General features: G+C 40.1%; 3 protein-coding genes across 3 annotated transcripts; 2 read left to right on the top strand and 1 right to left on the bottom strand.

The window, feature by feature from the left end:
- The first annotated feature begins 40647 nt into the window (after positions 1 to 40647).
- On the top strand, positions 40648 to 44213 carry LOC127753529 (cyclin-dependent kinase inhibitor 4). The gene is made up of 3 exons (XM_052279015.1): positions 40648 to 41112; positions 43316 to 43519; positions 43666 to 44213. The coding sequence occupies exons 1-3, from the start codon at positions 40799 to 40801 to the stop codon at positions 43730 to 43732; spliced, it is 585 nt and encodes a 194-aa protein (XP_052134975.1). The 5' UTR covers positions 40648 to 40798; the 3' UTR covers positions 43733 to 44213.
- Positions 44214 to 51714: 7501 nt separating this feature from the next.
- On the top strand, positions 51715 to 67247 carry LOC127785917 (DExH-box ATP-dependent RNA helicase DExH1). Its single transcript, XM_052313258.1, has 22 exons — positions 51715 to 51970; positions 52458 to 52756; positions 53357 to 53606; positions 53724 to 54937; positions 55400 to 55550; positions 56001 to 56313; positions 58373 to 58850; positions 59354 to 59499; positions 59752 to 59851; positions 59941 to 60141; positions 60295 to 60390; positions 61035 to 61310; positions 61989 to 62192; positions 62281 to 62433; positions 62984 to 63076; positions 63661 to 63875; positions 64488 to 64647; positions 64725 to 64998; positions 65103 to 65295; positions 65558 to 65744; positions 66222 to 66590; positions 66967 to 67247. The coding sequence occupies exons 2-22, from the start codon at positions 52505 to 52507 to the stop codon at positions 67096 to 67098; spliced, it is 5457 nt and encodes a 1818-aa protein (XP_052169218.1). The 5' UTR covers positions 51715 to 51970; positions 52458 to 52504; the 3' UTR covers positions 67099 to 67247.
- A 751-nt stretch (positions 67248 to 67998) lies between these two features.
- Positions 67999 to 71226, bottom strand: LOC127752593 (cyanate hydratase). The gene is made up of 4 exons (XM_052278004.1): positions 70803 to 71226; positions 69101 to 69172; positions 68584 to 68692; positions 67999 to 68264 (listed from the first exon to the last, which is right to left on the bottom strand). The coding sequence occupies exons 1-4, from the start codon at positions 71081 to 71083 to the stop codon at positions 68220 to 68222; spliced, it is 507 nt and encodes a 168-aa protein (XP_052133964.1). The 5' UTR covers positions 71084 to 71226; the 3' UTR covers positions 67999 to 68219.
- Between the last annotated feature and the right edge of the window lie 863 nt (positions 71227 to 72089).

The following is a 72089-nucleotide window of genomic DNA, read 5'->3' as shown; positions in this document are numbered from 1 at the left end:
CTGAAACTAAGCTAGTAGTACAAAGATCATAATTGAAGTAGCCATGCTCCTCGTTTACTCTAGTAATATTGAAGAATAATTAGGATTAATCCACCAATACCCTTAAACTTATCGTGTTGTTGGTGTGTCAAAACAAATGGAAAAGAAAGTGATCACCTTCCTTAAATCTCATGTGCTCAGGTCACATCCAAATTCCTTGTTTTTTTTCTTGAAGAGATTCAAACAATCTAAGCTCTCCCTCTACCTAAATCAGTGGGCATATACCATAGTTTTTTTTTTGAAATTAACGGGCATATACCATAGTTAATTAGCACATAAACGGATTATTCCATTGGTCGCATCAGCGCCGGCCACACCAGATCATCCCAAGTCCTCATGGGCCAAAACTGGGCCAAATGCCGAGGAGAAAACTAACCTGTGAATATGCAGTAAACTGGCCCGTATAATTGGATTAAATGGCTGGGTTGATGTGCGTAGCATCGTAGAGAAGCAACGCTCTCTATTTTATGGGCCAGAATACGTGCCTATCAATCCCATTGTTTAATCTTTAGTTTATCCGTAGTAAAAATTTAAATTTTAAAACTTAATTCTAAATTGCGCTTTGCACCACAAGATTTTACTTTGGTTATAGAAGTGTTAGATGTTCAGCATAGATGTTTCTTTCCTTAGAAGATCAACACAGATGATTTTTTTTACTGTGTTCACCATCAAGGGTTTGGGAACCATTCCATGTAAAACAAAGCAGCGGATTAGCATATAATTAATTAAAAATTATAAAAATAGATTAGTATGATTTTTTAAAGCAACTTTTCTATAGATTTTTTTTTTAAAAGACACACCGTTCAGTAGTTTGGGAAGCGTACATGTGAAAAAAAAATAGTGATGTTGGGAAAAGGGACTTCCAAACAAAGATCAATATAAATATTTCAAATTTTGCATTACATTGTGCATAAGGTCGATATAATCAATTATGCGTGTTTTTCAAAATATATGTAGAGATCCTTCCGTCTAGATACATTTTTAAAAACACGCATAAATGCTTATACTCCCTCCATTCTGAATTGATCATCACCTTAGTAAGGTTGTGTTCTTTTGGAGGGGTTGGAAACCCCACCCCTCCACACGCAAAACGGAGTAATGGATTAACACATGATTAATTAAGTATTAGCTATAAAAACATGAAAATGGATTAATATGATTTTCTAAAAGCAACTTTCCTATAGAACCATTTAGCTGTTTAGAAAGTGTGCGCATAGAAAATGAGAGATGAGTTGGAAACTTAGGCCATGTTTGGATCCTCCGGGCTATTAAATAGCCCTCCGGCTCTTACTATTTAGGAGTATTAAACGTAGATTACTGACAAAACTCATTCCATAACCCCTGGACTATTTTGTGAGACGAATCTAACGAGGTATATTAATTCATGATTTGCTACAGTGATACTACAATAATCATCAGCTAATCATGGATTAATATACTTCGTTAGATTCGTCTCGTAAAATAGCCTAGGGATTATGGAATTGGTTTTGTCAGTAATCTACGTTTAATACTCCTAAATAGCAAAATTCCGGAGGACTATTTAATAGTATGGAGGATCCAAACAAGACCTTAGGCTAAAGAACACGACCTAATGGGCGCCGAAACAAAATGTCCATTTTAAAATTAATCCTCTTCAATCAAGATGTTCTATGTTTCGTATCCCACATATTACGTCACACTTTAAATATTATATGGTGTTGCACCGACATAAATTAATTTGGGTATGTTGCATGTGCATGCAGGATATTTAAGGATGCTCATTTACTCTTTACACAAATATACGAATATATGCATTTATTAGATGATGATCATTTCAAGAAGAACTTAAAAATCTTATGATAATTAAATTGAAATGGAGGGAGTATTATGGAAATAGCAAGTATACTATTACTCTCCTTTGAATTGGAGGATAAATGGAGGAAAAACAAAGGAATTGAAATCCTACACTATTCATGCCTTTGATTCGTAGGAATGGGAAAAGGAAAAACGTAGGAAACTTTCCTATTCCTATGATTCTAGAGGGAAAATGTAGGAAATTTAACATCCACTCTAAGGATTTTGATAGGAATGTAAGTGTAAAACAAAGGATTGCAAAACACAGGATTGGACCGCAGGAAAAATGCAGGAATTAGGGCCCCTTTGAATCGCAGGATTCAGAAAACAGAGGAATAGGAAAAACTTAGGAATTGAATGCCATACTTATTGGATTCCTATGGGATTTTGAAACACAGGAAAATCTTCAAACTGTCGTTTGATTAGCACACAGGAAAAACACAGGAACCTTAGACACATGAAGAGGAAAACATGAGGTGAGACCTCATGCTTATTTTCCTCCAAAATTGCTCTAGTAAGGTTCATTCCATAGGAACTTCAAAGGGATTGATAGGAAACAATCCTTTGTTTCAAAGGGCTCTATAGGATTATTTCCCATAAGATAAAATCCTCTAGAATTCCTATGGTTTTTCCTTTGAATCAAAGGGGGCCTAAGGAAAGTTTCCAAGAGGTTTTACCTCATGTTAGAATTCCTCCAAAACTTGCATGGCATTAGACAATCCATTGGAATTTTATAGAATTCCATAAGATCCATTCCTTTGATTCAAAGGGCTATATAGGAAAAATTCGTATAGGAATGAAATCCTGGGCCCCTTTGAATCGCAGGGTAGAAAAAATGGAGGAATAGGAAAAACACAGGATTCTGACAGGAATTGAAGCGTAAAACAGAGGATTGCAAAACACATGAAAAACACAGGAATGGTCGTTTGATTGGAGCGCAGGAAAAACGCAGGAATTGAATGAGAGAGATAGACTCAAAGGAAATTTTCCAAGAGGTTGGAGCTCTTGCTAAATTTCCTCCAAAATCTACATGCAATGTGCCATTCCATAGGAATTTCATAGGATTTGGAAAGCTTCAATCCTTTAAATCAAAGTGCCAAATAGAAAAATTTCCTATAGGATTTGAATCCTATAAAATTCCTACATAAATCCTTTGATTCAAAGGGGCCCTATAAAATTCCTACATAAATCCTTGGAAAACTTTCCTTTGAGTCTTTATCTCTCCTCTAATTCCTGCGTTTTTCTTGCGGTCCAATCAAACGACCATTCCTCTGTTTTTCCTATGTTTTGCAATCCTACGTTTTACACTTGCATTCCTATCAGAATCCTGTGTTTTTCTTATTCCTCCGTTTTTTCAATCCTACGATTCAAAGGGGACCTTAGTTGTCTTTCTAGGATTCAAAATGTTCTACCAAAATAGTTGTTACGATGGAGTACTACTTGACCCATCAACACTTCTAATCTAAATTTATCTTTTTTTTCTACCATCAACCATCCTTCCGTATCTAACCATATATCATTTAATAAAAGGTATTATAGTTTTTTTCTTAAACCTTAATCTATGCTAAATAATGTATAACGATAACTAATATGGAACGGAGGGGAGTACCCCATTTTCATGAGTTTTTTTTTCATTCACTGAGCTAGTAGATCTCAATCATTGCAGTTCTTTCATCTCCAAACCGGTGCATGCATGCACCCGTCTACAGTCTACACGCACTCCTTTCACTTCAACAAACGGAAAAGCCTGATCAGCCTGTACACCCACATATACTGTAGTATGCTGAGAATTTTCTTTGAGACGGTGACATAAAGCCCATGCGAGATTAGAGATCCGTGGGCCACTGATTTTGTCCATCGACCATCATTACAGCACTGACCACAGGTGCTGCATCTATCCGTGCCAACTAAATCGAATTTATCGTGTTGTTTGGTGCAAAAAAACAAAGCCAGTGGCACATCGCAAAAGATGGCCAGATACGTGCAGAGTGACATCGCTGCGTCGGCCATCCATCATGCATGCTGCTCGCTCCTTTTTTGACCGTGCCCGAGCCCACACGCTAGCTAGGGTTTGGATTGAGATCATCTGCAGTCGATTTCACCGTGCCATTGTTACTGATATGTGGATCCGATGACACATCGGGTCTATACGTGAGTGACAATGACACGGTGCAATGACTACAAAGGATCCTGATCCCTGGGGTTTTGATACTTCCTCCCCCTCCGTACCAAAATATAATCGTAAAATTACGATGTGTTACATCTCACCGTATTAAGTTTGCTATATTTTTAAACCAAAGTAGTAGGTTTTTACCCAAATTACCGGTTTAACCGCTACTTGGCCGGTTATCAGGTTTTGCCAATTTCGATATTCAAATACTCTAGTATATAAAAACGCACGATATTTTACTTTGAAAACACCATGATAATTAATTAGTTTTAGGGTTTATTCACTTTATTGATGGTTTTAGTAGACATCAAGTATTGCTCCTCTAAGGATCTGTTCAAAAAAAAATGTAAGAAATGAAGTGCATGCGACGTCCTATATCTTATACTTTTCTCGTTTCTTTTATTTTGAAATCTTATAATTAAACCGAGTAAGCCCTGAAAATCGAGCTGTGGCCCCATCACTCCCCCATGATTTTTACCTCTTTGTTGAGAGAGGTTGAACTCACACGCAAGTTTGTAAAATAATAATGAGACGAAACTGTGGGGTTTTTGTTAAGTGCGATTATACCGTTAATTAATACTATAACATCATGGTCATATAACCACCGTTGTTCGTAAATCCTTTTTCTACCGCGAGCTGTTTATTATTGCAGGGACAGAACGCAATGACTCGGAAAGCTTTCTGGTCTTTTTTTGGCCATATTTTATACGCTACGTCGTGATCAAATCAAACGTTCGTTCGTGTTTGTGTCAACCTGAAAGGAATCACACGCTGCACACGATCGAGGACGAGATCCTCTACGTACGTGAGTGACGCTTGCTGTGTCCGGCCATCGGCAAATTTTGCACGAACTTGCGGCAGCTTTAATTTCTTTCAAGAAACAAAGTGACGTCTACAACACGTATATAGTCACCTTATAAACGTACGCACGCAGTTGCGAATCCATAATAAAAATTACCGAAAGTCCAATATATACTAATTAACGGAAATGCTATATACTGGATCCCTTCGTCCCCTTGCCTATCCAAAGCTGAGCGCACGCCTAAGCTGTGAGGAGGAGGTGGCTGCCAGCGAGGACCTCCGACGAGGGCCAGGGAAGAGGACCTGCTTGACGAGAGGAGGACGCGGCCGCCGGCGACGAGCCCTGCGCAGTGAGCTCGAGGACCTCGTCTGGTCGCGTCGAGGCAACGGCGCATCGCGGCTGAGCCGATGGCGGGGGAGACATCGACGAAGAGAGGAGGGGCGGGCGGCAGTAACCGGAGCCGGGAAAGGGAGGGGCGGCGGCGGTCGGAGCCAGGGGAGGGAGGGGCCGCGGCAGTGGTAGCCGGGGGAGGGAGCGGCGGCAGTGGCCGGATCTAGGGGAGGGAGGGGCAGCGGCGGTAGCCGGAGCTGGGAAAGGGAGCGGCGGCGGTGGTTAGAGCCAGGGTAGGGAGGGGCGGAAGTGGTTGTCGGTGTCGGCGCCGGGTAGGTGTCGAGCTTCTGATAGCCAGTAGAAATCACATGATATCTAGTAAGTATCGCTTGATACCTCGCAAATATCATCTTCTATGTGGTAAGAATCGTATGATACCTTACATGATACATCATAAGAATCGCCTAATACCTTATAGGTATCAGGTTAAATTAATACCTGATACCTCGCAAGTATCGCCTGATACCTAACATGTATCAGGTATAACCATCAAGTATCAGGCGATTCCTACCACGCATCAGGTGATACGTGTGAGGTATCAGATGATACCTATCAGGTATCATGCGATTCTTACCACGTAGAGGGTGATACTTGCGAGGTATCAGGTCCTGATACCTAGCCGGTATCGGGTGATACCTACTAGGTATCATGCGATTCTACCACGTATCAGGTATCAAACGGTTTCTACCATGTATCAGGCGATACTCGTGAGGTATATGTGATACCTGTCAGGTATTGCGTGATTTTTACGACGTATTGGGGTGATACTTGCAAGGTATCAGATGACACCTACTAGATATCAGGAGCTGGGCTTCGAGGCATCGTCACCGGCGGCCGCGTCCTCCCCCGTCCACGCTCCACACCGAACCCGAACCTCGTCGCCGACAGCCGCATCCTCCCCCGTCCCTGGTCCACGTCGGAGCTCGTTGCCGGCGACCGCGTCCTCCATCGGTAGCTCATCACCGGTAGCCGCATCCTCCACGCCGGAGCTCATCACCGGCGCCGCCACCATCACCACGCAGGATCCTCCGCCGTCCATGCCCCACGCCGGAGCTTGTCGCCGATGCCGTCTCTATCACCACGCAGGATCCTCCGCCGTCCATGTGACCATGCCCCACGCCGTAGCTTGTCGGCGGCCGCGTCCTCTATGCCGGAGCTCGTCGCCGGCGTCCGCGTCCTCCACGCCGAAGCTCAACGGCGGTGGCCACGTCTGCGCCGCCAACGTCAGCCTCGTCTGCGCTGCTCCCACGGTGGCCCGCTCTCCGCTCTGAGAGAGGTGGAGAGGGAGCGATCCCGTTGGGACAGTATCCCAACGGGATTCCGGTATATACACTACTACAACACTAATTTTTCCATGCGGGCTAGCCAATTTTCACGTGCGGGTGGGCGGCCCGCAAGCACCCAGTCGTCTAGGAAAAACGCGATTTTCGCGTGCGGGCGCTTAGGCCGCCCGCACGGAGAAACAAAAAAAAAGAAAAAAGAAACCCTAACCCTAACCCTAATCCACCGCCACCTAGCCGAGGCCCGCCGCCGTCACCCTCGCGGTCGCCCACCGCCGCCGTCGCCCTCGCGGTCACCCGCCGCTGATCACATCACAACAACGCATCTCACACCTCACAAGAACACATCACAAGAATACACATCACAAGAACACATCAACAAGAACACATCACATGAACACATCTCACATGAACAAATCACACACAAAAAACACAAGTAACAAAGAGAGAGGGGGAGAGATAGATTTGGTCGCCGGTCGCCGATGCATGCCGCCGCTCCGTCGGTCCTCCTCCCCTCCGCCAGATCTGCAAGGAAGGGGAGGTGAGCCGTGCGCCGCCGGCCGGATCCGCCGCCCCCTCCCCCGGATCTGCAAGGGGGAGGAGGGGAGGGGGTGGGCGCCACCAGATCTGCTACCCCCAAGCCCCTCCTCCGTTGGATCTGCACAGGGAGGGAGGGGAGGGGGCGCGTGCCGCCGCCGCCACATGCTTTCCTCCCGCCGCGCACCGTCGGATCCGCCGCCCCGTCCCCCGGATCTGCAAGGGAAAGGAGGGGAGGGGGCGGCACTGCCGGATCCGCCACCCCCAAGTCCCCTCCCCCCCCCCCCCCGCCGGATCTGCTAGGGGGAGGGGAGGGGGCGCGCGCCGCCGCCACTGTCACCCGCGGCCACCGCCGCCACCGCTGTCGCCAGCTGCTGCCCCCTTCGCCTGCCGCCGCGCACCGTGCTGTCGCTGTGGAGGGGAGGGAAAGGGAGGGAGGGGCGCGCTGTGCACTGAGGGAGAGAGAGGAGAGGAGAGTGGAGTGGAGTGGGAGAGAGGGAGGTGTAGCGGGCGGTGGGAGGTGGGTGGCCGGGTTAAATGGTGGGCCCGTGCGGGGTGTGCGGTTGGCTTAAGCCGCCCGCACGGGATAATGCGTTTTCTCATGCAGGCGACAGCCTGGAGCCTATTCCCTATTTTACCATGCGGTTTTACTTACGAACCGCATGGAAATAAAAGGGGGAGAGTCCACGAAAATCTATTCTGTAATAGTGATAGCAGCCCCCCTAACTAATTATCTATTATTTTACTTATATACATATAACTTAGTTAGTATTGGATAATTTACCAGGGGTCTCCGGAAAACTATATGTAGGATCGCCACTGTCCACACGCACACTCTATCCTTATAAGTACCACCGAAAAGACTTGGCCGATATTTCTTAAGATTAATAAAGTCATCACAGATGTCTCGCTATTAACGGGTACGCAGCATCACGTAGTCAGAGAGATGCCATGTATTACTCCTACATGCATGGCCGTCTCGTCGAACGCACGCGTGAATATGTTTCTCACCATGGAGATGCTCAGCTCCAGGTAAAATATGCGAATCGGTTCGACGTTCCGTTTGTTCGAGGGATTAGATGATCAACTGATCTCTCAATCATATATATACGATTTGATTTGTTTCAGTGGTGGAGACAGCAACGCTCTTTTAAGCCCAAGAAAGTAAGAAACTAAGGGAGTTTTATAGTAGAGGTGACTATCATATCCAATTTCATGCATAACATACATAATTAAATTAGGGGCTGCTATATAACGGAATCAAGTTTTCGAACGGGATGATCCCGAGTAGGTATCAGGTGTGATACCTATCACGTATCAGATGATTCTACACACGTTTCAGGTAATACTTGCAAAGTATCATGTGATACTTATCAAGTATCATACGATTTCTACCACGTATCGCGTGATACTCGCGAGGTATCATGTGATACCTATCAGGTATCAGACGATTTCTACCACGTATCGCGTGATACTCACGAGGTATCATGTCAGGTATCGACGATTTCTACTATGTATCACGTGATACTTACTAGGTATCGGATGATACCTACCAGGTATCAGGTGATTCCTACTAGATATAACTGGACATCCCGTTAGGGAGAGGAGCATCCCGACGCGCGGCCGGCCACCTGCAGCCGTCCCTTGTAGACGGCGACGACGACGAAGGCGGTGGACGGGCGTGGCGGCGGCGGCGAGGGACGGCAACGGCAGCGGTGGGGGCGGGCGCGGCGGCGATGGCGGAGGCGGTGGGGGGACGAGGACGGCGGCGGCGGGGGACGGGCGCGCGTTGATGCCTTCAGCCGCGTCGCATGGATGAGAATCGCATCTGTGGAGGAGGAGTATCCCGTTGGGGGACGGTATCCTGTCCCCTAGCATTCCCGTTAAATTAAGATGTGATATGTATAAGAGGTCACCTCTACCACACTATCCCCAATATCTCTAACACTCTCACATGTTTATTGAAGTTTGTGTAGGGGCTGCTCCTTGCATAAGAGGTGACTATTTCTCTCTCATCATTTTTCTCTCCTCCACCTCACTATTTAGTCCTATGTGACATTTTGGGGCTTGTGTTTGGATGCTCATAGTACTTACACTAATAGTGTTTTTTAAGTGACCAGTGACCTTTTCATACATCGATGGCACTTGACAGTATAGAGAGAGCGAAGCCTGAATGGTTGCCCGACCTATACGTGAGGTTGTTCTACTGGTTTTTTCTCTTTTCTTTTCTCTCAGAAAAGAAATGGTTACTGCATTATTCGCATCATGCACTACTAGACTGAGTGACTGACATACTTTTACTGTTTCACAATTACTCTCTCTATATTTTATATTTTTATGTACGATGTTATTGATTTTTTTGACCAACGTTTGACCATTCATTTTATTCAATTTTTTTTAAATATGAAAATATTTATATCATGCTTAAAGGATATTTGATGATGAATCAAGTCACAATAAAATAAATAATAATTATATAAATTGTTTTAAATAAGACGAATAGTCAAATGTTGAAAAAAAAATCAACGGCGTCATACATTAAAATATGGAGGTATTATCTTTCACACAAAATGAGCTCATGAGCCGCTATCGCCCTGGTCAGATCTGGTATCCCTGAGCTTAACGTGGTTAATGTGGTTGGCAAAGCCGAAGAGGAGGCGGCGGCGATAACAACTTGGATGGTGCATCGGCGGGGATGATTTGACGAGGATCCGGTTATGGAAGTGATGATGGATATTAGAAAGAGGTGGAGGCAATGACGAGGGGAAGCGATGCGGTGGCGTGGCATGGCGCCGTGCCTAGGAGAGGATGACAAAGCTAGGCAAGAGAAGAGGATAAACAAACTGTGGAGTGGAACGGTGGATTGGGGAGGGGATAGGAAAAATAGAAAAGGCTTAGGTATAGAGACATCGAAGGATTTGTATGTTTTTAGAAGTTTTGTGGACATTGACAAATCATCGGTCATTTGAGCAATTGGATAGTTGCTATTAGCTGATATAAATATCGGACGGTTTATGTTTTATTAACGATGTGAACGTGTTAACTTTACACGAATGGATTCACCTTTACTGACATGTGAATCCTGTTTTGCTATTATTTATTATTTAAGGCTGTGTTTGGATGCCCATTTTCCCAACCTTTGTCTCTTGTTTTCCGCGCGCACGTTTTTCAAACTGCTAAACAGTGTTTTTTTAATAAAAGTTTCTATACGAAAGTTGATTAAAAAAGTCAAATTAATTTTTTTAAAAAATTAACAAATACTTAATTAATCACATACTAATGGACCGCTCCGTTTTCCATGATTACTGTTCCGGATGAGAATGTGTTCCAGTGAACACAGTATAAGAGCAAGTTTAATATTATAGCCCACTACCACTACCAGCTCTAAATCATTCATAGAGAATGTAATAACCAATTAAGTCAGAGAATTTTTTTTAATAGGTGTACTGATTAGTGTTCGTGCCACAAATTTGTAGTAGTACAAGTAATCGCATTTTTACCCTTCCTCGGATACGTGTGAAAAAGGGTACTCGCATACCGAGACCTTTCCGGCTTTTCTTCTCCAGCTTCCCGAGCGCCTCGGGCTCTCCACCTCGCGATCTTTCCACCACCTGCCTCGTGGGTCCCACCAAGCGCCTCCACCGACAGGTGTGACCCACCAGACGGAGGGCCCAGTGTCAGTGACCATGTGTAGATCCCTCGTGGCCTGTCTGCGCACGTGCGGCGCATGCGTTGCAGGCGGCGGCGCGTTGGCGCGTAATTTTGGCGGGAGATTTTTTATTTTTTTGGGTTTGTGGCGGGTGGTGAAGCCGCGGCTTGGCGCGAATATGCGGCGGGAGATGCCGTCTCGTTGGCGGGAAAAGGGCTCTTGTGTTCACACATACGAATCTCCTCCCTCCTCCGTCCGGCTTAATTACTCACTCTCTTACTTCGTATTTTCTTTTTCTTTTTTTCTCTACCGAATATATTTTTCTTTTTAGCTAGGAAGAGAACAAGAGTGAATTTTGTCCTGACTGGGTGGGCCCACCCAATTATGTATAGCGGTGTAGTATTATACTGACAGAATGGGCCTACCCAAATTAGATATATACCATGTATTGGGCCGGCTTGATGCTGACACCGATCATCTAACCACCAAAATTAATCAGCATGAAAAACAACTGGAAGACATGTTAGTTAGCTTTTAAAAACTCAGAGCTTGCATTCCGTAAATTAATATAATTAGAGTTAATACTTTTATAAATTATAAATCTGCTCTCATCTTTATATCTTCAGACCCCATAATTTTTATAGTAACCTAACAAAAAAAACCAAAGGCAAGCACCGTTTTTCCTAAATTTAAACTTTTTTTTAGTTAAGCCCTCTTTTCCCATCTTACTACTTCTACTGCTTATTTGGACGCGAGTAGAGGAAGATATCAATCTTTCGATTGTAGATGATCATTACCAAATAAAAAATATCGCAAAATCTATTTCGAGAGGCATCTCGATTTAGACTTAACGAGCGACGCAGACAATTACGTGAGAAGTACTAGTAGTGTTACAGACATGCATGCAAATTGTTTTTGCTATTAGGTTGTGCCTATTTTTTTTTCTTCTTATGAAATTTTCTCTTAAATTACTTATCCGATCTATAATCCGATTACACTATTCTGTTCGTAACAATTAAATCTTTACAACAAAATCTCACATGATTATATTTTGATGAAAAATCTCAAATTACTTTTATGATATGCCTAAATTACTTTTAGATTTCACTAAGTTACTTCTTAGACATACAAAAGTAAATTCAGTAAAGCCTAAACGTAATTTACATATATTATAAAAGTAACTTATAACAAAATGAATGTAACTTTGACATGTCATTTGAAGTAAATCTGTTGTAGAGATAAAAACATGACTCTATCTAGAAATTAAATTAATCGGCACAAATTATGGAATTAACTAAAAATAATAATAAAAGTAATCACCTCAGAGCATTATGAATATATAGGAAGTATTTTAATCAAATCTAAAAAAGTAAATTATATATATGATAATTTGTTCAATGAAGAAAGGTATTAATTAAAGTTATTTTCTTTTTGCTATAAGTTACTTCTATAATATATGTAAATTACTTTTAAGCTTTACCGAATTTACTTTTGTATGTCTAAGAAGTAACTTAGTGAAATCTAAAAGTAATTTAGACATATCATAAAAGTAATTTGTGATTTTTCATCAAAATATAATCATGTGAGATCTTGATGTAAAGATTTAATTGTTACAAACATAAAGGTGTAATCGAATCGTAGATTGAATGAGTAGTTTAAGAGAAAATTGTATTTGAAGTATAGGTGGATGGTGTCTTTGACAAACCAGCTACCCCTTACTGTGTAGTCACGTCCAAAAAAATATATATATTCGAATGAAAAAAATAGGGCCTACCCTAATTGACATTGGACTATACTATAATTGGACAATGACCGCTAGACTAACGGACAATAGCATGGATATCCTTAACTAGCCGCTAAGTTGCTGATGAGGCATATTACTATTCAGGATTATAGGCAGCACGGCATTCCAATCTCGCCATAGCAAGAAAATACACTTTCGCAATAATGAAGATCAATGCCAAGTTGCCAACATACATTTTGTTTTTTACTCAGCAATTTTTCATAACTTTTCCCTCTTTACATACACCATATAAGATATATTTCCATCATTTTCTCTATTTTCTTTCATAATAACTTATATTTATATTTATGAGATAAGAAAATACGATAAAAGCCGCTGTATACTTGAACTTGAAAGTTGGTTCACATAGTAGACTATACCTATTTGTTTTGTGTAGGAATGTTTCTTATATATATATATATATATATATATATATATATATATATATATATATATATATATATATATATCCTACCTATATACCAACAAAGACCCTTCGTGATTTAACACTAGCCAATAATAAAGGGGAGTTGGGGATTTATCCTATCACCTTATTTCTTATTTTGATTTACTTTTATCTTTCCTTTTTATTACTATTAAACTTATGGCTGTGTGTCTTATGACAGAAGCCGGAGTTGTAATCCATTTTCATTATCTAAAAACATAGACCAACAAAGACCCTATTTAACACAGGTCTATATACATCTTATATCTCGTATTCTTGCTGGACTTAGAGTTTGCAAGTTAAATTATAAGTGGTTTAAAATTTTATATTTTCTATAAAATACGAATAAAAACAATCCATCAAAATGCTACCAATGTAATCGTAGATCCGATCAGAAATAGAGATCTTACATCTAGAACTATGCCAAACAGAGTCTAAATCGGAATCATAAAAGCAAATTTAATTTCATGAATACAGGCAGAAGCCAAGCCAGCTAGAGCAAGGCAGTATGGCCTGTAGCCTCCACGAAATTCCGCGAGGTAGAGCACTGCAGAATGCAGAAGTTCACCATGTAGCCATGCAGGTTTGCCAGCGGAGACCATGCCGCTGTGCTCTCTCGCTGCATGCATCTCCCGCACCGGCACGCAGTGCACGCATGCATGCGTTCCCTGTCTCCACCAGCAGCAGCAGCAGCAGCAGCTGCTAGCTAAGCTGTGTGGGGGGTGTCAGGAGAATTGGCACCGGAAAAAAAAAAGCCGTGTAGTTTTGTTCAGAGAAAAGCGTAGGCATTGTTCAAAATTTTTAGGTTTGGTTGTCATATTTGATATACGAACACACATTTAAAGTATTAAATATAGTCTAATAATAAAATAAATTATAGATTCCGCTAGAAAACTGTGAGACGAATTTATTAAGGCTAATTAATCCGTCATTAGTAAATATTTACTGTAGCACAACATTATCAAATCATGGCACAATTAGGTATAAAAGATTAGTCTCGCAATTTTCTGGCGAACTGCGTAATTGGTTTTTTTTCTCTACATTTAATACTCCATGTATGTATCCAAACATTCGATGTGACAGCGTGAAAATTTTTGTTTTGAGACTAAACAGAGCCTTAATTTGATCCGATATGGAGGGCACACCATGCAGAATATTTCTAACTTCGGTATCCTTGCCCAGGGTTTACGATTCCGATAGGCCCTTCCGTTTCAGGCACTGGCGAAATTCAGAATTTCGCGAAATCCGGTGAAAAACCGGTAAATTCCAAACAAATTTCAGAAACCAAAATTTGAATACAAATTCCCTGAGTTTGCTGACAAGTTCTCGAAAACCGGTCGGTTTTGGCGAAATTCCGATCAGTAACTGGGACTAGTACATGCAATCCGGCCCATGTAAGTGTTTTCCTTTTTTTAAATCTTTATTCTTTTCTTTCCTGATGTAAGTTTTAGTAAATACACACAATACATCTTTTTTTCGAAAATTTATATCACAATAGGTTATATGAATATCATAGTATTTATAAGATTTTATTTTATTTTTTTCTTTTTTTTATCAATTCAAATTTGAATTTGAATGAAACTCCTTAAAATGTCAGACGGTTTCTACTTTCAAGCCTCATCAAAACGTCGAAATTTTGTGAAATCCGACCGGATTTCGTCGGAATTGTAAACCCTGATCCGGTGTCTCATCCAACCATACATTAATACATATCTCATTTAATAAGAGTCATCTGAATCTTTTTCCCTCGATTTTTCTGCCAAACAACTTTAAAATGTCTATATTTGTGAACGAAAGGGTTTCCGGATCCACCGTTTAGCATATTTGTAAACGAAAAATAATGTGAATAAAAATTTTATATACGTGTTCTTGGCGATCTAAAAGCAAAGACTGAAATAAAAACTTCGACGAATAAATTAACCTTAAAATCAGCTTCAAATTTAAAGTTAAAAATTCAAATTTTGGTCAAGTCCGTTCATTTCTAAGGTCTAAGGACTTCAATGTGAAGGGAGTGTGTTTAAGTTGAAATTGAAATACTCCATAAAGCTACTCTCACGGTCTCATCATCAGGTAAGCATTTGAGTGAAGTGGCTAGCTAGTAACCTAGTATCTCAATTATTTTCTCAATGTAGTAGAATTGCCATGAGTTGTTTCTAGATGGCATGTAGCCAGATGGCCAGTTGGTGTGGTTCTATAGTATATTCCGTAGGATCGAACACAAGTAACCAAGTCTATCAGAGGGGGGTGAATGGTAGGAAAACCAAAAACCCAAAACTTTTAGTGGAAATAAAAGTTACCCTCGAATCGATGGAAATCTCGACGTAGTCCTGTCGCTGTCGATCGGACCGCTCGCACGCCGTCGGTCTAACCGCTGCCTTGTCGCCGGTTGAACCGCCTGCCTGCCGCGGGTATGACCGCCGTACTCGATGAAACACAAATTGAAGAACTCTCAAAGTGGATGATAACTTTATTGCTTCTTTCTGTGTTTACAAAGTGCACCAACAGCACTCCTTACAAAAATTTCGACTAAACTCGAAACCCTAAATAAACTAGCAACTCAATTGCTCTCAAAAGCGATACCGGGAAGCCTCACGCTCCCTCTTTATTTATACCACAAAAACCCTCTACTCAAAATAGGTGTAGAACTCCTATTCCCAATAGGACTACATCCCTCAATTACCATACGTTTTACGATTTCCAAACGTGCAGCAAACAACCGGCCGCACCAGAAATCCAAAACGGATTCGCTCCCAAGCTGACGTCCATGCGTGACCGTCTCCAACTCACTGCCAGCTGGGCCCTTGCTTCTCCTGGGCCGACTTGGCATGCCGCCAACAGCCACCAAAGCCCACCGAGCCGCTCTGCTGCTGCTCGGCCAACCGGTCATGCACACATACATGCTTCACCATGCATGTATCGATCACACATACATGTACAGCACCGTACATGCATGCATACCTGCACGCTACAGTACCTTGTGTACTATAGCACCATATACTACTTCAGCTTTTCAATTCCCTTCGCGAACACCGACGCTTGCACGCACACCTCGTGAAACCCGTTGCGAAGATCTCTCCCACACGATGTCTATCCACCGTATGCCATCTCGTATCAAACTTCATCACCCGGTATCCTTAACCGTCTGGACCTCAACTCCTCCCTAAGTCTAGTCCTGATCCCCACCGTTGACTGAAGTTGACCTCCAAGAATCCTGACTCTAGTCACCTTCTTACATGGTATCCCGACCGCACTAGACCTCTACTCCACCCTGAGCATAGTCCCAGTCCTCACCATTGACCAAGGCTGACCTCAAGTCACCTGCACACAATCAGACAAAACAACCGTTTCTGGGCACAGATATCACAACCTGACCCACATTAGTCACACGCACTCACACCAACATCCACACATCTTTTCAAACCAATTCACTGATTAAATTATTTGCATAGCCAATTGTTCATCACAAATATTAATCATGATAATGATTTCATATATTCATCAAAAAAAACCATATACAGTATATATAGTATACATAAGTTTGGTATTGGTGCCACCAATTCTAAGGCTGCGCTAAGTTTGGAGGATCAGCCAAGCTTATCATTCACACGGCAAACGAGGTGAGTTATAGAGCAATATTAATTTGACTTTCAATATTAACAGTTAAAAAATGAATTTATTTGATTCTTTAAACCTCTTTAAAGAAGAGTTTTGTATTAAAAAAATACACCGTTTATCAACTTGGAAAGCGTGTCCACGATAATCCAGCGAAGTATCCATAGTGAACTTCAGAAGCCTACACACGGTGTTCAATGGGTATCAGTACACTTTGAGAGGAGTTTAAGATGCCTCTCCAATAATATCTCAACCATGTGTATAGGGCAAACACGTACATGAGTGCTAATGTGGCAGTGCGCTGTTGACGGGTATGTGGTACGCGTCTAAATGTCTCTATCGAAAAATAAACAAAAACTAAGAAAATTAGTGTGTACAAAGTTATTTACGTAGAACAATTTTCGTTTGGACTATTTCCAATCTGTTAATGTACTCTCAAGAGAAGGATCACATGCAATAAATAGATGTATATATGTCTGCTGGCGTTGCGCATGGCTCTATTACGGGAAGAGGACGTATGTAAACAAAAACAGGGCAGGCAAAATATAATGGTCACAATGTCGATCTCTTGGGATCTATCTGAACCCAAAAAAAAAAAAAAAAACACGGTTGGAAGCCGTGTAGCACCATGGCATGGGCATGGCTTAGGTCGATGCCCAGCATCCCTACAGTAACAATCCTTGTGCAACGCCCATTTCTTTACAGAAAAATGTCATGAAGATGACAAATCCAACTGTTCTGCCCCCTATGCCACAACATCCAGGAAAACGGCGATACATCTCCTGGCGAGTCTGGACGGATGGATCGGCCTTCAGTTGGATTTGTAGAGCTGGGACAACTACACATCAGTGGAGGGTTGGTGGTACCATCTCCTACACATGATGCATATCACAGTGAAGCTTGTGAAGCCTCTTGTAATTCTAGTCTCATGGGAACTTTGGTGCGAATGCAATTAGGTACGTCCGACACCCCGCCTGAAACAATTGTAGCTCAAATCAAGGAAGAAGCCACCGCCTAGGCAAAAGAAGTGGCTGTGTGCCTGGTAGAGCTCACCAAGAGAAACGCTCAGGGGTCTTCCGGCTAGCTCCACAAGGTGGTGGGCTAGACGACCTGGGTTTGAAGCCTCACCCCTTCTAATTATTTGATATTAGGTCCTTCCCTAATATTCGCGTCTATTTTTTTTAGAGCTCACCAATTTGAGAGAAATCTACTCATCCCCTTCCTTTTGTGGACGTTCGCCTTTACAAAGTCATGTAAAGTTATAATCTCTTGTTTGTTGCTTCCTACTTTATCAATATATACGAGGCAAAGCTTTTGTCTCTTTTAAAAATAATGTCCATGTTTAAATAGCCAAAGGTTTTGTTTGTGAAATTTTGATGCGTAATTTGCGAACCGCCTCTACAAGGGCTCATCTGGAAAATGGGACAGGAGGGTGGGAATTTTTTTTATTTGGAATTGGGGATGAAGAGTTAGGATGAAAGGAGATGAGATGACTGGATGATGGCTAGTATTAAAAATTACCCTATGATATGTTGGAAAATTATTATCCAAACAAATCCTAGAAAAGTTTCCTGACTCTATTATAGACTTTTATAGTTATATGAGAAACATTAAAGCACGCACAAACACCACTACCTTCACACATCACATATAGAGAGACATAAGTGTACTCTTTTACATACTTAAAGAGATGGAGTCCAATAGCAAATATCTAGCACAACAAAGTTCCAATTGAAGCTCACTAGAATTTAACTTTGATAATCATACAACCACAACTAAATCACCAAAGGTCTGATGCTCCAAACATAATGAAACCATTTGCAGCAATAATTGACAGTTTAAAACCAGCTTAAAGGTGAAAGTTTGACTGTTTCTACAGGTCCAAGGCCACAAAATTTTGGATTTCACTATTCAATATTCATGGTTAATTCTAACTCCTACTATCGTAGTATGTTTCCCCACATACCATGTTGTAAATGACGTTTAGAACAAGATTCAATCAAACTTTTAAAATTTGGACCATCAATAATTTCTCGAATGGTTAGTTTTTCTTTTAAAAAAAATTGGTATACGATATATCAGCCTCGAAAAGTATTATCACACGTACCATAATCTTGTTTGGTTTTATACTTATTCTAATATCAAATTAATAATCATATGTTTTTAAAAATTTTGACCAAATTTTAATCTAAACATCGAATGAGAGGAAGTAGCTAGTACTATTCGACGAAATAAACCTCTCGCGTTCTCTCTTTTCCCTCCTAAATTTTGAACTTCGAAATGGAATTTTGACCTTCAAAAACGTACACGGAAATTCATGCGTGGAGATGGTGGAAAGCTGGAGAAAGGGTACATTCCGTGTTCAATTGCGCAGGGCGTCTCATCAGCAACGTACATTTCCGGCTGGGCTGCCATTCGCTCGAGAGCAGAGTCCGTAGCTGCCTTTCCTTTGGACGCAGCACGCGTACGTGCACAACTGAACAAACCAAAGCCGCCGTACGCCCTTGCACGAACCGCGAGACGGTAGAGTCTCCCTAGGTCGAAAAAAAGAAAAATCCAAACTACGTAAGGATGGGACATCACCTCACCCATGAGAATCTGGATATGAGGTTGTTCAGATTCGTTATCCTATTTGGAATCACATTCGCATCTAAGTTGGTTTCTTTGTAGGATGGAGGGAGTATACTACTCCGTTTCAGATTGTAAATCGTTTTGACTTCGGTCATAGTCAAACTATTTAAGATTTGATCAAGCTGGTAGATAAATATACTAACATTTACAAAATTAAATTAGTTCCATTAAATCCATAATTGAATATATTTTATAATATATTTGTCTTGTGTTGAATATGTCATAATTTTTTCCACAAACTTGATTAAACTTAGAGTTTGACTTTAACCAAAATCAAAACGACTTATAATCTGAAAAGAAGGGAGTAGGATTTTTAATCCAACCTCTATATCAGCAAGTTTAAGTATTTGGGGTATCTTATTGTAGGAAAAAAATGCCTCACCTTTTAGCGTCTAACATTGCTCCGAGATTCGTCATCACGTATATATATTACTAGGGTAATTTTACTATTCTTGATAAGGTATTAGGATATATCATATTTTATAGTATAAAATTTGGTAACTTCAGATACATCGAGGTACCAACACTTTTAGTGTAAAATAGATACTTTTTAAAGGATCGTAAAATTTATCATATTACTAGATAATTCCCTTACTTCGCTGCAAAAATTACTATGTAATCTTTAATATATTTTTGTTGCCAACAATTGAGGTAGAAGTAAAAGAAAATATATATTAGTTATTAACAATAAATAAAACTGAATTATCAAACTATGTTTGGAGAGAAGTAAATTTAGCAATCTTTGTAGAAGATCGTAGATGAAATATTAGATTGTTGATCAAATTTTGCATCGCAAGAAGCGGAAGGTAGAAACCGTTTTTGCTAAAAAGTCAGTTTATAGTACTCATCATGAAAGAAACTAAATGATATCGTGTGTGTGTGTGTGTGTATATATATATATATATATATATATATATATATATATATATATATATATATATATATATATATATATATATATATATATATATATATATATATATATATATATGCATGCTTCGCAATATATTTCGCATCAAAGCATATATATATAGGATTATAAAAATTTTACCCTAAGCTTAATTTTGTACTGAAATGAAAACTTTTATCGATAGACAGAGAGAGTATTTAGAGACAGTGGCCCTAGCCATCTCATCCATTCTTCCCAACGATCTCGATCGTGTGCCGCATAGGGCTACTAGCAACACACACAACACACGACGGCCGGGCGTAGAAGGGACAAAGAATCTTTGAAATATTTTGACAGTTTATTAGTCAGGTTGGTTGGTTGGTACGTAAGGCTGGCCAAGGTTATTTGCAAGTCATATCGTGGGAGCGAGAGTGACGAGACTTGTGGTTGATCGATAGAGATGAGAATCGATCAGGTGTGCGTCAAGCTAGGTGGCTACTCCATCTAGGTTAATTACTCCTACCGTCCCATAATAGATGTCGCTTTGGCTTTTTTCTTGTAACGTTTGACCATTCGTTTTATTTGAAAAATTAGTGCAAATATAAAAAATGATAAGTTGTACTTAAAATACTTTTGATAATAAAGCAAATCACAAACAAAATAAATAATAATTCCAAAATTTCTTGAATAAGACGAATGATTAAAAATTACAAACAAAAACTCAAAGCGACAAGTAATATGGAACGGATGTAGTACTTGAGAAAGATCGGTGACCGTAGATACATATATACTCTCTCCGCCCTAAAATACAATAGATTTAGAACGGAGAAGGCACGACATGACATATATAATACTTCATCTGTTCCAAAATATAAGATATTTGAAAGGGGTGATACTTTTAGTAGTACCATCCGTTAAAAATCGCTTATATTTTAGAACGGAGGGAGTAGTCTATTCTTGCTCGAGAAGTTTTGTGCCATCGCCGGCCGGTGAGCTCTTCCGTCCCATCAGCCGCTTATCATTTTGAATCAGCGGAAGCGAAGCGAGAGCCACGGGATTGGAGAAGGGCGGCAGCGAAGGTTAGCAACGGATCTATGGACTAGTTAGCCGCCACTTGGAGAAAGAAGGGAGGAGGGAGGGGGAGGGGGACGGACGCGAGGGGCTTATAGTACGGGTGAGAAGGTAAGCTCTCTTTCACGAGTTTTGGAGACGCATGTCGTGGAGAGAAAATGGAAAGATAAGGTTTTTGCGTGAAACTTATCGTAAGCTGGGTCGTATAAAAGTGGGTGAAATGTGTAGGCATTTCTCCGGTGACTAAAAAAATAAACACTTTCAATGATAGATATAAAAACTTGCAGTAAATTTTTTCCCTTTTGTTATATGTACTACCTCCAACCTGAAACAAATTTATTTTTACCCATTTCGCATATACCAATAAAAAGAAAATGAATACCCTCCACTTTATTAAATCTCGATACAATTGTCCTTTGGTTACAGTATATTTATTCTTACTTTCATAAACTCTAATATAATAATTATTTAAATATACTAATTTGAAGAGGTAAATGGTTTTAGAACCAATTTGAAGAGGTAAATGCCATCTTATTTTGAAATGGAGCGGATCAGGGTGGCAAAAGTTGGGCAACCACAAGATAGCCAACTAGTGAGTGATCGTAAAACAAGTTCCAGCTCAGTACATGCCCTTGCACGTGTAGACTGTAGATTCTCGTAGCATTGGATTCCACCTATACGTATTCCGCCTTGGAAACAGCGTTATTCCAGACCTGCATGCCGACTAGTGTTAATCGGGAATTAATTGGCCAGTAATTAACTATATTTAAAATTGAGTGATTCCCCACGTTTTACTCCGGAAAATTACTAAGCAATTTTTAATATATATTTTCGACAATCGAGTTAAGAGTAAAAAAAGAACAAAATAATGAAAAGTGAGGGTTTATTAGTACTTATCATAAAACAAACAAATCAAATGATACTCGCGATTTAATGTGGAATATTTTGATAGGCGTATGTTAAATATTATAAAAATGATAGATAGATTTGTTAAAATATTATGAAAATGATATGAGGGGTGATGATTATGTTGATTTGTAGAATTAAATAAATTATAAATGATATTGTATACTTGTATGAGGTTAAATATGTAGTTATTGCTAGTGTATAATGATATAACATAGTTGCATATTGAGATTTAGAAGTTAGTGGACATCAACTTTATAGTAATATAAGATCAGAGTAATAGTACTCCTTCCGTTCGTCCCGTTTTAAAAAAGTTATTTTTGACTAATAATCATACTAACCATATTTATACTAAATATTATACCTATTATGTTACTAAATTTATATTCTGAAGTACTTTCATGCTATGTTAATTTTATATTAAAGAAAGTATGAATTACCCCCCTGAACTATTGCGGTCGATCGAATTACACCCCCGAACCTGAAAACCAGACATTGTTCACCCTGAACTTTTAATACTGGACGAATTACCCCTCTCGATCCAATCCAGAGCGGTTTTGTCCTACGTGGCGTACACGTGGCAATCCAGTCAGCATTTTCTATTTTTTTTAAAAAATGTGGGACCCACATGTCATACAGAGTCCCTCTTCCTCTCTCTCTCTCAGGGCGGTGGCAGGAGGTGGGCGGCGGCGCGAAAGGTAGCGGCGGGCGTGGTTGGCCGCGAGCGGCGGCAGGCACGGCTGGAGGCGAGGAAGCCGGCGTTCGTCGAGCCGCCGCCGCTTGGCCACGGCAATGGCGAGGATGACCACCACCAGTGGCATGAATCCTACCACTGAGTGAGCTCGCCGGCTCCGACGATGAGCCACGCCTCGTCCACTCGTACACCAAGGTGGTCAGCAACTTCATCGCGAGGTTCACCGACGGCAAGCTCGACGTGGTGTCCAAGAAGCATCCAGACCGTAGAACGCCGGCCTCCAGCATCACCACTGCCGCCGTCTCCATCATCCCTAGTTACCTCCGCCACCGCGACTAACCCCCACCCCCATGCCGACGAGCACGCCGCCCGCCGCCGCTCGCTGCTAGCCGTACCCCCGCTGCCGCTCGCGCCGTCGCCAACCTCCAGCATCGCCGCCGCCGCCGTCTTCATCATCCCTAGCTACCTCCGCCACCCGCGATTACCCCCACCACGCCGACGAGCACGCCGCCCGCTGCCGCCAGCCGCACCTGCCGCCGCTCGCGGTCAGTCGCGCCTGCCGCCGCTCGCGGCTATCCGTGCCCCCGTTGCCGCTCGCGCTGCCGCCAACCTCCAACATCGCAGCCGCCGCCGTCTCCATCATCCCCACCTCCGCCACTGCGACTACCCCCACTCCCACACCAACAAGTACGTCGCCCGCCGCCGCCGCCGCCAGCCGCGCCCGCCGCTGCTGCTCGCGCCGCCGCCCACCTCCTTCCACCGCCCTGTGTGAGAGAGAGAGGAAGAGGGACTCATATGATATGACATGCGGGTCCCACATTTTTAAAAAATTAGAAAATGCTGACTGGATTGCCACGTGTACGCCATGTAGGACAAAACCGCTCTGGATTGGATCGAGGGGGTAATTCGTCCGGTATTGAAAGTTCAGGGTGAACAATGTCTGGTTTTCGGGTTCAAGGGTGTAATTCGGTCGACCGCGATAATTTTGGGGGTAATTCGTACTTTTTCCTTTTATATTTATTGAAAACATAATATATAATAAATTAATAATCAAAATATATTTATTAAAAACCTTGTAACTAGATATATAGATATAGTTTAGGGCGGAGGGAGCAATTCACAACATGTATGCTGAATAATCAACGCTATGCACTTGTGTGGGTACTGTGTTTGATATGTTCATACTATTTGTTTAGAGCATTTTTCCGGTGTGCGTATCCTAAACGGAGAGAAGCATCTATTGCATTCATATTAAAATAATTTCATCTTTAACTATTGGAACACAAGTCAAGATGAAGTAAAGAAAATCAAAATATCCCTTATTAATAAAAAAAATAGTTATTGATGGAACCAGACTCATTGATTTACGAACCGGGTAGCTAAAGAGAAAAGATTAAACTTATTTTCGGACCAATGATAAAAAAGTTAAACTTATTTTAGAACTGGAGAAGGACTCATTCGGTTTGAAGGGTTTTAGGAAAAGTGGCCACATGATCGAAATTCATATTGAAGTTAATACCATTCACTTATTCGGAATGGAAAATTAGAGGTATAGAAAAAGTGGAGAAAACTTTCATTTAGCACAGATTCCATATGAAAAACACCGGAAATTAAACATCCCTTAGAACCTTCTTTTTTTTTTTTCCTTCGCTAGATCCAAGGCAAACCAATTCTTAAAATATTGAGTGACTATAATTTAAGGACAACACAAGCAAGCTTTTTTAATTTAATGTGATTGTTTTGAATGTTTAGCTAATTGCTTTCATTGTAGTAATAGATTTTGGGCTTCCTTGACAGATTCCTTATGTTACATTTTTTTTTCCTATGTTTTTTAACACTTTCTTTTACATGTGTAATCTATCATATGTCCATGTTTTCATGATTCAATTTTTTTTCTATCCTATATTCCGAATAGTCATGCATGCATATCGATCACATCACGTCATCATGCATGAGAACGTCCAAAATCAGAACAGCTTGTTAGAATTTTGACGGCGTCGTCGTTGTCGATGATCGGTCGCATGCAAATAAAGTAAGCAATGAACATATTTCGACGAAATAGTGTTGTTTTTGTAGGTTAGCGTGGCTTCAGAGACATTTGTACGTGCTTGCACGTACGCTAGCGAGCTACTCCCTCCTTCCTACGGATTTTGGGTCTTATGGATTTTGGCTGGATACGACATATCTTAGTACAATGAATTTGGATAAACGGTCTGTCCAAATTAATTATAATATGATATGTCACACCCACCTAAAATCCCTTATATTATAGGATGGATAGAGTATATGGCTGTGTTTTTCCTTTCAAAGTTGTAAGTTTGAGTTGAAATTGGTACGATGTGACTGAAAAGTTGTGTGTGTATGATAGATTGATGTGATGGAAAAAGTTGAAAGTTTGGATCTAAACACAGCCTAGCCTATATGTAGCTCTCCTGGCAGCTGGGCTTCAATATATAAAAACAATCAATTAATTAATTACTCTAGTTGTAAGAATCTTGCGGTATACTATGTGCATATACCCCTATATATATTTATGTTTATTTATATTGTACTTTCGTTCCTTCATAAAGAAAATGTGTATATTGTACTTGCATTTTTTCATGTTTGAGCTATCAACAATTTTAGCATCGGATTCCCAAACCCCAAAGGAGAGCCTGCACAAGGTAAGGTAGAGACGTGCTCGTGTGACGTACTGACGTGCATGCACGTAAGAATGCTGCCTGTTTGCCTCGATCGATGGCTGTACGAATGCACAAATGGGAAAAAAATAAAAAGACCCTCCAATTTTTGTTTGTTTGACGTTGGTTAGCTCAAAAATAAACTAAACAACGTCATACATTTTTTAAGGAGGTAGTATATTTCAAAAGGAAGTAAACCGTTTGTAGAGGTTTAGGTTTCCTTTTCTGCTTCTTTTACACGAGCTGCTAACTTGTTTTTAGTGCGTAACGTATAAATTGTACGTTTCGTGTAAAAGTGTTCTATACGAAAATTTATTTTAAAAATTATACTTATAATTTTTCTAAGTTCAAAATAGTTTATAGTACTCAATTAGTTTTGTTTTGTGCTAATGTCCTATCTCATTTCACGTGCCACTGAGTAGTTCACTAAATTCACGTTAAACGGTCCTTCAATCGCAACCTTAGACAAAAAAAAAAAAATAGAAGTGAACCAACAATTATATTTTATCATACATAAACAGTGAGTTGGTTCTGATGGGTTGTTTCATAGGCCTGGTTTAGTTTCCAATTTTTTTCCCAAAAACATCACATCAAATTTTTGGATAAATGTATGGAGCATTAAGATAAAAAGAAAAACCAATCGCACAGTTTGTATCGAAATCGCGAGACGAATCTTTTTAGCCTAATTAGTCCATGATTAGTCATAAGTGCTACAATAACCCACATGTGCTAATGACGGATTAATTAGGCTTAATAAATTTGTCTTGCGGTTTCCAGACGAGTTATGAAATTAGTTTTTTCATTCATATCCGAAAAACCCCTTCCGACATCCGGTTAAACGTTCAATGTGATACCCAAAAATTTTCTTTTCACGAACTAATCAGGGCCTTAATGTGGTGGTAGTGCTTAGGCTGCTGGAGTGAACTGAATGACTAAGAGGGTAGAGGATAAGGTGAAGTTACTATACATGATGAATCTAAAACCATTTGGCTCGTCGAAAGAATAAATGAGATGCTGGGTTTTTTTTTCCCGCACATGTGAAATAGATGGTCCATTCTTGGTAAATTGTTTCTGAAGTTTAGGGGTGGCTGGGGAAACATTATTCACGAGTGGGCACTTAAACTTGCCCGCCAACGGAAATGGATAGGATCATTTCTACATGTGTTTGAGTAGAGGCATCACAATTTGGTCCTTTTAGAAAATTTATTTTGCAAATAAACCCTTGAAAAAAATTTATCCCGAAAATGGTCCTTTTTGAGGCGCTAGAGTGGCTGGCGCCAGCCTCCTGCCACCGTGGCGGGGCGGCACTGAGGTGGCAGGGGGAGCGCGCCAATGTGGCTGATGCCGCCCCCACCCCCCGGGCCATTTTTTCCTCTAGTGTTGAGGAGAGAGAGATGTGCAACTTTTTTAATTATTTTGTTGATTCACACTTAGGAGCACACAAAAACCAAACGTAGAAAAATTAAACTCAAATGAACGAAATATGTGACTTGTAAAATTTTCCAAAGATATACCGAAAAGCCCCCCGCGCTCTCCCTGCTCTTAGTTGTTTTGGTTTTTCCTATAGTTCCAAAAATTAGATTAGATTTCAAACACTCTTAGCCTTTTTTTACATCCTATAAACTAAAAAAAAGTTAGGGTTTGTATTTTTTTGTTACATTCGGGTGTCATTTCTTAAAACAGGTGAAACTTTCTCATACGGACTCGGAATCAGGCAAATAATATATCCATAGACATCTTAAAAAAAGTTACATCGGATTCGGCGAAATTAGAACTTTCAAATTCCGATTGCAAGATTGTGTTTTCGAGGCGAGAAGCTTTTAAGTAGAGCTTTGGAAAATTCTACACGTCACATATTTCATCCATTTGAGTTTAACTTTTTTATGGTTGGTTCTTGTGTGCTCCTAAGCGTGAAAAACATATCAAAAAAATAAAAAAAAAATTGGGGGAGGACGCTAGCCACATTGGCGCGCTCCCCTACCACCTCAGCGTCGCCCCGCCACAGTGGCAGGAGGACGGCACCAGAGAGGCTGATGCCATCCTGTTGGACGACAGCGCCAGCCACTCTGGCGCCAAAAAGGACCATTTTCGGGATAAGTTTTTCTAGGGGTCTATTTGTGAAATAAGTTTTTTTAAAAGGACCAAATTATGAAAAATCCAGGTAGTTTGTTCGTCTCTAAAATTACATTTAGCATGTTTCAAGCAATAGTTTCCGTACTAGCATGTAATTCTCCTAGCAGCGAGAGAAAAAGGCGGGCTGAGACCATGTTTAATTTTTATTGTAGTGGAGATTTAATGAGGATTATATTGTTAATTCCTCATATTAAGCATGTGTGAGATGAGATATCCGTAGGTGTATGAGTATGGCGTGTTTAGGTCGCGTTCATTAAGAGGAAAAAGAGAGAAAATATTCATCGTTTTCCACTCGCACGCCTCCTGAACTATCGAACAATGCGTTTTAATAAAAATGATAGTAAAATTACTTTTAAAAACATATTAATATATTTTTAAGTTTAAAATAGTTAATGCTTAATTGATATTTTTATTTTTTTTCCTCCTCTTAAACCGACAAGTATATTTGTAAAAAAAAATATTTTCTCTTTTTCGTGTCTCTACTATTGTTATGATGTTAGTTATCATATATGAGCCATTGGTGGATCGGTCTGTAAGCAGGCGCTTTAATTAATTCCTATTTCCTACTCCCTCCGTTTGAGATTATAAGATTTTCTAACATTGCTCATATTTATTTAGAAGTTAATGAATCTAAACACATATATGTATCTAGATTTATTAACATCTATATGAATGTGAACAATATTAGGAAGTCTGAAACGGAGGAAATATGTCCCATAATAAACAACCTAGCCCTTGTTTAGTTCCAAACTTTTTTTTCAAACTTCCAAATTTTCTATTACATTAAAACTTTCATACACATAAACTTCCAACTTTTTCATCACATCGTTTTAATTTCAACCAAACTTCTAATTTAGTCGTGAACTAGATGAGTATTAGATATCTGCAATGGCAATGAATCCGGGTAAAAGGAAGTTTAAATTCGTTTGCTAAGATTTGTTATTTTAGATGATATCACATCTCTACGGATATTATTTTTTTAATGGAAATAGTACACGCAGACATAAATATGGTACAAATATATAGAAATACTGCTGTACTGTACTGGGAACGTCCATGTTGGTTCGATTGATTCGGGCATTGGCGTCGGGAATCCTATGATGATTTGTGTAGCAGCCTAGCTAGCTGCATGCCGAGTGTCCCAGCTGTTCTGCGCCATGGCGTACACGTACGCAGTTCAAAGTGGGCGGCAGCCGATTAGCTGAATATATACAGTATTTTGCTCCGCCGGCCCGGCCGGCAGCAGAGGCAGCAGTCTTACTGAATTTTCAAACCCGTTCCATCAACTCTGACGTTTAACAGTACTCCCTCCGTCCCATAATATAATATATAAGTGATTTTGAGTTAAGTGATTTTGAGTTTTTGTTTACACTCTTTGATCACTCGTCTTATTTAAAAAATGTTAGAATTATTATTTTTTTGTGACTTGCTTTATTATCCAAAGTACTTTAAGCATAACTTTTCGTTTTCTATATTTACACAAATTTTTTGAATAAGACGAGTGGTCAAACAGTGCAAGAAAAACTTAAAATCCCTTATATTATAGGACGGAGAGAGTACTATGGGTTCATTCAACAATTAAATTATAAAAAAAATCTAACGATCCTGTCGTCCACAGACTACCTCCATCCATATTTTAATACAACGCCGTTGATTTTTTATTCGACGATTGACCATTCGTGTTATTTAAAAAATTTATGTAATTATTATTTATTTTATTGTGGCTTGATTTATCATCAATCAAATATTCTTTAAGTATAATATAAATATTTTTATACTTGCACAAAAATTTGAATAAGACGAATGGTCAAACGTTGTTCGAAGAGTCAACAGTGTCATATATTAAAATACGGAGGGAGTATATGCCAATATACCAGGGGTGTATCATACTAGCAGGATAGTTCTCCCTCCGTCTCAAAATAAATGTAGTTTTATGCTATTTATGTCAAACATTTGACTGTTTGTCTTATTTGAAATATTTTTATTGTTATTAGATGATAAAACATAAATAGTACTTTATGTGTAACTATTTTTTTATTTTTCATAAATTTTTCAAATAAGATGGATCGTCAAATGTTAGACATGGTTATCCATGGCTATAATTATTTTGGAACGGAGGTAATATTATATACTACTATATCCGTCTCAAAATATATCAATTTCTACCTATAAATTTGGATACTACTACCTTCATCTTAAAATATTTATACTACATTAATTATATTTTAGGAAAAATAAAGGTTAAGAAGATTCTGGCTCCCATCGGATGGCCTAATCAGCTAAAGAAAAAGCCAAAATTTGAATTTTCAAACTTAATTTTGAGATTGATTTTGAGATATTTTCAACGCAGTTTCTTTTACAGCATTGGCTTTTAAGTCACCAAGAACACATTTATAAAAGTTTCATCAACAAATTTATTTTTATTTTCTAATAAACCGTTTTGGCTTATTAGGAAATAGGGACCATTGCTCCTTTGACCCTGTTTTGAAGCATAACTACTAATTTGACCCTACTTTTTAAAGTTTGCTTATTTGACCCTACTTTTCAAAATTGGAGTTGCCGTCTGACCCTGGTTTCATCACACCGTTAGGGTTTCATTTATACAATAGAAAAAAAATGTTTTTATGAGCCACAAGTTACCAAAATACCCTTGCACACATCAACATTGTTCCCTTATCATCTCCCTCTCCTCTCTCTCACCGGAGCTGGAAATCATTATCCTCTCCCTACTTCCTCCTGTCACCCTTCTTGTGCAACGGCAGCCACGCGACGGTGGCTAGATGAAGAGGAGGGTCGGCACCGGCTCGACGAGGCGGAGGAGCGGCAGCGGCGGCATGGGAGGGATGGCGGCAGCTCGATGAAGAGGAGGAGCGGCGGCGGCGGCAGCTCGACGACGAGGAGGAGGGGCGATACCGGCGGAGGGGCGCGGATCCGCGCCGGCGCCGGCTCGTGGGGGAGGAAGTGGCGGCGACGGCGGCGTAAGAAACGGATCCGCGCCGGCGCTGGCTCGTCAAGGGAGCGGCGGCGGCGGTGGAGGGGCGCGGATCCGCTCCAGCGCCGGCTCGTGGAGGGAGGGAGCGGCGGCGTCGGGACACGGTGGTGCACGGATCTGCGTCGGTGCCGACTCGTGGAGGGAGGGAGCGGCGGTGGCGGCGGCTGAGCGGCGTGGATCCGTGTCGGTGCCGGTTTGTGGCAGAGGGAGTGGCAGCAGCGACGGTGGCTGGACGCGCCGGTGCCAGATCCTATTTGCATGTTGTGACTTGGGATTTTTTTTGTTGGAATGTTATTGTTGGATGATGTTCTTAGCAGGGATTTGTTTGCATGTTGATATGGATTTGAATCAATGCTGGCATGTTGTTCTAGATCCATTTATGCATGTTGTTCCAGATCCATTTATGTGGTGATCTGATTTGTATTCCCAATTGTATTTATTTTGGCTAAAATTCAAATCTAATTCAAATTCGCACAAAACATATCAATTCCAAGTGAAATTTATTAGAAGTTGCATCATGTACACCAAGTGTATAAAATTAGGTTAAATATAAACTCTTAGATAACAGGGTCAAATGAGCAAGGGTAAACGGCATTTCGACCTCAAATTAACACCGTCAAGTTGATTTCACGGAATGGGGTCATGTTTGATGTTCATAGTCAAAAAGCAGGGTAAAAAACAAAGTTGAAAAAATAGGGACAAATTGGTTGTTAGCTTTTAAAACAGGATCAAATATACAATTGCCCCTAAGAAATAAGCCAAACCATATGGACCTCATTGTAGGAGAAGACCACGGGGTCGAAGAAGTTGTTGTTGTACTATTAATTGCTCGGAGCATGAATCATCGCCACCATGTGACTAGCTTTATCACGAGGGAGAGAAGCATAGTACTAGTCGAGAGGGAGAAGATTCCATTGATCCCCCTCTTGACATTTGTAATTAATTAGTTGTTTCATCCATTCTAAAATATAAAAAATTAGTGTTTTATATTTATATATATATATATATCTTAATACTACGAATCTGGATATACAACATGTCAAAATTAATAATATTAGGATGTGTCCATTCAATCAAAACTTTTTATATTTTTGGACGGACGATATAAATAACAAAACCATTTTCTTAGCTAATTAATTCCACGTACAATACAATTTGTGATGAGCATTGCCGTAAAACAATTAATGTGCCTAAAAACCTTTACACCGTACAGTACCTGAAATTTTCATAGGTATATTGAAGTTTAATTTGAATTGTCCTTTTTTTCTCGTAACACAAAGAAGGTGAAACCATCACAAAGTACGCACTGCCATGACAGCAATGAATTGTTTTATACAGAAGGAATAAAAATGCAAAGCACGAGATATAAAAGCTACATGTCTCGGTGCCAAGTGAAGAGACAATGCAACATGTACCTGACGAAACACAAACTTTATAAAAACAAATTAAACTAGTGCTCCTTATCATACAAAAATCGATCACACTCATTGTTTGACCCCCTCGAGAAGATTATGCCTTGGGCACTCTCTCTCTCTCTCACACACACACACACACAAACGATGAGTCAAATATGTAAACATATAATTAAGCATCTATGGCTACTTAAATGCGGCATAAATATTTTAGGTGAGGCCGGTGCCAGTATCTATGCCGGCATAGAAGGGAACGATGTACTAGTAATATCAGGGCCTGCATTGCATTACGTATAGAATCCACTTTGTTTGACGTTTGATCGATCTGAAGCTGAATTCAAGACGACGGGGGTTGGTTTTCTTGTCAAAGAGAGGCAGAATAATGCAACAGTGTGTGTGTCGCAGAGGAGCATCTTTATATCAATGCAATTTAAGACCCCTTTTCTCCGTTGATTGTTCTGGGTGTCGATCGCTAGGACGATGTGCAGCTTGTCTGCGTCTGCTAAACAATTCCGGAGTGGAGGGGTGAGGTCGTGAGGAGGAGTACAGTAGTATCCTCCATCCGTCATAGATTACAAGACGTCTTGTTTTTTCATAAAAATAATCTCGGTAATTTTTGACTAATAATTATATAAACTATATCTATACTAAGTATTATGTATGTTATATCATTATATTTATATTTTAAAGTATTCTTGTATGATGCTAATTTCATATTTATTGAAAATATAACATGAAATAAATTATTGGTCAAAGTATGTCATTAAAACTGTATAAAAAATATAGATGTTATAATTTAGGACGGAGGGAGTACCTAATTAAGGAGAGGGTGATATGTGGTGTGAAATTCTGTTTTGCTTTTAATTTACTGAATGGATTGTCTTGTGGTCAAATAATCATCGCGTGTTTCATGTAGGATAAAATGGTTTGAAATTGGTTCTAGGAGTCTTTCATCAAGTTAGAAAAGGTTTGAGGTCTTCTCTCTCTTTTTTCCATTATCAGGACTAAGGTTTAGTTCGTTTCAGCTTCTGGGCTGAGATTTTCCTTTGTTAGGATGCTTCTTAAACGGTTAAACGATATGGTTCATAAAAAGACTTTTAATATATAAGATTTTAACAAAAATGAAAAATCTATTTTTGAAGTTTGCAATAGTTAATATTCATTTAATCATACGCTAATAACTTATGTCGTTTTACGTATCAGCGTTAAGCTTTAGTTAGAAGTGACATGAACCGAACCTAAGGATAAATTAGACCGCCACAAGAGTTTAGGGTTGATTCGAATTATTTCCAATTATTGATTGGCAAACATCTACTTACACCCATTTCAAAATATAAGCATATCTAGCTATATATCTATATAAGCATTATGTAGATACATAGCCAGAAAGGTGGAGTATTAATATTTTGCAAATAAATTATATAGGTGCACTTGGCATAGTTCTGGCTACCATGATGATTGTGCATCAATAGTTAGTGCAGATCTCCTAAAGTTAGTTCTATTATATTAAAACATAGGTGTAGTTGCACTTTTCTGTAATGCTTAATACTCCTTTTATCCTAAAATATTGCTATTTTTGACTATAAATTTTTTTAAAAAATCGTCTAGATAACTCATAGCTATTTCTTGTTCAAGTTTCTACCACAAACAACTATATTTTGGGACGAGGGGAGTACAGGGTGTGACTCGCTAGGCCTGGCCCGGCCCGGCCTAAGCCTAAGCCCAAATTACAGCCCGACTAGGTCCAACAAAATGAGGGCTGGGCAAAAGATTTAACGTAGCTTTGGACTGGACAATATAATGATCCAAATTCCTTAATTGGGCCAATTTCAAGACCTGCCTGAAGCTTAGTTTCAGAATTTGCTGTCACATATGCACACGATTTGTTGCTATCATTACCTCGCTGCAGGGGCGAAGCTATAGCCATCTATCGGGGTCCACTGACCCCGATGATTTCTTGTGTACCTTTCTTACTCCACTTAATTTTACCGTGTATGACCCCGGTCGATAAAAACACTAGACCCCGGTAACCATGATTTGTTATAGCCTGATTAATTAGCAACTTGAAACGACACGTTTGAGATTAGCAAGCAACAAATAGGAATTAGCTAGCGCTAATGATTATACGTCAGCCCAAAGGCCCAATATACATTTTGGTAATCTTAGCCGTGAGTATTTGTGCATTTAATGTCTACTTTGTTTAGATATTAATTATGTCCGGTTTTTAATACTTCCTCCGTTTCAGGTTATAAGACTTTCTAAAATTGACCACATTCATATAGATATTAATGAATCTATGCATAATATGTAGATTCATTAATATCTATATGAATATAGGCAATGCTAGAAAGTCTTATACCTTGAAACGGAGGGAGTATAATTTATAGACATGTCCGTGCATTGCAACAATCTCCTATGGGCCAATGGTTGCTCGTAGCATTATTTAGGATATGGATTTTCATCCCTCAAGGGGATATCCCCTCATTGTTTGCATGTCATCTAAATAGTTATAAAAAAATTGACAACATAGGTTGATAAGAAATATATCACTCTACAAACATGCAAAATCAAATTTGACTTCTACAAGTTAAAAAAAAATAAACTGAAAATAGTTATCGTACATTCGCATTTATATTTGTTATTTTTGTTTCAATTTGTAGAAGTTAAATTTTAACTTGCATATTTGTGGAGTGATATATTTCGTATTATTCTAGCTATTTAGATGAGATGAACGAAACGAGGGATATCCCCTCGAGGGATGAAATTACTTTCCCCATTATTTAGTTTTCTGTTGGGTCTGGTTTTTAGAGTTTTTTTTCTTTCAGGGTGGATGATAAATTCTGTTTTTATGTAGTAGAGATAAATAGGCAAGCAAAGTATTATGGAGCGATTCTTGAAAAAAAAACCCCCGCTATTTTAGAAGATCTAACAATGTATCATACACTAAATTAGTATTGACCCCGTCGACCATTTATCCTGGCTTCGCCCCTGCCTCAATGAGGGCTTCAAAACACTAGCTGGATGACACAATTGGAGGTGATTATTTCCTCATGTACCATGAGGCCCGTAGGAATGCTCACATGTGGCTACATATTACCGATAGTTTGCACCGGCCCGTCAACAACAATATGTCCTCATCATGTCAGTTTGGCTGCTTTATTAGCATATAAAACATTATTCGCTAGTAGCATATTTTATCTAATTAATGCTATAGTAGACAGATTAATTAACCTCTACTACTATTGTTTATGAATATATATAATATATATATATATGTTTAATTAAGAGGGAGCCATATATCCGGTGAGAATGTGCTAAAGGTTGAGAACTTGAAAATTTTTTGTCAGCTCATGATTGGTTTTGTTGGCAGCAATGTTTGAAAAATGTTTCGATTATTGAAATTTAATTAACTCCAGCTCAAAATCAAGCTAGTACGTGTTACTCTGGTTACTCTTGGTTAAATTCAAGGGTAGTTTGATTTAGAATATTGAGTGGATTATTATCATGGATTATATATAAATTAAGAGATAATCTAAGAAATGCCATTGACAAGCGTCCAAATCTCAGAAATGCCATCGACAAGTGTGAGTTACAAGAAATGCCATCGTACAAACGACTTTGTCCCAAAAATGCTATCACTGTTAGGGTTCCATCCATTTTGCGTCGTTAAGTTCTATAGGATGAACAGTGTATTTAACGGCGCAAAATGGTCGGAACCCTAACGACGATGGTATTTTTGGGACAAAGTCGTTTGTACGATGCCATTTCTTGGAACTCACACTTGTCGATGGCATTTCTGGGACTTGGATGCTTATCAATGGCATTTCTTGGATTATCTCATAAATTAAATATCTTAAGAAACAAACTTAACAAGCTTAGTGGTTTAACCATTGCTGTAGACAAAATTTATTTGAAGAAAACATATTTTCCAAAACATGGAGCAACTAATTAATCTGATGAATAAACTGCAGGAATAGGAGAAGATGTACTGGCGTTTCAATATATTTAGCCTTAAGCCTTAGTGGAATTCCATAGTAATTTTTTAAAACAATGTTCAATATCTTAATTTTTTTTAAAAAAACTCCATTTCTCATAAATGGAGTTTTTTTAAAAAAAAAGTTAAGATATTGAACATTGTTTCGAAATAGATCAAAACATTTCGGATGAATTTAAGGGCATATTTGGTTGGTAACTAATATTGCCACACATTGGTGGCTAAGCTTAAGGGTCTCTTTGGCTGACAGTCAAATTTGCCACATCTAACCTTAAGTAAGCCATAGTTTTAGTAGACAATGTTTGATTTATGTCACAATTCTACTTTGCTTAACTCTTAGCCACCTAACCCGCATGTCATACACTTTTTTTTCCTAACTTTTTCTATGCTTAACTTGTCATTTTGTTTGCCACAAGAGCGTGGCAAAACTAAACTTAGCCACCTTAGTAAAAAATATGTGGCCACATTAGTCCCTAACCAAATAGGCCCATAGTCCTGCCACATTTTTGTGACAAACTAAGGGGTTGTTTGGTTGATAATCATAAGTTGCCACACTTTACCATAACTTTGATTAAGCAAGTTTGATCATGTTATGAGAGCCTCATCGGTTGATCTAATAAACCAAAGCAAAAGTCAAAATTTAAATTTGTGAGCTTGATTTTGAGTTGATTTTAAGATATTTTTAACGTAATTTCTTTCAAGGCTTTTAAATCGCTACATACAAATATATATAAGTTTTACCTATAAATTAATTTTTATTCCTTAGTAAGTCGTTTTGGCTTATTAGGGAATATGGTAACCGATGAGGCTCCGAGTGTTTGGTTGGCTCCCACAAGTGTGGCAAGATTTCTCTTTTGTAATGTAGGTCTCACATGTTAGTGACTCTGAAAATAGTGTGGCATGGTTTTATTTTGTTGGCTAGAGTGTGGCTTTGATTTTGATGGTCTCACTTTTGGCAAGTTTGGCAATAAAAGTAGTGGAAACCTAGACAATCATAGTACGTGAACCAAACATCCCAAAATAACAATTTAAGGTTATGCAAAGTTAGACAATAAAATAGAGTATGACATGTGAACCAACTGGTTAAGAGTTAGATAAGATAAAGTTACGAAAAAAAACTAAACATTGTCTATTAAGGTCCTGTTTACATCACACCCCAAAATGTTTTATCATGCACGCCACATCGAACGTTGGAACACCTGTATAAAGTGTTAAATATAGGCTTAAAAAAACTAATTGCACATATTGCGACTAATTTGCGAGTTGCTACATGATTTCACAATGTGGTGCTACAGTAAACATTTGCTAATGACAGATTAATTAAGCTTAATAAATTCATCTCACGGTTTACTGACGGATTCTGTAATTAGTTTTTTTGTTAGTGTCCGAACACCCTATGCGATAGTCTATATAATACCTGATGTGACACGCCAAAACTTTACACCCCTGATTTAAACACCTCTAAAACTGAGTTAAGTTTTGTAAATTTAGTTGTCAACTAATCATGCCCTGAGTTCTCGGTAATTCGTCAGGGGTAACTAGTAGGGAGCTGAGTAGTGTACTATGCTGATACAATAATTATAAACAAACACTCAGCCTGTCAGCCCGTAATGTTACTGGTCTACAAGGACATCACCATTAAGGTAATTAATAAATTAAAGCCAATTTGTACCACGTCAAGTCACTTTCGTTTCCCAAATTCCAGTACACAAGTAGGCTTCCATTAAGGAAAACTCTAGTGCAAATGTGGGTACTACAACTTTTCATGATGTTTGCAGAGGCTCATTCAATATCCATTACCAACAGTAGTCACAAAAAATTCATTACCACTGTCAATGGATGGTCAAGGACTAGAACACCATATTATTGCTAACACGCAATCATCCACAAATTAAACATGTTTAAACATGCTCTCTCTCTACAGTGAGAGAAAGGCACTTTATGATCAGGTGTATTATCTGTAATCTCCACCACAACCTCCACTCCACAATACCACCTGCTAAGATAGCAAAACTGAAAAGAAAGAAAAGGCACCTTTCCATGCTCAACATCTACCAGACCATCACCATCATCAGTATATATACTATCCAAATACCTGCAAGGAATTTACATAAATAACAAACCAGCGGTAGAGAACCTTGAGCACTGTCATATTTAATGGCAATCCGTTTTCCTTTTTACTATTAACATGCTCATGCTTTGCAATACACCATGCCTATATATGATTAGAAACTAGCTGAGTAGATGTATTTTCCAATGGGCCGGATCGGCCACATATGATCGGGGATTGGTTGGGTGGGTGGATTATGATCGGGGATTGGTTGGGTGGGTGGATTAAGGATAAATCACGATGGTTACGTACATGCGAAGGAGAGGACAATGTGTGGAGGGGGCGGAAGGAGGACGATTCTGCTTCTAAGGTAGTATAAAGATAACAGCTAAAAACTTATTTTATTAAAACACAATTTATTTTGATTCCTTTTTTTCATTGAGAAAATTATTCGTACTTAATTTTGCCACTACATTTTGCTATTCCTCATTTGTCTATCTTCTCCTTCATTAGAATAGCGTAAAATTAAAAACACATTCTGACCTAGACGTCGGACCTAAAAAGAAACAAAAAGTTATATACTGAAATACCATAAAACCGACACAACCATTTCATTTTGCTATTCCATTCAGTTGTCTATCTTCTCCTTCATTAGAATAGCGTAAAATTTAAAACACCTCCTTACCCAGACGTTGGACCCCAAAAAACAAAACAGTTATATACGGAAATACCATAAAATTATTCCCAAAACTTTCCTTCAGCATCATAATTGAGCAATTGATCCAATATTCCCTACATTGAATTCTATACTACTTTGCATATATAACCATAGATGTGTTTACCTCCTATATTGCCGAGATGGCTTGGGTTGTCTCATCTTGTGCATCATGGGTCAATGGCTATTGCCACGCTAGTGCAGCCCTTTGTTGGCTTGAAGATATATATGTGTTTCCCAACAAGATATGCATCTTGCATAAGGATGACTTACATATTTCTATGACTATCCATTAGACCAAAACCATAGGTGGTGGTCGTGTAGATGTGCATCTTGCATGGGTATGGTTTTTCATGTTTGTGTATCTCTTCTTTAGCCATAGCCGTAAGTGTTACATAAAGATATATGTGTCTTGCATAGGTAATTGGGCATGCTAATATCTATATGGCTCCTCGTACACCCAAATCCATAACTAATGTTGATAAAGATATATGTGTCACATGATTCACAAGATATAACGTGTTGAAGAGCAGTGAAGATTAACTTTAGAGATGACGAGAGATACGATTTTGGTTGGAAGATAGTTGGTTTTCCTGATTTTAAGGACAATATGCATTGAAATTTTACAAACCAATGACAAAATTGAGATAGTCACTTACAGACCATTTTAAGTTGTAAAAATATAGAGATGTACATTTTAATAGTACACACAAAAGTTAACACATGTCCAAACTAGGATGCAGATGACACCAAAAAGTAACTTTCCTCACCATTTCTAAAGAAACAAAAATTTACTACAAGTTTTAAAAAACCAATTTTTTTCTCAAGAACAAAGTGAACACATTTCTCATCAATCAAACAACCACCACAAAATACAAGAAGCACATCCTATTAGTGCCTTTACCACATATGTTTTTATAAAGAGAAACCACAAAGAACCCCTTTTATCAAAAAAAGGGAAAAAAACCAAATCCCCCTCTATCAAGCTGTCCAAGCATCAATTTCCCCCTTTTTTCTGAAAGAAAAAGAAATCCAAATACGAAAATCAAAAATCTTCTTTCTCTCCTTCATTCCTTGTGTTTCTCTCTCTTTCTAAGCGTCCCAACAGTAGATTTTTATATAAAGAAAAACCACAAAGAACCCTTTTTATCAAAAAGAAAAGAAAACCAAAATATCCCCTTTTCTAAAATAAAAATAAACCCAAATATCCCTTCTCTCTCCTCCCTCACCTGTGTTTCCTCTCTAACCTCTCTTATCCAGGATTAGTTTTTTTTTATCGAGAGTATATGTTTTTATAAAGAAAAAACCAAAACCATAGAGAACCCTTTTAAAAAGGAAAAAAAACCCCAAAAAATCTCCCCCTTTTCTAAACCAAAAAGAAGTCCAAATACTAAAACCCCAAAAAATCCTATCTCTCTCCTCCCTCACTTGTGTTTTCTCTCTTTTACCAATATTCCCCGTTTCATAAAAACAATTCTAGAACGAATCTGGACAAACTCCATGTCTAGATTCGTAGTATTAAATTATGTCACATCATGTCTACAAAATGATTACTTCTTTAGGATTATTTTTTTCCCGAAACATATAAAGAAAAACCAAAACCATAAAGAACCCATTTATAAACCCCCCCAAAAAAAAATCTCCCCCCTTTCTATCTCTATCTCATCCCTCACTTGTTTTTTTCTCTCTCTTACCCGTATTTTCTTACAATTAGTCTTTTTACCGAGAGGTTATGTTTTTATAATTAATGAAAAACCAAAACAATAAAGAACCCTTTTATCAAAAAGGAAACCCATTTTCTAAAAGAAAAAAATAGAAACCCAAAAATCCCCCCCCCCCCTTATCTCTATCTCTCCTCCCTCACTAGTGTTTCTCTCTCTTACCTAAGCCGTCCATCCCTCCCTTCTTCCCTCTAAATAGCAACACCCACCCATCCCTCCCCCCCTCCCTTCCCTTTCTCCTCCACATTCTCAATCCACCCACCCGGGGTCCCCCTACCAATTTAACCCCGCGGCCTTAGCCGCTAATGCTCCGCGTTTGAAATCGCTAAGCGCACCCGAAACCCTAGCCCCTCTCCCTCTCCCTCCCGCGCCATGGGCAAGTACATGCGCAAGGCCAAGGTGGTGGTCTCCGGCGAGGTGGTGGCCGCCGCCGTCATGGAGCTCGCCGCGGCGCCGCTCGGGGTGCGCACCCGCGCCCGCTCCCTCGCGCTGCAGAAGAGGCAGGGCGGGGAGTACCTCGAGCTCAGGAGCCGCAGGCTCGAGAAGCTCCCTCCTCCCCCGCCGCCGCCGCCGAGGAGGAGGGCGACGGCTGCGGCTGCGACGGCTGATGCGACGGCGGCGGAGAGCGCGGAGGCGGAGGTGTCGTTCGGGGGGGAGAACGTCCTCGAGCTGGAGGCCATGGAAAGGTGGGGATTCTCTCTCTCTTCTTATTGTGCGATTCTTTTTTTGTTTTTCGTGGGTTTCTTGGTTGGATTGATTGGGGGAATCGCGTGATTAGGGTTCAGGGTTTAAGCACCGTACGGGAGTTCTTGGGGTTCGATGTTTCTATCCGGTTTTTCGCATCGGAAAATTTTGGGGATTTTTTTTTTCGGTGCGATTGTGGCGGTCGAATTTCCTGTGGCCAGTTTGGGGTTTCGAAAGTATCGAAATGGAGGCGAGGAATCTTTTTTTCTTTCCCCATCACACGCGGTTGTAAAGCCCCGATGCTTTCTTGGTGGGATTCTTGTCCCTTTGCTAATTGAGACATGCAATTCGTGCTTTCCTTGTTGCCTAAATTTGTTCTTTTTCCATGTTTCTTGTGGCGATACAGCCTTTTCTTTTTGCCAATTTCCTGGCCCTTAGCTTGTTTAGATGTTAGAACCCATTTTAACTTGTTTTGAAGAAGGAAAAAAAAAGAAGAAGAGAAGGTGTTCCCAAGTTTTAATCCAAATGGTTGCAAGAACCACTTCTTTGCCCCCAAAATTTGTTATTGTTTTGGATGATAAACAGGTAGGAACTGTGCAGTAGTGCTCAAGCTCTCAACTCAAATCCCAATTGAAACTTGATCAATTGATTGAGCCCCCCTCTTAGTGGGGTTACTCCCAGTGGCCATGGCCTCCTGCTTTACCTTAGTGGAAGGGAAAAGCAGCATCCTTTCCCTCCTGTTCTTTGTGTTTTGTTTGGGGGGAGGAGGGAGGGAGGGTTTGTGCTAATGGTGGTGGGGGATTGGGGGGGGGGGGGGGGTAGGGACCCCTCTCAATCTTTTACCAATCAAAAGCCCTCACCTTTTGCAAGAAATTTCTCTCATAAACATCCCTCCCAAAAGCACCCCCCATCTCACCACCCACCTCAAGGCCTCATTCTTGCAACTAACTAGCCTGTCACTTCTCTGGGTTCTGGAAGGGTGATGAAATGGCATGCCTTGGTAAAACCATCTTCCTGGGCCATGCCCCCAAATTGTCACCACCATTAAATGTTTGAGGTGAAAGGAGGGGGTCCTCCCCCTCCCCACAAGTACTAGAAGTTGATTTGGTGATCTTTGGTTCAAGCTAGGGGGATGGAAGAACATTTTAGGATCAGCTAGCTAGGCTACTACTACTACTACTTGCTTCTGCAGTTCTTGGCAGGATAATATTTTTAGCTACTACTGTATCTCACAAGCTAGCAAACGTTCTTGGTTCTAGCACTATCTTGTGGAGGTGGGGGATCTTCCTCAGCCTAAACAGGTCAAAGACCCTATTTTGCTGGCGTGTCCTTTGGTATAGGATAGCTCCATTTGTTAGCTTGAATTGTGTGAAAAATACATGGGTTGCACCATCACCGAAGTACCCAAGAGTGGGGGCAACTTGCTTGCAAGGGACAAAGGGCGTGCCGTATGAGAGAGATGAGCAAGTGCTGCGTCATTTTTGGTTTGTCATCTTGGGTGCAAGATCAAGCAGCAGGTGTCACAGGGCTCACCACAGCTTGGGCTGTTCTTGGTGCCCATGTCCACAAGGGTGCATTCATTGCACCTCCTCTAGCCATGGCCTAATGGTGCACACTTCTGTGCCTCAAGGACTGTTGTCTTTGAACCATTGATGGATATCTATCTGCATCCATTTGTTTTAATCCTTGGAAGCACCATGCGTGGCCTAAATAGTGTGATCTGAACAGTGAGCATCTAAGCTAGCCATGGCCCTCCCAAGCATTTGCCATGGTGGAAGCTGCAGTGCAGAGTCAGCATGTGTTGTTGCTGGGCCACTGTTGGTGACCGTCCTACCACCTTTTGCATGCAGCAGCAGCCAGCTGCAGCTTCGGATGCCGGTGCTTGGGTCTCTAGGATGGAGTTATGGCCGGGGGGATCACCTCACCTGAGCTAGTCATGTGATTCAGATATGGGAGCTCCTTAGACCAAACCATTTTCTTGTTTCACTTGGCCTTGTGTTTGGTTGTCCCCTAGCCTTTTTTTGGCATGTGAGATAAACACTCAGAGGTGGAACATGGTTTATTTTGCAGGACCACGGCGATGCTGATTTTTTTCTCAATATTACCGGTGCATTTTTCTTGTTTATGGTTTTTGGTAGAGCAAATAAAAAAAAAAGCTTACTTTGCATGTTCTGTTCTAAATTTGTATGCTTTTGTTTCTTGCAGGAATACCAGGGAGACGACGCCTTGCAGCTTGATCAGGGACCCCGATACGATTAGCACCCCTGGATCTACCACAAGGCGCAGCCACTCGAGTTCTCATTGCAAGGTGCAAACACCCGTGCGCTGCAACATTATTCCAGCATCAGCAGAGCTGGAAGCGTTCTTCGCTGCCGAAGAGCAACGGCAACGACAGGCTTTCATTGACAAGTACGATCTTGCTCTGCTCTTCTATTATGTTCAGTGAATATATCCCTGGATGCATTGTGATAATGTCCATGGCCTTGCAACTTAGAAATACGATAATGGTGTATTATCGCTGACCGACAATTTAACTTCTTTGTCATAATCTTCAGGTATAACTTTGATCCTGTGAATGACTGCCCTCTTCCCGGCCCGTTTGAATGGGTCAAGCTAGACTGATAGATTGTCAGGAAAAGAAGGGCACCATGGACCTCTCTGCTCCCTCCACAGCAGTAGCGTGGCAGAGGCGCTTACCTTCAAGTTAGCTTTGATCCTGTTGTAAAAATTTAGGGTTAGCCTGTAGACTCAATGGTCAATGTGAACATACAGAACTGATGCTGAGTTACAACCCTAATCCCTCAACTACAATGTAACCCTTAACAGCTCATTCTGTAAGGAACCACCTCCTCCTCTAGGGCCTAGCTAGCCTTATCATCTGTTATTACTAGTTGCTGGATTAATGAAGTTAGATCTAGATATTGTATCACAGTTTAACCTGTTCTGTGTGTGGTGGTAGCATTGGCATTGGCAATGGGGTATGGCAGTGTGTGTGGTGCTGCACTGCACCTCCCGAAGTGCTGTAATTTTTGTCTATACTTCTGCTAAATTGTCCATCTGAAAAGCTGGTTGCAATGCTTGATAGGGAGTGGCATCTTCATCAGACCCCAGTATACTACCTGTGCCATTATTGCTACCGATGCTTTGCATTTCTGTGTGCAATTTGCTCATGCTCTCCTCTCAGGTTGGTTGCTGCAATGCTTCATGTGAGTCTGGGATGGTTCTGCTTGGAATTCTCTTCCATCTGGTGAATGTGTGTGTTGTTGGTGCATGCTTACCTACCTTTGTGCAATGTGGTGCTCTCTGCTCAGGCTTAGTGGGGTGATCCTTTTACTGTGTAAGCTGCCAATGCTTTTGACTGTGATGGGCCATTTGGGCATGTTGCACTTGCACAAGGCACATTTGCCATCCTCTCTTTTTTTTCTCCTTTTTTTTTACTCAGATGGTAGTAACTGGTAGTGGTAAAAGAGGGTCCCTTTTCACAGTTTATCCTTTCACCACAACACTTTTGGTGCATCCTGGCCTGACCAGTGGTCTTTCACCTTTTCACTTACCTTCCTGGGCTTTCTTTTTGAGTTGAAACCACAGTACTTTTTGATTTTCCATTAGATCATACACTTTCTGTCAAGTAAAATATGAATAAAATTGACTCAAACTTCTTGGACTGCACACTGTAGCAGGAGCTTGATTGAGTTTGTCTAGTGTTGCATTGTCCTGTGTGCTGTCCTCTGCTCTTCTCAGTTGAGGACCTGAAATCCTGAATGTCAGTTTGAACCTAGAAGTATTCAGTATCTTCAGTAACATGCATATATGCCGGTTTTGCTTTCTCATCATGATTTTTTAAAATCGTTATCTAGAAAAATCATGATATTTATTTATTCGACTATCTTAGTAATCACAGTTGTTTAATCTGAGAAAGAAGAGCTTTTATTTCTGTAGAAAAGTTCCAAAGCTCATGCTATCTGTTTCATATAATATATGGTGTGTCAGGTATCTTCTGGAAGTAGAACAAATTCTGATTGAAACAACACAGTGTTCTGCTGTTATCTTATCTCTAACAGTTCTTCACTTGGAATATTACTCCAAATTCATTTGAATCTCACTGCGTGTTATAACAAATCTGGTGATGAGACGGTTCATACATGAAACTGTTCGCCTTTGAAAATGTCAAAGATCAAGACAAAGGTATGTTTTGTGGGGCTAACCATTTAATATGGAGCCTAGTGAATTCTTTGGCAGTTTCTTTTCAAGTACGAGTACAAGTCCACCGACCAATAAAAGACAATTTTATTTGCCGAACTAATACATTTTGACAATTTTGCTCATTAATTTTGTTTGCAACATGTCATAAAAATGACATAATTTTTAATTTATGAAATTTGTTCAGAACTTCTTACTATGTTTATTTTTCCTATTTCCGCTTGGTATGGATCTATTGTAATAATGTACGTTGGGTTTTGTGCATTATCTAAAAGAAAATTATGAAATTTGTTCCACAAAATGAGTTTTTTCATATGCAAACATGTTAGAAATGATTGGCCCCCAGGATGAATCTGACAGTTCCATTCTTCTCATGCTGGAGTATCAAAAGAAATGTGAGGTTTGTGAAATGCTTGCTGCAGCTCTTCCAATGTTAAGTAATCAGTAAATTCTATACTTTGTTAACACACTGGGGGTCAGAACTCAGAAGCACAGTTGGTGGATTCTTGTTGACAAGACAAAAATTTGAAGGAATCCTTTTCATGCATCAAGAGCTGCAAAAGACAAGAGGGGAGCTCAAAAGGTGTATAGGTAAGAGCTGGGGATTCCCTATCATACACTTGTGTGTACATTCTTAAAAGCCTCAATGTGTGTACTTCCTTCTTGCAAGTCCAGTTGGCCTTATGATTGCCAAAGTACTCAAACTTCATGTGTTTCTAGGGCTATGAAAGAGAGATGCACAGGCATCCTTGCTGACATGAACAACAATTATTCTAGCACTATGGTGTGTCTCAACTGAACAACTACAAGTGGTACATATTTTCTAAATTTTATATGGCAGGTAATACTAAGCTCTTTTTTTAACAATGGATAAAAATCCAGCCTTCCAGGTCTCATAACCGAGAAACAACAAAACAATAACCAGATAATACTAAGCTAGGCTACACAAATCCTGAAGCACCCAGATAATCACATATTACCATTGTGTTCTTGTAGAGCTGCATAAGTTAGTCTTTTCTTGAGTACTTCAAACATTAAAAAAAAAACATTTGTAAACCATCAGATGACCTGAATGAATTTTGTTGTCGTTACTGTTCGGATCACTATTTCAAGCACAGATGTGGTGATGACTTTTGCACAGTGACGAAAAGGTTTAGGCTGTCCTGAATGGGTGATCCTCTCATGTGTAATAACTTCATGGATGATGGTAGTAGTAGTACTTGCCAGTCTTCATTCAGAGGTCTGGAAGCCATTGCTACGGACGAATTTAACATGAGCTCTGTGTCTGTGCCTTCTTCAGATACAGCAGACTGGGGCAGCATTAAGAATCATCAACAAACATATGTAGAGTAGAGGTCCCCCCAAATCAACTTTGGCACTTAACTAGAGGATGATTTCATCTGACCACTTTGGTCAGTTGCCACATAATTTTATAGTAATTGCTTAGGCTCTCAATGGAACTGGGGAACTGGTTGGTGTAGTGCAGTGTACACTGCAATTAAATACAGGATTTAATCCATGGTTGCGAGTACAATTAAGTTAAAACAGCCCCAAAGCCACTCTCTACCCTAATAACCCCAGTATTCCTTTGCGAACCCTGGTGATCTTGGTTTCCTGGGAAATTTGGTGCGAACGAAACGCAAGAATCTTCCGAAACATCGCCTCAACACCGATGTCCATCATTGCTAAGATCAAGGAGGAAGCTCGAGCTTGGGTCAAGGCTGGAGCTTCAAAGCTTCAAGAGTTTGGTATTTTGGGAGATATCACTTAATCTCTTTTGGCGGGTTCCTGTGGGTGTAGTTCTTGAGGCTCCCCCTGTACATATTTTGGTCTGTTTTTTCTCCATCTCTATTAATATACGAGGCAAAGCTTTTACCCTCCTTTCAAAAAAAAAGCCACTCTCTAGATCTCCTTTCATTATTTCATTTTCTTTCTTTGCAATTTTGTAGATATACTGGTTATTAGATAAAAATTTCCAAAGAAACATTATACATATGGATTTTTTTTTTGTTCCTACCCATAATCCATCTGCTCAACCAAAATTAATGATTATATATGTTGTTAAACTGCTGAATCTGATGGTGAAGATCACCAGACCCAGATAAACTTTTTCTTACTTTAATGTTAGGAAACATTTTTTGAGATGAACTCCAAAGAGTGGAAATCATGGAGATTTAATAGAGACTTTCATTTATGATACCTATACGAACTGAAAGATCCTCTGGCCTTCTCTTGCATTGAAGAAGTTAAGATGGTCTGAATTCCAGACAGGAAATGGTACTGGTCCATTAAACACTAGATCAGGAAAAAACCAGTCAGGACATCTGATATCTTTCTTGAATAAACCTTAAATAGTAGTAGTATGTACAACAAGTGCTGTAATTAATATCTGAACAAAGCATCACTAAATTACTAGTACTACTTACCAACCAACACTTAATTATCTTTCTCAAGTTTTACAGCCATAAACAAGGAGTTGATGACCATAGCATCTGCTTGCACTTGCACTGAAGAACCAGCAAGTTCCTAGTAACTCATTTTCAGAAAGAATGAAGTGAAAGAACTGAAAATGTACATCTGCTGGATTCTCCTTTTCATGAGCTTGTGAATGTAGGTGCATGAAATCTAAGCAAGCTCTTTCCAGCAAGATGAGATGACAGAGCAACCAGACTACCACTGAATCCTAAATGTACAATACATAGGGCAAGTCTGATGGAGAGATGCAGCTGCTCCTGCAGGTGTAGGGGGATCATGGACTGACTTGCAATTGGAATCAATGTCCATCTTCACCTGGCGTGCATGTGTGCAATCAAAAGATACCACCATACACTACCTGTACTGCATTTACATGATATACATTGAAGTGTCTCATTTTTTTGTCTATTTTGTTAATATAAAATACAATATTTTCGTTATCTTATTTTCTGAGAGCACATCTACTTCAATGGACGCACACACACCCCCTACTCCTATGAGCTTTTCCGAGATATTTATTTTTAGATAATGGAAGCTTTTATTGAATCCAGTCAATTACATCAAGTTGATATAATTTTTCTGAGAACACTTCTGGCCTCTGCATAAATAAGATGCACACAACCGAGCACACAAAACCACACTCAAAAAAGAAAAAAAAAATGAAGTATTGAGGGCCATCAATCCAAAGACTAAATCGCCACCCATGAACAACCCCTTGGGATATGAAAACGAATACATGGTGCTCTTTGAGATTGGCTAAGTCATCATAGGTGCGTGGTGCTTACTACTTAAAAAAATAATTAGTCGTAAATACGGACATTTTCTATTTAGGGGCGAAAAAAGAACCATGGTGAGTGGGGAGGAGAGTGGCAGGGGCCGCACTACTAGAGTGGTGTAGAGGCAGTAAGTATTATTACCATTGATTGTCCCATTTGCTGCACTGTCTGCTTGTCCTGAAAGATTTTGCAGTGCTTTGATGCAGTGTGCACTTAGACCAATCATCACACATGCTGGTGATTTGCTTTGGGCATGGAAGAACGAGAGATCCATCTGATCCTCCTTGAGGACTGGGAATAGAGAGAAGCAAGAATGATTAGTGCTGTTCTTTTTTTTAAAAAAAATACTAAAGTGCTTTTTGTTGATGAAAATTTCTCTTAATATGGTATTGTAGTTTCACAACTACAAGGTGAAAATGGCGGAAAATAAATTAGCAATGACAAATCTACAACCCCAAGGTTTTGGATGACAATGGCGCAACAGGAAAGGCAGACCGAAACAGCAAGAACCCAGTACCCATCGAATAAAAAATTACTCTGAACTTCTCAAAGAGAAGTATCAGAAAATTGAACCTTTTCATGTAAAACTCATATATATCATAAACATTCTATCTGTTTGTTTACATGGCTCGTATTCGCTAGCAATCTCATTGTTATTATCAGTTCCATCTTGTGTAGCTACAAGATAATCTTTTCTCTAAGCTATAACGCAGAAAGAAGGATAAAAATTGGTTGCAGAACAAATTTTTTGATTGATTCTGTCAAAACACGTAAGCTAGCTAGCACAATTGGTTCATGAAAGTGGAAGTAATATGTGCATAGTTGTAGGCAACTCTTGAGCAGAGCTCTCTGTTCATCTGAGACAATGAAGGCCCACGGCCCATGGGCCTCAATCCAGAAACCTCATCAACGGCCCAAGATTTTCCACTGCACCTGGGGATTTCAGTCACACTGTATAGGTTGTTTGAACTTGCTATCAGATTTGCAACTTCCATTTCTCTCAAAAAACAAGAAGATTTGCGGCTTCCATTATTAAAAGAAACATATATTTTCTTTCTGTTTCTTTTTTGGAGGGCATGAAGTTTACAAGAATTCAGAAGAAAGCTCATTTTACCCAATCATATGCCGCTATACCGTGTTGTGTCACCCAAAAACCATCAGGTCTGAATTTCAGAGTTGGCAACGACTGAAAATTTACTTGGTACTCCATTTGTTTATAATTTGTTGATGGCCCAAAGTGCAAACTTGACTGAATACTTGATGTAGAGGGCAAGCTTGGTATCTTAACTTTGTCAGTTCTTTCCTTTTTTCTTTTGTAATGTGATGAGAGTTGTCTACTTTATGGACACTTTTAGGTTAACCACCCTCCAAATGACACATCATTTGGACTAACAAGTAACAAAAGAGCTAGCTGCCATAGGTGTCTTTTTCCTCTTAGTTCTTTTCAAGCAAGGAGTCCTTCTTACCTGTCAAACGTTGAACAGCAAAGGAAGCTGAACAGTATTCAGACTTGAGGATTGGACCTGTCCTGTTTATTATCTGTCATACAGAATGGGCAGGTAAAATGACAGGAAAAGAATTTCATGAGATGGAAACATGGTCCAGTTCATGCTTGTTTCTTGCTCTCTCTTTTTCTTCTTCTTCTTCTTCTTCTTCTGATAGCTCAGCAGCTCTCCTCTGAACCTCCCAAGTCTGAGCTCTGAACCCATTGTGGCAATGTACAGCAAGACACCATCATCTAGAACACTAATTTGACCTTTTGTTATCGCAAGGCATTGATTGCAAAGCCCCACAGCCAGCTAGAGCTACAGCAAGCATGTCTCTTTTCTGTGTTTCTGGGGGGGTCCAGATGAAGGATTTGCATTTGTTTCTTTGCTCTTTGGGTGCAGAGTGCAGAGAGTGCGATGGATATCAAATGGACAGATGGTCCTCATGTTCATCAGCGTACAGTGTGGTAGACTATCTCATTCCTTTCGCTAGAGAAAATGGGGCATATGGTTTTTGGCCCCACACAAAAGTTTGTTGGAAGAAAGGCTGGATTTTTAAACGCGTTGTCTGCAGGCAGAATGTGCAGAAAACGCCTAAGGATTGTCAAAAGAATGCATAGTAGGATGTGAAAGAATGGGCTTGGGATAAAGGGAATTATCCAAACAGATGTCGAATTCGAAACAAAAAGGAAAATTTTGAAGTTTGTATGACTTTCTTTTAACTTCTTTTCGCATTGTATTGGATGGTCATTAATCTTGAAGCATTATATTTTTTTACTTCCTCCATTCTAAAATACTTGTCACTGGATACTATTTATCTTCGAGTCTTGACCGTTCGCTTTTCTTTTTTAAAAACAATAAAAAATGTAAAAAAACTTTGAAGTAGGTTATGTTCTAAATATAGCCATGAAACTGCCACTTTTAAGATGTGATGATTAAGGATTTGCCGCTTACTGTGTATGACACGTGGGCCCTCATATATCTATAACATGTGGGTCTAGTGACAAATTCTTTATCACCACTCGTAAGAGTGGCAACTAGTTAATTATTTCCTATACAACATAGTAATATAACAATTCAAAATTTATCAGTAGTCAAAATTAAAATTGTACTAGTCAATAATGATATAGGTGCTACCTTCATCACAAAATATAAAAACCCAGTACTGGACACATCCTACTAAGTACAATGGAAATGTGTAGATTCTTTAATTTTGGGACGGTGAGTTTTTTTTAAGGGTAAATTGGAACCATGCCATTATAATTTTGCAAAGTTTGAGATATGTCATCGGTATCTTAATGACATGTAGGACCCACATGAGTCAATGATATATGGGTCAGGATGACATATCTCAAATTTTACAAAATTATAATGGCACGGTTCCAATTTTCCCTTTTTTGAAAGAGGCTGTGTTTAGTTCACACCGAAGTTGGAAGTTTGGTTGAAAATTGGAACGATGTGATTGAAAGTTTGTGTGTGTATGACAGTTGATGTGATGAGAAAAGTTAAAAGTTTGGAAAAAAAACTATGGAACTAAACACACAAGAGGGTAGTAGTTCAATTTCAATTTTAATAAAATATAAAATACTGAGACGAAGAATGACCAAAATGCCCCCCTCCCTCTTCTTTCTCTTCTTCTTCCCCTGCCTTTCTACACACTACTACTACTCTTCTCCCTCTCCATCTCTTCCCTATCTCCCGCTGCCGGAGCCACCGCCGCGCGCCTCGCCTCGCCTCCACGCTCTCGCGGCGGCCGGCGAGCACGCCCCCGCCCCCGCCCGGAGCGCGCGCGGCGTGGAAACGGTGCTCCTCTCCTTCCCCGGTCCCGCCCTAGGCAGCCTCCTCCTCCTCCCCCTCCGCCGACGAAAGCAGGTTCGCGAGAGGCGGCGTGCGGCGTGGCGGTCGCGGAGCTGAACTCGAAGGTGTTCTTCTCTCCCCTCTCCCCCTCCGCGTGGCAGTTCTTTGTGCCCGCGGTTTCTGGAGGAGATCCGTCCGGATTCGGATTGATTCCTCTGCCTTCAGTTAAACACATCCGGGTTCTTTTGAATGCGTTGTGCAGTACTAAAAACGCAGTTTCGTTTTTTTTTTTGTTCATAATAAAAAGGTAGTAAAATTTTTGGTCCCAGATTAACCCCCCTTCATGCCCTGCGTTAGGTCGGGCGAACTGCTGCGAATTTTGCTGTGCTCGAGTTTGGTGAAGTTGTGTTCTTCCATCGAAAAAAAAAACAAAGAAGTTTTCTTCTTTTTTTTTTTGGGCATACCGCAAATTCTCGTGTTGTGGAGTATCCGTGATATTTTGGTACAAGTTGTGCTTGACTTAGTTCTGTGCTGAATTATGACGCGAATCTTGTGGTTGGTTGTCACATTGTACTAGTTGGTGATAATCTTGAATGTGCTATCAAATGTTAGGTGATTGTGTGGCGAGATGGGAAGAGCAGGTTACATGATAGAGAAGGATGGAGGGTAGGAAGATTGAGAGGGGGAGATTGAGGGGCTTCGTCCGGCGGATGGCAATGGAGTGCCTGTGCTCCGGGGAGCAGCTGAGGGCGGCAGATGAGATCATCCGGTCACCGGAATCTGCAATCACCAAAGATTGCTCGGCCAGCGGGTACTCGTCCCAGAACGGAGAGATTGAGCAGTACCTTGATAATGGCAACATTGAGGAGGCCGAGTTGTCGCTCCGGGAGGGTGTTTGCCTTAATTATGAGGTTGGTACAGCTTTTCTGAAACTAATTTTGATTTTGTGACGATTGCTTGGTGAATGCGAGGTTTCTCTGAAGTCTGAACCTGTTTCTTGTGAATATATCTGTGCTTTCCTGGGAGTAATTTATCATGACAGCTAATATGTTTCCTAGTTAAGTTAATCTTGAAACATTCATTTTTTTTTCATTTTATGCTCATGTGAAGATAAGTGTATACAAAATTCAACATGTGCTGAACTTACCTGTTTTTGTTGACTTACTTTAATAGATGTATACCTGTCTTATCTGCTACCAGAATTGGTTCACCGGTTCCCTGCCGTACCTTTTAATAAACAATTTCCCATGTCCTTCTTATTCTATGATTTGTCAACAACATGTATTCTTACTATACCTACAATATATACTGGTGACAGAACTGGCACTTCAGATGATTATTTTGAATTTTGATTACCTCTTAAGTCTCTTATTCTCTGTTTAATGATCAGATGCTAGTACCTTTTGTTACTTCACATCTTCAGGATTTTAATATCTGTGGACTTATTGATTGCAATCTTGACGAACACCCAAACCAGGGCAAAATCATCACATATAATTAAAATTTTGCAGGAAGCAAGGGCATTACTAGGAAGGCTAGAGTACCAGCGTGGGCATGTAGAAGCAGCACTTCGTGTATTTGATGGGATTGATATACCTGCTTTAGTCCCTAAGATGAAAATCTCAATTGCTAGAAAAGTGGATCGTCGGAAGACTCGTTCACAATGGGATTCTCCACCAATGCCCTTGCATGCTGTCAGCCTACTCATGGAGGCCATATACCTTAAATCAAGAGCTCTTCATGATCTTGGAAAGTTCAAAGGTAACCCCATTCCTGTCACACAACATGTCAGAATCAGTCCTGTTGACATTCCTATAATTTTGTGTGAGATTACTGCAAGAGTAACATAAATTCAATATTTCGAATTTGATTTTGCAGAAGCTGCACAAGAATGCAGAATGATATTGGATATCGTGGAAGCAGCAGTGCCTGAGGGTTTACCAGCAGGCTTTGGAAAAGATTGTAAATTAAACGAAATAATATGCAAGGCTGTAGAGTTGCTCCCTGAGCTATGGAAACTAGGGGGATTTTCACTTGAAGCCATATCTTCATATAGGAGGTCTCTTCTCAATAATTGGAACCTTGATGGAGAGACCATAGCTCGCATACAAAAAGAATTTGCCATTTTTCTCCTATATAGTGGCTGTGAAGCACGACCTCCAAATCTTCATTCACAGTTGGATGGTTCATTTGTACCTCGCAATAATATGGAAGAGGCTATTCTTCTTCTAATGATTCTATTAAGGAAGTTCAATCTCAAGAGGGTTGAGCGGGATCCTACTATAATGCATCACCTTACATTTGCTCTGTCCATCTCAGGGCAGCTAAAGCCACTAGCTGTACAATTTGAAGAATTGTTACCTGGCATGCTGGATAAAAGAGAGTGGTCATACAATGTTGCGTTGTGTTACCTTGCAGAAGAAGATGATTCGACAGCCCTGAATCTTCTCAAAAGGATATTAAAATCTGGAGATGATTCTGACAATTTCAAAGAACTCCTCTTAGCTTCAAAGGCTTGCACTGAAAGGAGTGCCCATACTGAAGGTGCTTCCTACGCACAGAGAGCAATAGCCAATATACAGGGAGGATGTGAACAACTGGCGGGTGTTGCAGACCTGCTGCTTGGAGTTAACCTTTCTAATCAAGCTAGATGTGCCACATCTGATACAGAGAGAGCTTCTTGGCAGTGTGAAGCTCTGGAGGTGCTTGAAAATGCTGAAAAAAAGATGCATGGGAAAGATCCTCGTGCAATGTACAGTCTCAGCCTTGAACATGCTGACCAGAGAAAATTAGATGCTGCTGCCTTTTATGCCAAGAAATTGGTGAAATTAGAGGCTGGATTGGAATTGAGGAGTTGGCTTCTTTTAGCTCGAATACTATCTGCTCAGAAACAGTTTGCTGATGCTGAAACCATTATTGATGCTGCTCTCGATCAGACTGGGAAATGGAGTCAAGGAGATTTATTGCGAACCAAAGCCAGAATTCAGGCTGCACAGGGCCAACTCAGGAACGCTGTCGAGACATACACCAAACTTCTCGCTGTCATTCAACTCAGAACCAAAAGTCTCAGTGCTGGGATCTTTTTGGCAAAGGTGCTTTAAAAATTCTATTTTGAAATTCATCAGAGATAATCACATATTCTTGCACAATATCAATTATTCTTATACTAGTAGCTCTTGAAACTCTACTGTTTCTGTTACATCAGTTATCTGGTAGCATTTTCTACCAGCTGAAACATGATTCTACGTTCATTTTAATTCCCATTTTCATGACAAGAGATAATTCCCTTGATGTGACCTACCTAATCTCCTTTCTGAAAGCATAATAAGTTTAAAAAATGTCAGATTTATACATTACCTAATCAACTATCAAGAGTCACCACACTTCCCTTTTACTTTTGTTTGTCGTAAATTTGGTCGTGTTCATGCATGGAACAAATGGGCACTTATAAACCATGCGACTGCTTGGTGTAAGCATTGTGTGTTGGCTGTGATGCAGCTGAGAAGCAAATAAAAGGCCCCTCATCTCTGACATTCTCTTGCAACTTTTTACAGGGCACTAAGGATGATATAAGCCTGGAAATAGAGACCTGGTATGATCTAGCTCTGTTGTACCTACGCATGTCACAATGGAGGGATGCAGAGTTCTGTGTATCCAAGATAAGGACCATCAGTCCATATTCTGCCTTGGCTTGGCATGTTGAAGGTGATTATTGTTTATTTCTTATAAAGTATGTGACATGTTAGAATTTTAGATGGGGGGTAGCGAAGATAAAATTTCTAACTGTTTTGTACTCAAGTTTTTCTATTTGGCATTGCAATCTGCAAAATGGGAACATAGGAGAAAAGCTTTTGCATTAAACCTGCAAATATTATACTATCTCCGTTTTTTAATAGATGACGCCGTTGACTTTTTCTCACATGTTTGACCATTCGTCTTATTCAAAAAATTTATGTAATTATAATTTATTTTGTTATGAGTTGTTTTATCACTCATAGTATTTTAAGTATGATTTATATCTTATACATTTGCATAAAATTTTTGAATAAGACGAATGGTCAAACATGTGAGAAAAAGTCAACGGCGTCATCTATTAAAAAACGGAGGGAGTATCTAAGATCTTTTTGACATTATTTGTACATATTCGATTTGCAGGAAAACTCTATGAAGCAAAAGGTCAACCAAAAGAAGCCTTGGGATCCTATTTCAGAGCATTAGACCTTGACCGTAAACATGTTCCAAGTTTGATATCAACTGCCTCTGTTCTTCGAGAAATTGGCAACAGGCCATTGCCTTCGGTCCGGTGCTTTCTGACCGATGCGTTGCAACTGGATCGAACAAATCATGCGGCTTGGTTTAATCTTGGGCTACTCTACAAAGAGGAAGGTGGTCGGTCAGCAGCAGAAGCTGCAGAATGTTTCCAGGCGGCTGCTCTTCTTGAAGAAACGGCACCTGTAGAACCTTTCAGGTGACACTTGTATGTACAGGTGCTATAGAAACTGTAAGCTATTGTTTGTCTTTTGAAATGTTTCATTTACACTGATGAAAAGGTAGATTGCAGAACTCCAGTCATGACCTTTGGGAGATTATAGTGTCAGAAATTGTTGGAGAAAAACTTGGTTAACAGTCAATATATATAGCCTCAGTTCATTTTTTATGTAGATTTCTGAAAAATTATATTCCTCTTGATTTCTTCATGGATCAACTTTGTTCAGTTTGATTTATAGATGGTCAGGGCAACAATGTGATGAGTATATCTTGAGAAGCAGCATGTCTTAAAAGTCTGATGTATTTTTATTTCTGGTACTGATGCCAATTACATAAATGTCTCAGCAAATCAGAACTTCAGCAGTAGATGAGAAGTTATCGATGCCCTCACTACCAAGGCCTTTGAAATTTATGTAATCCAGTGGTACCTCTTGTGACTGCATGGTAATGTTGGATACTTGTGGATGCTTGCCATGCTGACAACCAAAGCTTTTTTCGCAGATTGCATATGTATATTTTTAAAGCATTAGAATTGTTTCTGTTGCAGCAGACTGCATTGCTCTATATAGACTTTTACTGAGGCCTTCCTTGGTTTCCTGACCTCCATGAAGATCCTTCAGCATTTACTACTGTTCATTCAGCAGTTTATCTAGTACTAGTACTAGACTCAAATGAATGCTGGTAGATATTGGTCTCTTTTCATGCACTAATGGGACTGTCTGCTGTCTACCTAATTAAATGGTGTCTCAATCTTCTTGTTGGTGGTTTTTTGTTAAAGTCAGATGACGATGAATCGGAGGAATTCCAATCATTTTTTTTCTGGTAAGCTTGCTCCAAATTTCACACATGTTCTTCTAGTGCATCAATGAATTTCTTTTTATGATCATATGGTTTCCTACTGAAATATGAAGCTAATCTTGTATTGTCTGAAATTTGCAGTTACCTGTTAATTACCTCACATAAAACCAGTTACCTGTTCTTCTACGGAAATAGGAAAATTTTTTAGCTAGTTAACTTAGTTCAATTTCACCATGAAATCTGATTTTTTTTTCAAACTCCAGTTAAATTTCCAGGCCTGCCTGCTTACACTGCTTCCATTTTACAGTCTTCTAGCATAGCAACTTTGAAAACGCATCCTGGACATTGACTTGTGTTCTTTGCCTTTGCAGGTAGCAACATAGCAACATGTAAAAAAAAAAAAATCCAAAATGAAACAGGCCCATGCAAATGTAAGCTCGGTGTGAATTTTTATGCCCTTTGCTGAAGCCTTCTCCATCATCCATGCAAACTTGTGGATAAATGGTTCAGCCTTATTCCCTGAACGTCAGTAAATCCGTTGTGCATGAAATGCTGAGATGTTCAGGGGATTCTCGTGACGTCATTGTGCCGTCATTTTATGGTAAGGAGCGTTGTTTTAACATTTCTTTGGTACATGGTCATGAATTTTCCATTGTTGTGTACTCTACCGAATCTACTATTAGCTGAACTGGAATCAAATATCTTAACAGAATTGGAATCGGTGGACGGTGGTTGGTACAGATTCCGCTTAATTGAAGCAGACCACACGACCAGTGGCTCGTGTTGTCGTAGCTAGCTAGTTCTGTTATTTGATTCCATGCTCTAATTCTGCTGGCTTGAACTCCTGGATTCTTATCAAAATGGAGTTAGTAAAACAATGTTTATAAAATACTTCCTCCGGTCAAAATATTTGATGTTTAGGAAATTCAGTTAAACGTTTAAAATTTCAACTATCAATAATTTATCAAATGCTTAGTTTATCTAAAAACAAAAGAATGATATTTGGAAATTTGCATTAAGAAAAGTACTATGATAGCATCATAAGCTCATTATATTTTAAATAATAAAATTGATCTGTTGAAATTTTAAGAGCCGCTGACACGTGGGCCTCGTCTGTTAGACTCAGCGAGCCAACCACGGTTAACCTACCACGTTAGCGGAAATCACTTCTCAAATCACAGAGAGAGTGAGGAAGATATCCAATCGGAAGCATAGGGACACAATGTAGACTTGTTCCAAAGAAAAATTCTATCCCATGTTCCGTTCAGCCCACTGGAAATATCCGCCCACTGTCCAAACCCATCGGCCCAGCCAAAACGTCTCCACTCTTCCTTTCCGGTATTCCCACTGGGATCCGCATCCGGTTGGATATATTTCCTCCTCCTCCCCCACCAGATGCTCGTCCACTCCTCCGCTCGCCGCCTCCTCGTCTCCCGCGGCGGCGGCAGCGGCAGCTTCTTCCCCTTCGCGGCGGCGGCCAACGCTTGCTCACGCAGACCCCTCGCTCCTGTATCCGCTAGCGCCATGTCCTACCGCGGCGGAGGCGGCGGGCGTCGCGGCGGCGTTGGGGGCCCGAACTCCCAGCGCGGGCGCGGGCGTGGAGGTGGTGGAGGGGGGAGGGGAGGGGGAGGAGGAGGGCGTGGCGGCGGTGGGAGAGGGGAGCAGAGGTGGTGGGACCCGCAGTGGCGCGCCGAGCGGCTCCGGCAGATGGCCGGCGAGGTGAGGGGTGGTGCCCTACGCTTGTGTGTGTTCGTCGTGGCGATGGGGGATGAGGGTGCTGCGCATGGATCCATTGTTTTGCGTAGAGTATCCGCGGTAGTTGATGTAGGGGGTGATTCCCTTGGAGTTTGGATCAAACTAATGCAGTAGTTACCTTTTGAATCTATCAGAAAAGGGTTAAGTAGCTTGATTTTTCCGCTGTTTCTATTCACCGATAACCGTGTGATACTCTCTGCATACTGCTTGATAACCGTGTGATGCAAAACTAAGTTAGCTGCCTTGAGAATTTAGTTTTTTCTTTTGGAAGGTTTAAGGCTATCATTAGATAGAGTTAGATTCGCATGTCCTGTGATTGTTCTCTCCTGCTCTGGTTTGTTGCCAGGAACAGGCCCACATGGACACCAGCCACTGGTCTGATGCAATTGAGCCTGTGATGTAAAACTTGACTAAGCTGCTTCAATTTCTCGTAACTTATAAGATACGTGCCTCTTTGTCATCTTCAGGTGGAAAAGGTCGATGAGAACGAGTGGTGGAACAAGATAAGACAATTAAGAGAAGGGTCTCAGCAGGAGCTAGTTGTTAAGCGGAATTTTGGGCGTGATGGACAGAACATACTGGCAGATATGGCTCAGAGACAAGGGCTTTACTTGTAAGTGTCACATTTTTTATTTAGCCTTTTACTTTTCTTAACTAGATTCAACTTCTTGCTATCATCACCGTTCTCAGATTTTGTTAATTGAATAGTTGGTGTTGAAACTTATTTAACTTGTATCCAGTAAAGCAATGACTACTTGATAGTATATAATAGATCATTTGATGCCTTTTTCCGTATCTCTAACTTACACTTGGAGGCTGACAAATTCCATTTTCATAATCCTGTTTTTAACCTGGGGGAAGATAGCAATGCGTACAACAAAGGGAAGACAATTGTTTTCAGCAAAGTTCCACTACCTGATTATCGAGCAGACCTTGATGAGAGACATGGATCAACACAACAAGAGGTGTTATTTAGTGCCTTATCAAGTACACAAATAATATAGGTGCTTTTCTTATGTGACTTATACTGTTATTATATTTAAACTATGGACAGATTAGGATGTCTAATGAGACTGAGAGACGAGTGGAGAGCCTTTTGGCCAAGGCAAAGTCAAATAGTAATGATTCTGCAAGCACATCTACTCTAACGAGGCAATCTCGGCCAAGCACATCTTCGTCAGTAACTGAATCAACAAAAGATATTGATAAAGAAAGGCTCAGTTCTGAGCTTAGGGATATACAGAACTCAAGGAAGGTAATGCCAACTATTCTCCAGTTATGCAAACACATCATTTTTAATTGTTGTGCCATTTACACATCCACACCTAAAGAAAAAGGCTGAAGGTATACATTTTTCTTAGGTTGTGCCGTTGTGCTAGAGATCTTATCATGTATGTTTTTACTTCAGATGATGCCAAGTGCTAGGTCGATGCAATCTTTTAGGGATAAACTACCAGCATTCAAAATGAGAGAGGAGTTTTTAAAAGCAGTAGCAGCCAATCAGGTAAGAAACATAAGATCCATTATTTGATCTATATAGATGAATATATTCATGTCATACATTGAAATTGTGCTCTCTAACAGTACTGCTCTTATATCCTTAGCAAGTAATAGCTTATGTTTCATCTTTACTTGACGTCCCTTAATTGTTCAGACTTCAGAGAGAAAGTATTGTGCTTCCTTTTGTTTAGAAAGCTAGTTTTGAATAGGATCCATTATTTGTTTTTACTAGCTAGTAATATGCACGTGCTTTGCAATGGGCCAGACCCATATAATTAGGGATTGAATGGGTGGGTGGATTGAGGACAGGATCCTATGGTGGTTGGTTACGCACACACGAAGAAGCAGACCTTCTCCCGCCTGCATACGGTGGGAAGGGGACGGAAGGAGGAGAACTGCACTTTTAAAGTAGTAGAGATACAAAGGTGGTGGCTTGAATATAGTGGTCTCAGATTTAACACATTTTGTATGATGATGACATAGACGCATAGTTAGTGTTGTCCTTTTTTTTATTATTTTTGCTGCTCATCTTTGTCTTCTACAATGTACTGATATTTATTTTATTTAGGGTTCTAAGATATGTCATTGCCTTATTGATCTGCCTGTTTAATCTTTCTCCATACCTTATTATATTTTTTGTAATTTCAGGTTCTAGTAATTTCTGGTGAGACAGGCTGTGGTAAAACAACACAGCTTCCACAGTTCATACTAGAAGAGGAGATAGATAACCTTCGTGGTGCTGATTGTAGCATAATATGTACTCAGCCTCGCCGTATATCTGCCATATCGGTTGCAGCTCGTGTAGCATCTGAGAGGGGTGAAGAGCTTGGTGATACCGTTGGATACCAGATTCGCCTTGAATCGAAACGATCTGCACAAACCAGACTGCTATTCTGCACCACAGGAGTTCTACTTAGAAGATTGGTATGCCTATGGCTTCACTGTTGTTTATATTCATGATTTTTGATTTTTACTCTTTGCTTCACACTACTTTTTTTGGGTTGATGTGCTTGAATTTGAAGAGAAGTTATGTTCTACCTTGATTCTTTTTTTGGTTCAGAATTGTTGTGTTATATAATGTCTTGGAATATCCAGATTTTGTTCCCATTATTTCTAGGAAAAATTGGTTATATAGCATCGAAAGTTCACGTTTTTGGTTTTATAGCTCGAAAGATACCGGTTCACTTTAATAGCACTCAAAGTTCACCCAGTTCCCATATTTAGCACTTCCGTCAATTCTCGATCGTTTTCCGTCCGCCTTGATCGCTATTGACCCAGCCATGCACACGATATGACGTTTCTACCCCTCATTGCCATGCATTCTACTTGTACTCGTGAGAGGTAGAAACGTCATATCGCGTGTGTGGCTGGGTCAATAGCGATCAAGGCGGACGGAAAATGATAGAGAATTGACGGAAGTGTTAAAAATGTGAATGTGGTGAACTTCGGGTGCTATTAAAGTGAACCGGTATCTTTCGGTGCTATAAAACCAAAAACGTGAACTTTTGATGCTATATAAACAATTTTGCCTTATTTCTATGTGGGTAAGCTCATTTTGTTGTTACGTAACTTATATTTGCTGCAAACAATATATGAATACAGGTTCAGGAGCCAGACTTAGTTGGTGTAAGCCATTTACTAGTTGATGAAATTCATGAACGTGGCATGAATGAAGATTTTCTCATCATAATTCTTCGCGACCTTCTGCCAAGGCGTCCAGACCTCCGCCTTGTATTGATGAGTGCAACCATAAATGCAGAACTTTTTTCCAAATATTTTGGAGAGGCACCAATTATGCATATCCCGGTACTGTCACATTTCATGATCATCATTGATAAAAGACGTGCCAGATTAAGCAATGTGCACTACACTTACATTTAGGTGCTTTGAGCAGGGCTTCACATTTCCTGTTACCGAGTTGTTTTTGGAAGATATTTTAGAGAAGACCCGGTACAAGATCAATTCTGAACGTGACAATTTTCAAGGGAACTCAAGAAGAAAGAGGCTTGCATCAGTTAAGAGTGATCCAATATCTGATGCTTTTGAGGTAAACTTCAGTTATTTTTTGCATTGTGCCAGCTACTCGATCCCTCCAGTTCAAAATGTAAGGCATATAAATTTTACCTTCATAGTACAGAGCCACATAAGGTGTGCTTGCAAAATTAACAACTGACAACTATTTCTCTCAATTGCATCGCCTATCTCCTCTTCCTCTCTCTCTCTCTCTCTCTCTCTCACACACACACACACACACTAGTGTTTATAACTTGATACTTGTTAACTACTCTCTTTTATTCCCAACACTAACAACTGGGATAGAAAGGCAAAAGGTCATGTCTACTGTTCTTATTGTTTTCAACAAAAAATAAATGAATGGACTATAAGTAGTTATGAGGTCGGCGAATCATTCAAATTAACACACTAATTCAGCTCTGCTATCACTAATTCTGTAATTCATATTATTATTCTTGAACATTAATGTGTTGGAAGCTATTGCCGAAGTTAGAAATGCTTGCTTTCTTTTTCTGTAAGTTAGTAATTTATATTATTAATCTTTAACATTAATCTTTGTTTTGTGCACTTAAATTTTTTCCCAGGATGTTGACATTTATAAGGAATATGGAAATTACAGCGTTGCAACTAGGCAATCCCTTGAAGCTTGGTCGGCTACCGAACTAAATTTGAGCCTTGTATGGACTTTTACTGTCTATTTCATATTCATGGTTGCAATTAAGTGGAGATGCATGAAGGACATTGCTGAAGGGGACATTGCTCTTTACCTACTAATAGATGTCTTAGATCAACTTCATTTGCATTTAGATTAATCAGGAGTAGAAAGAACATAAAGAAACACTTCGAGATAGTAAGGGCTTTCAGTGCAAATATATGTGCTGTGTTCTTCTCTGCAAACTGAAGAAAACTGATGAAAATTGCCTTTTGTATTTCATTCATTCTTTATTTGTCTTATTCATTTTATATTATTCATCAGAGGATCTGAGCTAGAGAACTGCTCGGACAACAGTTATGAGCTTAAAGTTTCTTCATCTTGCCAATTGTGATCTTATTTGGTTATGTCAACTAGTGTAGTGCTAATAGAATCTATATTACTATTGTCCCTTGTGATGTTCCAAGAGTCAACTTTTGCACGCTGTTCGTTGCAAAATTCATCTCTTGCATGGCTGCACCGTACTTGCATTTGTTTGTCAGTCTTGTTCCAATTGTTATGCACTTTAAAATCGTGCTAAAATAAGACATCTTTATGCTGACATTTTAGGTTGAAGGTACAATTGAGTACATCTGTCGTCATGAAGGAGAAGGTGCAATCCTTGTGTTCCTTACTGGTTGGGATGAAATTTCGAAACTTTTGGATAAGATTAAGGGGAATAATCTCCTTGGAAATTCCAATAGATTCCTGGTTATTCCACTCCATGGTTCTATGCCCACTGTCAATCAGCGTGAAATTTTTGATAGACCACCAGCCAATATGAGGTAAATCACCTAGGTACCTACCTAGAAATATAGAAGATTGGACTTGGATGCATGAATCTTTGCTGTCTAGTTGTTATGGCTAATATGTTATAGCCAAGTTTTTGCCTTTCTACTTGCATTTCTTCTCATGTTATCTATTTATATTTCTGCTATTACACTTTTATTAGGAACTTATAGAAGCATGCTGGGTTTCCTACCCTTCTAATTTCCAGTTTCAGTATCTATAAAATTAAAGCCAGATCTGGTACATATATAGTTGGCATATTTGATATACTATGGTTGGCAAGTGAACTTGTGGAGGTACAGAATTATGTAATGTTAATAAAATAACTTAAGCTAGGCTTATTTAGCAATGACATATCTTCTGTATTTTTCCAAGTCCCAGTTTTGAGCTATCTGGGTTTCTTAAAAAGCTATCTTATTCACTGACATTCAGGTTTTTTGTTTTTTGCTTCATTATTCATTATTTATGTATTGTGTTTGATTACCATTTTATTTTGTTTTATTTTGACGCTTTTTATGTTACATTTGAGCTAGCTGTGTCATAATGGCTAATCCTATTTTATTTGAACAACCTGTATTGCTTATTGCTGTTGCATATGTATTTTTCAGGAAAATTGTTTTGGCAACAAATATTGCAGAAAGCAGTATTACAATAGATGATGTTGTCTATGTAATTGATTGTGGCAAAGCAAAGGAAACAAGTTATGATGCCTTAAATAAGCTTGCATGCCTTCTACCATCATGGATATCAAAAGCTTCTGCCCATCAGGTACACTGTCACAGTTTATGGAAAGTTGAAAAATCCAACAATAGATGTACTAAATGGATTTTGGTTATGTTACACAGAGGCGAGGTCGTGCAGGACGTGTTCAGCCTGGTGCTTGCTATAGGCTGTATCCTAAAGTCATTTATGATGCGATGCCACAGTTTCAGTTACCTGAAATTCTTAGGACTCCTTTGCAAGAACTCTGTCTTACTATCAAAAGTTTACAGCTTGGAGCTGTAGCCTCTTTCTTAGCCAAGGCACTGCAGCCACCAGACCCGCTTTCTGTTAATAATGCGATCGAGCTTTTGAAAACCGTTGGAGCATTGGATGATGTGGAGGAGCTGACTTCTTTAGGTTTGAAATTTTGCTGCACCTTTTAGTCTTGTATTGTGGATCTCTTTCTTGATTCTATTCTAACTGTTTTTATTTACTCTGTGTGTCTTCTTCTGTGTATGCAGGGCGACATCTTTGTACACTTCCGCTAGATCCAAACATTGGAAAAATGCTGCTTATTGGATCTGTTTTTCAGTGTCTGGATCCTGCATTAACAATCGCTGCTGCTCTTGCATATCGTAATCCATTTGTGCTCCCAATAGATAGGAAGGAAGAAGCTGATGCTGTCAAAAGATCATTTGCTGGTGACTCCTGCAGGTAATTAATATAATCTTTTCTCTGTTCCGTATTGATTCCTTTTGTCTTACCTGTACTAAAATATCTTTGTCACCATATAATGCAAAGAATGTTAGTGTTATACTGTTATTACCTCAGACATAAGTACCAAATTGATGTAGAATGCTGGGTTGCGTACTAGGTTACCGCTGATAACTTACTTTGACAATTATAACATTTCTACAAGTACTTTAGTTTTGAAAGTAATGTTAGGTTGATAATTTTTTGTAACTTATTTTTCCAGTGATCACATTGCTCTTGTTAAGGCGTTCGAAGCATGGAAGGAAGCAAGACGCAGTGGAAGAGAACGCTCTTTCTGCTGGGAAAATTTCCTTTCACCCATGACCCTGCAGATGATGGATGACATGCGTAATCAGTTTTTTGATCTACTATCTGACATTGGGTTTGTTAGCAAAACAAGAGGATTGAAGGTTGACTATCTTTCCACATTACATTTTAATTCAAACATGTAGTGCAATCTAAATTTTCAAAATTAATTATATAGCTTCCTTCAACTTCTGATTGTGTTTGCTACCGTGCTAATAAATAGCACTATAGCATTCATCTAAGCTGAGGTCTTTATTTCCTCACAAGACTGCATTAGTTTCACTATTTGTGGTGTTTATGCATTCACTTTTGCACTTGTCCAATAGTTACTGTCATTTGATTGCTACTTAATAACCATGGTCTGTAAAATTTAGTGTTTAACTGTACGGGCACATATGGGGCCTGTTTGGAGAGCCCAAAATTGTGGACAATCCACGTAGATGGGCCAGGATTTTGGGGCCTCCTAAACGATCTTATAATTATCTCTTTTCCCCATTTCAACACACTTGAATCATATCTACTTTCGTGTTCCAGAACATAAGTTTGCAGTATGGGTTCTTACTTCCATGATATAATTTCAGGCATATAATTATTATGGAAAGGATCTGGAGATGGTGTGTGCTGTCCTATGTGCTGGGCTTTACCCAAATGTCGTTCAGTGCAAAAGACGAGGCAAGAGGACAGCGTTTTACACCAAAGATGTTGGCAAAGTGGATATCCATCCATCATCAGTCAATGCGGGAATTCACCAATTCCCATTGCCTTATCTGGTTTATAGCGAGAAGGTTAAAACTGCTAGCATTTATGTCAGGGATTCCACAAACATTTCCGACTATGCTCTTCTCCTCTTTGGTGGTTCTCTCAGTGAGAGCAAAACTGGAGAAGGCATTGAGATGCTTGGGGGATATCTTCATTTCTCTGCACCAAGGCGTATCATAGAGTTGATCCAGGTATCTCTAACTTCCCTACAAGATAACTTGTTTGAACTAAAGAAAAAAGGATTTCAGTTATTCTATTTCGTTTCTATTTTAAGGTTTATTTTTCGAACAGGAAAAGGTATTAAATTTCATGCTTGCTATTTGATCTACATTCCTTTGTTCACACTGAGCAATCATTTTGCTTGACTGATTTACGGTTTTAGTCCCTCAAATTCATTGCAGCGAATAGAACATCTTCATTTCTTCACATGTCTGCACAGAACTTGCTTTATTTTCTTGTTTGCACAAGCAAATCATAAGGATGTTAAAACAGTTTTGGAATCACTTTGTTGTAATAGATAGACCTATATGCCTTCTTCTCTAATTTAGGAATGTTTTTATTTGACAGAGATTAAGAGGTGAATTGGACAAACTCCTCCAGAGGAAGATCGAGGAGCCTGCACTTGACATATTTTCTGAAGGAAAAGGCGTTGTGGCGGCAGCAGTAGAACTGCTGCACAGCCAAAACGTTCACCACTAGATGCTATCTATACCGGTTCCATATAGCAGTTTTAGAACTAAAATAACAGCTATACCAGGAAGTGCTTTTGTATACTCCCTTCAATTTCGTTTGCTTGTTAGAGTTGACCCCTTACTTTTTGTGATTTTCCGGGAGCAAGTTGCTTTTTACATGGACAAACGGGATAAAATAGATAAATCAATATAAAAATTTAATACGGACAAAAACTTCGAAACATTTTTTTGATCTATTGCTGGGACTTTTAGAACAGTACTCATTTGCCAACGAAAATGGAAGAAGATATCAGAAATTGAACCGGTCTGTTTCCTTTCACGATATGAACACAATGGAAGAAGATACCGAGTCCTCTTGTTGTTAATAGAGGCACAACAGATATTGAACTGATCTGTTGAATGACAAGCGCTTGCTTGATCGTATTATCCAGCACTTCTGTATTTTTAGAGAAGACCGAGTATCGTATGCAAGAACACAATAGTGAGAACTTGAATCAAATTGCAATTGCTAAAGCAGTTATTTTAGTCCTTGTGGTTTGAAAAGTAATACTCCGTGCAATTTTTGTTTCTTGGTACATGAAACAGAAGTTACATGGAGCAAACATCTATTCTGACATTCAGACTTGACCAAGACAATAGTATGTTTGTTTCTTCAAAAAAAAAAAAAAAAAAGAAAGAAAAAATGAGCAGCATGTTTTTCCATCAATCATATCTGTCGACTTGAAGCATCACACCTACTGCTTACCTATATGATACTAAATTTCTTTGTCATTCTGTTATGATACTAAAAATAAAACAAATTGGCTCTATCGCAAAAAGAAGAAGAAGAAGAAAAGAAATAGGAAAGAAAGACAAATCGGCCCACTTGACATTTCAGACAATATCTTTTCTGTTCAACACAATGAAATGCAATTTAACACTTCATGTGTTGTTTATTAACTTTATTCAATGATAGAAGTAGTAAAGGTGACATCGAACTGTATCTCTGCTTAAACAATTTATTCATGTATACATCATTACAAAGTATGTTTATTTCATCGACTATTGGGAGTAAAAAACATGCTCGATTCTATTCAATCCACAAGCAGAAGCAGATGATACATCATTTTTCCCACAACACCAGCCATCTCAAGATGTCTTGCGGGTCAGCCTAGACATCATATGATCAGATCTCTGCAAATATGAAAATTCTGTGCTTAGAACTGCTTGTCAAATTCAGATCAGCAAGAGAGGTAATAAGATGGAAGAATTCTAGTAAAAAGATAGAATGGGTATAATGATTAAATCTGTAACTCTGTAGCCTCATCCAATGCTTATCTGCTAATAATAATCAAGGATAGTACAATGGTACAAAGTTAAGTATAATGTAAAGCATATATTCAATTCCAAAATCTTCCATACAGACGGCAGATGATTCAACATATTCAATTATGCATCAATTCAAAAAAGTAAGATGATTATATCGAGAATAGGGAAGCAAGAAAACACTAACCTGCTCACTGTAAGGAAGATATTTCCCATCAAATGTGACCACCACGCGATCTTTTCCATCAGCACCTTGTACCTTGTCAACCGAACAGTAGAAGTCTATAGCTGACATGCTGCATTAGGAAGCAGTTAAACGGATTCTTTCACCTTTTTTTTTTCAAAGGATATAAGCATGGCAGCCAAAATTAGATGGTCAGTAGTCTTGAAATACAAAGGCCTCTATATCAGCCTGAAGAGAAGAAAATATTTTACTTGACATCCTGATAAGAATATAGTGATCGGTTACCAGCTACCACTAATAAGAATATAGTGATTAATCTAGACTTAATGAACCTCCAGGGATTGTTCCCATAAAGGTACATGCTTTGCATTTTTTTTCAGAGAAAGGTGCATGCTTTACATCAGTGCTTACTGTATACAAATCCTTAACTTCGTCCATGTGCAGTTACCAGGAACAGGAAGTCAAGAAATACTGGGGTAAATGAAAATCAAATAGAATGAAGCATAGGCAGATATCTTACATTCCATCACCAAACTCCTCATTGATAATTTCCTTGATGCTCTCTCCAAAATGCATAACAGCTTCATTCAATCTGAGCGCAATATATAATTAAAAAAAATATCAACAAGAATCCTTTTCTAGAGTGTTGTAAAAGTGCATTACCACAATAATTTAAATCAACCGTGTACTAAACTTGTAATAATCTGGTAAATTTTCATAGAGACAACATCTTCCATTACAATAGCACATATATGTCGATAAAAGGCTCTTGCATGTTACAAAGCAAACAGAACTAATCATGTTCTTTAGCATATTCTCTTACAAGTTAACTATTTGGCTTCTTAATTTTAATGGAAAAATGAAATAAATATTCACTCTTTCTGACATAGAATCCCTAAGAATATAATTAGTCTTCGCCAACGCGATAGAATTAAGCAACATCGTGTCTATTTTTCTATGCCAAAGGTTCAAAATTTCGGAATCAAGAACAGCACAAAGAAATTACTTAATTTCGCCATCCTCACAACTCTAGCAAGCATGTATAATAAATAACGAAAAGATAAAGAGGGCTGCTACCCCACGGTATTCCGTTGCTCCTAGCAGTCACGGGATAACTAAAATCCCGAGAGATTTAATAAGCTTCATCAATTTCGTGGGGAGGCCCACGCTATCCTGCGATTCCACCATATCCAATCCTCCCTGGTATCTTGGGTAAGGTACCAAGGTGGTACCTGGTACATTGGTATCAGCTAGTACCCTGGTATCGACTATCGACTGATACCTGGTACACCCTGGTACACCCTGGTATCGACTGATACCTGGTACCCTGGGTATCGAGCTGTCCTTGGTACCTAGGTATCAGGTCTTGGTACCTGGGTATCGACTGATACCTGGTACCCTGGGTATCGAGCTGATACCTAGGTATCAGGCCTTGGTATCTGGGTATCAGTGTGATATCCCAAGAGAGAGGAGGAGGAGGAGTCGTGGGTCAGGGAAGTCGAGCAGCGGGGCGACGGCGGAGGAAGAGAAAGAGGAGGCGATAGATCTGGTACCTACCTTGTGCCATTCCGTCGCTCGTCGTCGTGCCTCGCTCCAAACCGCCAAACCCGTGGCTCCATTGACGCCGCCTAGAGCAGCTCCTCGTCGCTCATGTTGTGCCAAGTGCTCGTCCCCGGTGGCCGCGTCCATCACTCCCCGACCGTAGGAGGCGCCAGCGCCGCCAAGGAGGAGGAGGGCGGCAGCGGCGAGGAAGCTACCGACAAGAACGACGAAGAGGAGGAGCGCCTTGAGGAGCTTGATGGGGAGGCTTCTTGACGGCGGCCGTCGCCCGTGGTGGTCGGGAGCTCCGCCGACTGTCGTCCAGGTCGTCCGCGGGGACTGGTGGTGACGGCACCGTCGTCGTCGTTGCCGCCGCCGTCGTTGCCGCCGTCGTCGCCGCCTCCGTGCTCATGGGTGGTATTCACAGAGAGAGGGATCGAGTGGAGGGGAAGAGAGAGAGTGTGTGAGTTGAGGGGAAGAGACAGAAAGAGGGGAAGAGGAGATAAGGGAGTAGTACTATTCCGTCTCCACGGAAAACCGTAGGATAGATTTTCTCAAAGATAAAATTCTAGAAGAACAATCAAAAGGAAAGCATCAACATGTATGGTTTGGAATCAGAGGCGAGACTCAATTGAGAAGCAGAGTACGGTACGGCCATGGGAGGGAGGGGAAGGAGGAGGCACCTGTAGATGGCGGGCTCGTGGACGATGTCCGGGTGGTAGGAGCGGAACGGCGGCTCCATCATGAGCGCGACGAGGTCGTCGGTGAGCCCCGGCACGGCCGCCCGCAGCGCCGGCGCCGTCTCCGGCTTCAGCTGCGCCTGCCGCCGCAGCAGCTGCGCCACGTACACGTTGGTCAGCCCCGCCTCCTCCCCGATCTCCGAGAAGCTCTTCCGCGACTCCGCCTTCGCCGCCATCAGCCGCCGCACCACCCCCACCGCCCTCTCCCCGCCGCCGCCCTCCATATCCCTCTCCTCTCCTCTCCTCCCGCCGCCACGCGTCGCCGTCGAGGTGAGTGGGTCGAGGTCGTCGTCGGCGGCGGCGCGATGCACGGTGGCCTCAAAATCACAGCTTTTGTATGCTCATCTTCATCATCACCATCAGAGGGAGGGGGGGGGGGGGGGGGGGAAGAAAGAAGTTTGGCACGGAGCGCTCGCCTGACCGGTGGGGCCCACTTCGCTGACAGCTCTGTGGGCTGTGGGTCCCACGTGGTAATGGGCCGGAATTTTTTTCCTGGTTTGGGGGCCTGGTAAGGTTTTTGGGCTTGGGCTTGGGCTTGGGCCCTTTACGCGCTCAGCCAGGATGGGGAGAGAAGCTCAGATCGGCCGTTCACCTCGGGCCTTGGCTCAGGGAACCTTGGGCCTGGAGGTTATGTGGGCAAAGGGCAACCAAACACGGGCCTTGCAACCATGCGTGCAAGCCAACCATTATCACTGTATGTAGGTAATCAAAACACGTCCTTAATGCTTATATTACGTGGCAGAGGGTGGTTACCCCTCCTATGTGGTAATAATGACAGTAACCGCAGCAACCAGTTATCAAGTAAAACCGATAAAAAAACCAAATAAATTTTATCGGAATTTAAAATATTGTTTAAATTCTTTTGAACTCGGTCGATACCGAGCGGTTTTCGTTACTGCACCCCAATGGTAAGTCTGGTTGCCCGTTGGACCGATGATAATGCAAACCCTGTCATATATTTGCTAGCTAGTGCTTTTGTTATCTTTCCTTCTAAAAACCAGCTTTGATTTTTTTTTCTTTTCACCAGAAGAAAAGTTAACAAATTGTGGTCCTCCAAAAGGAATTAATGATTTTGAAGATAAAAAAAGGACGGTTGGGTCCAGTGTCTCATATATCCACCCTTCATGCCTGTAGCTCCACTACTGCAAGCAGAGATTGCACACATGCAATTTGCAGTACAGACTACAGTTACAGAGACGCTCAAATTCCAGCCCAATTTATGCCAACTTT

Source organism: Oryza glaberrima, chromosome 10 (assembly GCF_000147395.1).
Source record: "Oryza glaberrima chromosome 10, OglaRS2, whole genome shotgun sequence".
NCBI lineage: Eukaryota > Viridiplantae > Streptophyta > Magnoliopsida > Poales > Poaceae > Oryza > Oryza glaberrima.
This window is presented reverse-complemented; position numbering and strand designations above follow the sequence as displayed.

Bases quoted from the DNA above. Each gene is read 5' to 3' on its own strand.
- LOC127753529 (XM_052279015.1), top strand. From the start codon at position 40,799: ATGGGCAAGTACATGCGCAAGGCCAAGGTGGTGGTCTCCGGCGAGGTG. The intron at 41,113-43,315 runs GTGGGGATTCTC...TGTTTCTTGCAG, and splicing joins GAGCTGGAGGCCATGGAAAG to GAATACCAGGGAGACGACGC. The intron at 43,520-43,665 runs GTACGATCTTGC...CATAATCTTCAG, and splicing joins CGACAGGCTTTCATTGACAA to GTATAACTTTGATCCTGTGA.
- LOC127785917 (XM_052313258.1), top strand. From the start codon at position 52,505: ATGGAGGGTAGGAAGATTGAGAGGGGGAGATTGAGGGGCTTCGTCCGG. The intron at 52,757-53,356 runs GTTGGTACAGCT...AAAATTTTGCAG, and splicing joins GTGTTTGCCTTAATTATGAG to GAAGCAAGGGCATTACTAGG. The intron at 63,077-63,660 runs GTATGGACTTTT...CTGACATTTTAG, and splicing joins CCGAACTAAATTTGAGCCTT to GTTGAAGGTACAATTGAGTA.
- LOC127752593 (XM_052278004.1), bottom strand. From the start codon at position 71,083: ATGGAGGGCGGCGGCGGGGAGAGGGCGGTGGGGGTGGTGCGGCGGCTG. The intron at 69,173-70,802 runs GTGCCTCCTCCT...TATTGCGCTCAG, and splicing joins CACGAGCCCGCCATCTACAG to ATTGAATGAAGCTGTTATGC. The intron at 68,265-68,583 runs GTTAGTGTTTTC...TCATATTTGCAG, and splicing joins ATCTTCCTTACAGTGAGCAG to AGATCTGATCATATGATGTC.